Here is a 60,948-nt window from a genome sequence, read left to right as displayed (position 1 = left end):
CAGGATTTAACCCACCAAAAAAGTCCTGTTTCATGCGGAAGACAACAATAGATTTAGAAGATAAAGAGAGCTGTCAACCAGACCCATCCTACACTCTAATTAAATGTGGGTGGGCATCAGTAAAAAAGCATACATAGTGGGTGCATGTATCACTGCTCAGAACAGTGAGCTACTTACTATTGTGCTGCTGTTGATTCAGAACAAATGTACTCAATTTTGTATTATAGTTTATTATTATTTTTATTTTGAACGCTGCCATTGGTAACACTAATGGGTGGAAACTTGTTCTGGTATTAATAGAATTCGAAGAATCTTGCCACCCTGAATATTCCAAATGTACTGAATAGTGACTGTCATGTGACTATTACCAATAGGATTAGTGTGTCACACATACTGTGTCCAATATTAGCCTTTATACACCAAACATCCAGATGTGTACAGATTGTTAATATTTCTTTTAGTTCTTTTATTTATGTATTTGTTTTATTTTATTATTGGTATTAAGATGATATCCTTTGCTAGAGGTGTAGAGCCTCATTTTGGATTTTCACTTTTATCATAAGAACATAACTGCTGTTCTTTTATACTGTATTTTACCTGAAAAGTGATGTTTTGCTCAGCGAAGCCATACAAGACAACAAATGGCTTACTGTACTGTACCGCACTTCCCTGCAACTCATGTACACCCAGGTTTCTCATTACAACAACAGTGTCACAATGACAACACAATTGCAGGAGCACAGTAACACTGTTACAGGAACTAGCCATGTGCAGTAATTCCACATCCTTTACATTCCAGTTTACTATTCAATTCCAATGAAGTACCTACCAATCCCTAATAATATCAGTTATTCACAGTAACTGGCACTTATTTTATTAACAACATTTATTCTACTACTGGCATTGACGTCATTAAGCAGATATTCACTTGTATCAGTTTAATAAGTAAACATGCCTTTCTTTTGCATTACAATATAAATGCCATGCTCTGCTTTGCTGCTAATGTTGTTGAAGTAATTATAGTGCAGGATATGGATTAAATTTGAAAGTTTCATAGATTAGTAGATGTAATCAGTGTAAGGTACCAAGCTATGAAAGAAAGGTCCTAAACTGTTCCTTTTCCCCTTGCGCATGCAGCCATACTGTTGAATCCCTATTCACAACAAAACCCAGCCTTGGAAGATAAACACTGAAGGAAAACTGAATTATATAATGGCAGTCATGCCTGTTTTCTTTTACAGTTTCTTTAAGGTGTTGCTAGCCAACCATGACAAATTACATTTTTTATTGTGACGTGTACAAATAAAAGACAATAGTACTGATATGAGATCAACCTGAGCAACACTTTAGTTCAATCTTTCCATCTGACAAGCATCCTTAATCTCTTCTGAACAATGGTGAAACGTTAACAGACTAAAAACCATGACTTTGATATACTGTATTATTAACATGCATGAAGAAATGCTGAAAAACGATGTTAGAATATGTTTTGAAATAACAACCCTAAATTACATTAATTTTTAAAATATATTTGTTCCTTTAACATTTAAGAATGTTATACATCCTGACAGTTCATATATAACATCAATATATATATATATTATATATATATATATATTACTATATATATATATATATATCGAATACTAATATCCCACCCCACAAGGTAACTATTGTGTTATGCCAATCAGATATGTTTATAATACTATTACTTAATGAGGTATATAGTATTCAATACACGTTATGCTGGCTTTTAAAACCACTATTACTGAAGCTCTTAAGACTGTGTCTATAGTCTATGCACTGATCAGCACAAGGAAGTATACATCACCTTTAAAATGACACTCTAATCCCTTCAGATTTAATCCCTTAATCAAATAACATGGGGAATGTAGCAATTTAACGTGGAAGCCAACGCATGCCTGTGGTAATTGGAAAGGGGCTTTTTCTAGGGCTGATAAGAAGCATTTGTGTTTACTGAAAGCAACACAAAGATTATAAAATGACTCATAGAACAAGTCCATAATTGGAATGCCTATACCTGGGTATACCCGAAATTGCCCAAATTACAAAGGTGTTTTCCTAATTCACTTGTAAGAAATTAATCTATATTTCTATTTTAGGTCTCTCGCTCTCTCTCATATAACATATTTTCTAATTCAACATCAGAGTGGCAGGGTCGAATCACACTGTTCCAAATTGCACTGCATTGCTTAGCAGATACAGAGCGTGATTTAAGGGATGTATTTCCTGAATTCAGCTGGTTCAATTATGTTTAAACATACTTTCTGTTCCATTCATTGTACTTATTATAGGACCAGAACACTCCAGGAGTCTGCATGGCATGCTGTGATTATGGATCACAGGATGGTCGCAAACAACCCCTCATCAATCCTCATTCATGGAATAACCACATATTCGTGTACTATTCTGTTTATATAACAAATACAGTACAGTGTATCTATAAAGCAAAATATCATTAATAATTAACTTTGAGAAACAAGGAACATTTTGGAAAACTATAAAATTAAACACAAATCAATAAATATTGCACACTCTTCATATAGACTTAACTCATGACTTATAAAGAATCCACTTAGTCACAAAGATGTTCTGGACTGTCGTTGGCTACTTGACTATACAGGTTTCATGAATATCAAACAATGCAACTGTCAAATAACCCACAAGTTAAAGCTTAGTGAAAAGGGCCCATTATCTGACTCTGAGACAAGACATCAAGGTAATGTTTTTGCTGAGCCACAGTTCATAACCGTCCGTTCGAGTCAATACAGACTAGCTAATGCTGTAACTCATCAGCACTGAGGGCTGAACAAACAATGAAGTCAGCAGCTTCTTCAGGATCAAGACACAGATCTGATGAGTCCGCCATGTGTCCTGACTAGCAATGCTATCGGGTGATGCTGTCATGCTGTACACTGTTCTTCTATCAAATTGTAATTCGTCAGTTCAGATGTTCATCAGTTCACAGAAGTGTTGCTCTGAAACAGAAAACTTAATGAATGTCAAATTAAATAAAATATAATCAAATAACATGATCTTTAGGAGGAAAATGCTTTTATGTATACTCCATGGCAGAAGAACCTCTTTGTAGAAATATTTTGAATGGCTTAGCACAGAGAAGCCTTTGCTGCTGCTTGTCTTCTAGGACAGGTTTGCGAAATAGCAGCTATTCATGTGTCAGTGGGTGGCCACCCCTAAGCTGAATCCCCCCTGTGCACCTTTAACAGTGTGAGAAACACAGAGACCATCACTCAGTATCACACTGCATCTTGAACAATGAACTGAACACTAAACAAGGGCAAAATAATAATTACAAAAGTACCATCTAAATATCAATGCGAATATAATGCAAATGAACATCCTGTTCTAGAACTTCAAGATCTGAGAAGTGAGCTGTCTAAAGCAAGAGTTCATGAAAATCTGAGAAAGGGGAAGATGTCCACCATTTCTTTGCCGGGAATTGTGTTTTTGACTTTAATTTAATTTGCTGAAAATCGATTGCAAGGTGACAGACAGTGGCTTATTATTTGACAAACTACAGCTATACTGTTATTGCATTTTTTTAACATGGAGGCTGGTGGTTTTAGATATCTATCTGTAGTTTATGAGCAGTTCACAACACAAGTACTTTTTGTTTTGCAGTTGCCACAGCATGAACAATTCAAACTTACCCAGACTTCAGCTCTGTACATAAACATTCAAATGTTCTTATAGATTTGTACACTACTGTACAGTATCTAAATCAGACTTCTGTTGAAGCTGCACTAAATTCAAAGCCCAGCCTCTTAACAATGAGAAGTTCTCTTCAGTGTGTTTTGTCATTCTCAGGCACTGGTTGCCAGATTAACCGCATCTCTCAAAGGCTCTGTCAGAACAGAACAAAAGGAAATGAACAGGGAGGCCTCTGAATGTCACATGCAGGACTTTTGGCTACAGTTCTGGGCAGATTATGATAACTATAATCAAGGCTGAAATAAGAAGCTAAACAAGGCTACATTTTAGACAAAGCTGTGCACACACAAAACATTACGGGAACACCAACAATAGAGAAACATACCCTTAAATATTGTGTGTAATGAAGGCAAAACATAAGAAGCTCTGCTGTGGAGGTGTATAGGAAACCCATCAAATTACAATAGCAGTTCTTAAAATAGATACACTGTAATTTAAAGAGAACATTTAAAAATAGAAGGTTTAAGTACTGTGTTATTTACAGGTTGTTAATTTGGAGAGGAACCCACCTTGAATCCATGCATACATTAGGCAGCAGTTAAAACAATAAAGAACAGCCTGCACGGCAATGAATACAAAAAGTGTATTACATCGCAAATCAAAAGCTACAAAAAGTAGCAGTGCAATTATAAATTAGACATGGTATCTAGCAAGGGGGGAAATTACCTGCCAAATGTGAAGAGAGCAGGCAAGAGCCTCAAATGTTAAAGGAGAAAACCCTTTATCAATTCTAAAACGAATTAGAAGCATATGACGCAAGTATCTTAATCTAACGCGTGAGCTGTTTTTATTTGGTTTGGTGCTCATGATGGGGAGTAAGGAGCATTGAGAATAGGGCCCAATATCTGAAGAGCAGTAGTGCCAATCCCTGATACTAAAATAGATGCCCCTGAAAAGGTATGCATTCAGAGATGAAATTAATTAAACTGTTCTAGACTGGTTCTGGTTTCTTTACCAGCAGCCTAGAAAAGATATTGTGGCTGTGCTGCTTTGTTTCAATATAAGAAAATCAGCCGAATATATGCACTATAATTGTAGTTTGTTTTACTTTTGTGCAGTACATTCCATTATAAGTCAAGTGCAATTCACTGTGATAAAATGACATGGTGCAGTCTGAATAAATGTCAAAAAGGGGTGATTGACAGCATAGCAACAGCCTGTTACTTACTGCAATGGAAGCAGTACTTTCTATTTTTTATTAAAACTAAGACTTCAAAATGAGGGAATACCAAAACCTTTGTCATATAACAGCTTTAAGTACTGTGTGAATATAGTGTACTTGGAGACAACTGTTTGGTATAAAGTCCTTGATTACACATCAGACTGTATCCCCATCAGAATGTTATCTACTTGTATATGTGATGTCCCCTGCAGCTACAGCTTAATTATATCAGGCTGACTGTTTTTACAAATGCAGCAGTCTGTTGTGTAGTGGTCAGATACAGAAGTCATGGAGAAGATGGCCATATACTACAATCCATTCAATCTGGAACTCTCAAGACAATGGTGCCAGTAGTACCACGTTACATTTTATGTTGGCACTAGGGTTGATAATAATCGCCACCCACAAGGCAAATTATATGAAAAGTGGTGTTCTTGAGCAAGGATTGGATAATGCATGTCATCTGTTCTTGTTTACAGCAAGTTCTGAAGTTTCCTTTCCTTTAGTTCTTGCATGGCTTTCCTTCCTCTGTTTTAGCCCAGCCTACCTAAAACCAGAAAGCAGAAGCTGTCACTGGGGCCAGGTATTCTGTACTACCCCTTCCATGAAGACCTAGGCATGACTTTAGCTCTGAACCAAATTCCCTATCACAAAACCATTAACGGTGGAAGCCTGGAATGTGCCTGCAAGCTGAACAACAACAACATCAACATGATATTTATACAACACTTTCCACAGCACTGTACATTAGAAATCAAAATGACACTAATGATAAAATAACAATAACAACAACAGGCGTGCAAACGAACTACAGATCATGATGCATAACCATATCAGCTAGATCTGCCTGGGTGCTAGGTGTGGTTTAAGAGATTAAGATAATGCTTAATTGAATAATGCTTGTTAATGCTTAATCTGTAATGTGACGAGGAACTGAGTTCCAGTATGTAGGTATGTTGTGTGAACCTAGCAGTCTTGTCTTCCACAGCTGATCAGCTTGTGCATATCCCAGTATGCGAGTAGTAAGAGGAGAAAGAGTAAGGGGGCAAAATAAGAGGAAGGCCATTTATTGCAATTTCTACTGAGACTCTCTATCTTGAGGTTGCAAGGGGCATTGAAAGTTCAGTGTTTGCTTAGTGTTTGATACATGCACTATTGTTGTTACCTTATCTCCTCTATTAGATCAATAGAAGATGCAGTCACCAGTGATGTCAATCCATCACCTGGCAGAAGAACTGATCCGTTACAAGTCGACAAGTCAAAATAAAGTCCAACTAAACGTTCTGCAGCTATGGACAAAAGTTTTGCACCACCCTATAGAATTAAAAGTCGAATGAAACCATCTGAACAATGCTCTGTTAACATTTTGAATTACATACCACTTTGCAGTTTTCCACATTTACATTTCAATATCTAAACATGAAACACTATACTGCTATTATGGCTTCCGGCAGACTTTTACAATATAATTTTGTAGTTTCTTTGATTACATGATACTAAATAAAATACAAAGATGTTCCTATAGTTGTTGGTATTTTTTATTTATTTATTTTTAAAAATAAATCCTAAAATTCTAGGTGACACTAAACTTTTGGCATTAGCTGTACTTGAAAAAGTTGTTATCATAATAAGTTGTTGAAAACGTAAAGCACTTTTATACCAATGACCCTTTCCGATCTGATCTGATGCTGAACGCTAAAGGACATTATTTGTGTCTTAATAAGCATTTTACACCACAAAGCAGGTATAAAAATAAAACAAACTTGTGTAAAAAAATAAATAAATAAAGCTGTATCCATAGTAGAAAAACTGTAAATGCAAGAACCTAGCAGACATATGAAAACACGTACTTAGCTTTACAAATAAGACGGAGTAAAGATATTAAAAAGGGCGTTACAAAGACCCTTTAAATACAGGTATGTTATGTGTTATACATGGCACAAGGTTGCATTAAGAAGCAACAGCTACTGCATTTATCATACATTTTTTAAAAAAATGCATTTTATACTGTCAGGTGCAACTAATGATTTAAGTAAGACATTATTATAAACCTGAGAACTGACGGTAAGGACTTTAAAAGGTATCTCAGAACAGAACGGCAGAGGGCAACCTGACCCACTGCAAGGGTTACACTCCCCTAATGCACATGATTCTGAGAGTTTTAGTTTTAAAAGGTCAGTGACTACCGAAACAGAAAATCAAAAAAAAGTTAATTTAAATCAGAACAAAACATTGCCCTTTAAATGTACACAACTGATTCTTGTTCAAGGTATTTTTTATATGAACATACCTTAAATAAGGACTAATCTGACCACCATATGTGTTAATTGGCAACACTTCTTAATATCTCAGCTTGTTCCAAGGTTACACAAGGTCACCGTCAATTATTGTTTCACATTTGTAATTGAATAATTGTTAGGAGTGTTCGTATACACATTTTGCTTTTTCAGTGTGCTAACTTGCTTAACTTGTTTAGCTGTTTCCACATGCTGAAGAAGTCCACAGACCATGACATGCACAAATAGGTTCCTTACATTTCACTCCTTGATATTCATTACTAAGCAGCTGCTGGCTCCTGCACAGTTGTAGTGCACTGAAGGGATCAGATCAACATGGGACACGCCTGGAAACACAGGCCTGCGCTGTCGCATTTCAATACCTGCAATGAATACTGCATGTTTAGCACATATTTTTGGCAGACACACACAATACAGAGCACATCCATGTTAGCATCTGCATAACAAAGACATGTATCCAGTATTAAAATGAAATCTCTGAAATATATCTTTTTTGACGCTGATACATTTTACAAATATTCTACACATAAACTACTTTCCCATATGGGCAAGTGAAAGACATGGGGGTGAAAAAACCGTTTGGGTGTAATTTCTGTTTTAAACGGAGAGAGGTATCATTTACATAATACCGTCTTTTAGTAAATATATTATGGCATAATATATATATCCCCATAATATATATATATATATATATATATATATATATATATATATATATATATATATATATATAGAGAGAGAGAGAGAGAGAGAGAGAGAGAGAATATGACTTTTCTTTTTAAAGAACATGTCATAAGCTATATATATTTAATATTCATACATGGAGCAAACTCATTATAACCACACGCTTTACTGTTTTTAAAAAATATTTAAGGACAGACCTGTTTGTTTTTTTGTTTGTTTTTTATAGTATTACACTAAGAACAAGATTAAGCATTACTTCTAAAAGTAAAAACTATAAAAAAATAAATAATTACTTTTAGTAATGGTACAAAACTTTAAACCAACACCTTCATTTAATTTAAAACCTCCTATGTAATCCACTAACGTAACTTTAACCTAACCTAATGGCCTTGAACATAACCAGTCTGTCATTTCAGTAACAATAAAACCTGCTCAAACTGGTTAAATAAAATTCACATACTGCATTCTGAACCTTGGATAAGTGCAAGTGAACAGAAAGAAGTACTACAAGGTAGGTAAGGCTGCTCCGAATATAAAGTAGCAGGTAAGAGCCTCCCTTTGTCTGTTTGCAGTCTGCTGGAGATTTTAGTTACAGAGCTGCTGTGAATCATTTCCTTTTTCCCTCTGCATTTCAGCTAGAGCTGATCAATCAAGAGAAGAGGGGCCCTGTGCTTTCATTTTCACACCACGCTGAGGAAGGACAGCTCATTGCTTCAGTAATAGGTAAGGCAACCTAACACTTCAAAATATCTTAGCACATACAAGACAGCATGTATTCAAAAAAGCTGCACAAACAATAAACATGAAGATAGGAACATCAGATTCTGTCTTCACTACCTATCTCTTCAGTTTTCTTGTGCCGTCTTCTAACAAAAACATACATTGTAGACCAAGTACTTAAACAGCAACCCTCTCCTTTTTTTTAGTTAAGAATTACAGTGATTTATAGACATGTACTTAGAAACTTCTGTTGGTCATATTTCGAAAGCAGCGTTTGGCAAGTCTTAGGCTTGAGCAACAGAAACATAAGAACCGTTTTCACGCAATAAAATGTTTCATTGAAGGGGGGGCCTTTTGCAGTCATGATCTATGTCATTTTTATTAATTATGGTTATGAAAAACAGTTAAGTATTGGTAGCAATAGAAAAGAAAGAAGTGTCTTCTATGGATCAGGATGTGTAAACAGGGGGGATGGGCGCATTACTTTGAGCATGCATGATAGCACTCTGGATCAGAATGCTTAACAATAGTGATTAAATGTGCACAAGGGACATGTGTTATATTCAGGTTTGTTAAGCTTGTAGGCATTCTTCTTAGAAGACGTCATTGAAAATCACTAGGAGAAACATTTGCAGCTAAATAAGTTTAGTTTTTTTCACAAATTGGCCTACTTTTATTAGTACTATCTGCTTTGTTATCTAACAGCCCTGGTAAGATTTCATGGGTGTGGTTAGGTATTTCAAACCAATTAAGTAAATCACTAATTTTTTTTAGGCACACTTTCTATCTTTACACCGAAACCGTGAACAATAGGTAATTTTATCATTTAGGAACGTACTAAAATCTTATATAAAGTAAAAATATAGAAATACAAAATACAATATATAAATATAAAACACAATCTAATAATCATCTCAACAGCAGTTCTACTTTAAGTATTTATCAACATAAAGTGGCTTCAGAAACATGCTGTCAAACACAAAACACATAACAAAATACAGGAAAACAGGGAACTTCTTTGTGATCTTATGCTTTTAATAGAATATAGGAGAAACATAGCTGATGTTCCTTTAAGAGAAAACATAACTTCTCTAGAATTTGACTCTTATAGTCTCTATACATTTGCATAACTACATCTGCACGACCTGGCAGAATCAAAATGATTTATTACAAATCTATCAGGGAAGTTGTAAACAGTAATATCTCCGTACAGTCTTGGAATTTTTTATTTTTTTTTCAATGAAATAAAATTGGGGTTGGGGTAGGTTACAGCTTTTTATGTATTTGTATAATTTTAATGTTTGTTTGGTAAAATGATAATCCACCCTCAATAATCACGTAGCACGAAGAATGCCCATAGTGATAACACAACATCAGAGCTGACCAACCCATTTCGTTTTACCCATACTTTACTTCCAGAACTGTAGTATCTGCTCTGTTGCTAAGTTTTCATGCCTTGAAACTCTGCCATTGTGTTCTATTCTGACCATGTAAAAAGACACACCACATACAGCCCTTGCTTGATAAACAAAACAGAACGACACGGACTGCTCTCCTTTACTTCACATACAGTAGTTGTGAAAAGTCTCATGCATTTTACCATTTGTGGTTATGTGTTCATTTTAAAATTAATTGCATGAGTGGCCTATTAAAGTCATCAATTAAATTAGACAATCACTAATTTGCCCATTTTGACAATTTTCAGTTACAATGGTTTGATTTCATATGCACGACAAATTAAAAACAGAAACAACAGGGTGTTCTAATAAAGTTGCACACGACGGTATAGCATATAAAGCATGGCTGTGTTTGTTAATATGAAACACACAGCAGACAGTGTGATACACTAGCTGCTGCTTCTTAACGAGTGTTATGAGTGTATAAGAAGGGCCGGCACCTGCTGTTTGAGAGAACCAGTGGAATACACAAATAGTTTAATAAAACCACTGCAGCTCACAAGTTAATTCTGCTGGAGAAGTCAAAATATACTCAGAAACACCTATCAAGTAGCTGTCTATCCACCCACGTTACAAGAACTAGCTATGCACTGAGGGTTTAAAAGGTGATGAAGATACATTGGTTAGGGGTTTACACACCTAGCGGTCCAATGTAAAAAACAATATAAGAAATCAAAAGGCGGATGCAAAACGCAGAATGTTGATCAGTGATGAAAAAACAAAGAAACAAGAACGCAAAACCAAGGGTTGATGTAAACCTCTCCTTAAAGCATTTTACTGTACAAGAGTGTCCCACCTTAAACCTGCTGTCTTAGCTTACACAGGACATTACATTGGATGAAGGGTGACAGGGTTTAAAAGTCTCCTCCCTTTATGAATGTGGCACATAGAGAAACTGTGTGTGTGTTTGGGGGTGGTGGAAAAGTTAGTATCTGGGTTGAGCTCAAAGAATTAAATGTGTATAATGGATAACTGTGACTAAATATTTAGTAGCTGCGGTCAATAGTACAATATCTTCAGAATCAGATTAAGCCTGCAGTATGTGGTTTGTATTCGAAACATACCACCCCAAAACATACTGAAAGGGTTAGATGTGTTGTAAAGTGAAAGAGTACTCTTCCAAATATTTGTAGTCCTGGGTTAAAAGCCAGTGCAAATGAAGTCTGGAGAAATCTGGGTTAAAGAAAGTATAAACTTAGTTGCAATATAAATAAGACTATAGGCCTTTTTATTCTGACGGGAATCAAACACTTGTAAGAAACTGTTGATCTATTATAGCTAAATATTAAACACTACATGAATATCCTAATCAGGTTTAGTTAGGCCTGATGGGGTGGACTTCACCATCTATTCTAGGAAAGGCAACCCCAAACTTTGGAAAATTATCCCCCAATACCTTGTAAACTTCAATAGCTAATAAAATACATGTTTTCTGTATCAATAGCCGGTTGTGTATGCATGCCAAACACAACATCTAATGCCCTCTGTTTAGTAAGAGATTAATACTTTGTTCTGTATTAACTGAGACAAGAATGAACTACTACTGTATCTCTCAAGATCCCTAGAGACCACATTTTACAGGACAACTCCACACCCAACCCCCCCCCCCCCCCCAACCCCCCGACTGCATATCCCCCGTGGGGGTGTTGAAGAACTTGTGAAAAAATATATCAGCGCCCCAAAACATACATACAAGAGATTGTCTTACTTTATGACTTTACACAGGGCTCCATTAATCAGCATTACGGGTTTTTTTTTTTTTTTTTTTTTTTTTTTAGTAACAGTGCAGTAGATTAACCCTGAAACCCCGACTCCTACTGTTTGTGAAGCCCGTTTGATGGATGATACAGGCTGGCCGTCAGGGTACTGCACTACAATCTGGTATGTTAAGAAACCTGTAATACACTTGTGTTGTTTTCTTTTTCAAATCACGTTTCAGCAGGACTTATTTAATTAAATTATTATGAATCATTCACTATAATACATTCCATACATACCGGTTGATCAAACTCGCGCAGAAATTAGGAACTTTAGGCATGTAGCCTAAACCACATACATACTGAACTTTAAAAAAAAAAAAAAAAAAAATGCAGTGTACATATATGAAAAATATGCTGCACATCACTCAGGTATAAACTAAATTTAAAAGGATAACAACGTCATAAATACGAGTTATAAATATTTAACAGATAGTCTACTCAGTTTAACTCAATTTCCGTAAGTGACGACATCTTGTTTTCTTAATTTCACAATGTCCTCTTCGTCATGACTCCCCATCGTAAAGACACACAATAAAATTCCAGACCAAGACGTATTCGTATCCGCATTGTAGAAAAAGTATGCATCGCAGACCTGACCAAGTAACGTTTGCTCATTTTTTTTTTTTTTTTTTTTTTTTTGGTTTGTTTTGTTAATCATCTTGACCATTAGCAAAGGTCTGTATTTGTGCTTAATTTCGTGATAGTAATTTGACAAGTTTGCGAAACACCTTCTTCTGCAGCTTCATTCACATGGTTATCACCTGAACTGTAAACCTAGCGTGCGCGTGCAGCATGACATAAGCATTACAAAATGAAGGCTGTCTTTGCTTTTTAACCGACTGTCTGAGACAAGGTACACAGATATTACATTTGTGGATGGAATTAGGTAACAGGTTATATCAGCGACGACAACCAATATGAATAACATAACACAATTTTAAGTTAACACACACACAGTTGAAGTCACGTGATAGCTCATGGGTGCCGCTTGTGCACGCGCTGTGACGTTCAGCTAGACGTTGAGTGAGAGAGCGCGCGCTTCCGAGCGCAACAGCTGCAGAGTGAGATTTACAAACACAAGTAGGTTACACTTGGGAGCTGTTGAAAACTAGTTATTGAATAGAATTAATAAAATATATAAATAATAAATAAAAAAAAAGATTAATGATATGTATTATATAAAAAGAAACTATCCAAGATAATCGAATAATAAGAAACATGATAGGAATCTGAATTTCTGGGTCAGTATCGGTGAGTTTTTTTGTTGTTTTGTTTTAATCATTCTTCTTCGTGGAATACCACACGCTCGCTACACAAAGCAGGAGATACTGTTAGTGTGCCTTGAAAACGAGTCTGCCTCCGACTTCAAGATAGGATAAAGGTGATCTAACAATAACTAATCCGCTGGATTGCTATACAGAGACGAGGGATATACGTTAACGTTTGAACCTTATTCTGCACGTGTAACAGAGACAAGAAAGTCTCAATTCTCAATTGTATTTATTTATTTAAACAAGAAAGTCTCCATTCTTTTTTTTTTCTTTTTTTTCTCTCATCAACTTGTGACTGGGTTGTCAGCTTCCATCATCAATAAATAGTCACTGGGTCAGAAGTAATTCTATTACAATTTCGACGGCAGCGAGCAGGCTGGAACATTCTTCCATGCTTTTTAAATACGTACTATTAATAAAAATACAGTCGTTTTATAGAAATTCGACTTTTTTTTGTGTTTGTTATACTTATGTTGACGTTAGAAAGCACATGATTACGCTAGAAGAAGAAAAAAAAAAGGCATTGTAGTATATAAATACAAATAGACCAGTAATATATTGATCACATGTTTTGGAATTGTTTTAAATGATTAGTGAGTTCCAAAGATTTAAATTAATTTACTTCAGTTTTGTTTATGACGATTATGAAAGTTAACTGATCGCTTTTCAGTTTCTTTTTGTTTTTTTGTTTGGTCTTTTTTCCCCCCTTGTCCTCATGGTTCACTCTTGTCGGAGGGGGGGGGTGGGGGGGATATCGCTCAGCAATACAGTTGCTTCATTTTACTAGAGAGCTTTGCAAAGGATTTGTCCTCAGACTTGGTAATTGTTTTAAACTAAAGATGTCGATATGAGGATCCAGAACAGCCATTTGCTTTGTGAGACAGTGTACAGCAGGTAGGTAAGAATAGATAGTTAAAATAATTTGAGGTTATTAATAGGATTTAAGGCAGTACCTTTTTTAGTGTCATACCTTTTTAAAAGATTTATTTTATATCAAGGTCCAAGGATAAAGGTAGAAGTATTGCGACAGTCGACGACTTGTATTTATTTAAACTATTGTGCTAATTTAAACTCGGAACAATGGTGGTGGCTGATAACAATGTATATCATTTGCTGATTCGCGATTAACTGGTTGAGATTTTTCGTCCTAACAATTAAAAAATGATTTGTGAAAAATCCAAGACTTAAAACAAAAAAATGCAAGTTGAATAGCAGGCATTGACTTGCTGACTAATGATTACATGCTGATGGTTGGTGGGGGTTGGTTGTGCGTCTGCAAAGGTATCAAAGCACAGTACATGACAATAGCCAGCTACAGCTTCCACGCCATGTTTGACACTTTTCTGTAGCTGTTCCATGAAGAACAGGTTGGATTACAACATTTTCATTTAGGGTTGTTAGATACATACTTAGGCCTGTTATCTGTGAAATGGATGGGATTATTAGTTTAATATGTGGCCACAAGAAGCGTGACTCTCCGGTTACAGAACAGCACATCGTAGCAGAGAGGTATTTAATATTCATGGCAGTCCACATATAGAAAGTTAATTGAATGCACCGCTGATCTGGTTAAAGACAGTTGTATATATTGATACAGAAAAGGTGTAAGATAGTTCTAGCTGTTTGGTTGAGACACTATAGGCCCTTTAAACCTGCTTCTACATACAGTAAATACCTTTAGTGCATATTTTGTTTTTCAGTGTTGTATGAGTTCTTAATGGCTTCAGTATGGAGGAGTATAACAAAGGGCTTGAGTCAGGGGAAGCAACAGCTGGCCATTGCTTAGTGTTCTTGGCAAGATGGCAAATTCCTTCTGTGCAGAACAAGCCATTAGCTTGCATGGCAGTCATAAAGGCACAAAACTTTAATTAAGTTATTTCAATGGGAAATTAAACTAATTTGTTTGACCCACTCACATTGATATCAATGTTTATTTCAATTTGTTTTTAATGAAAAATATTATCAGTATAGTTATTTAATTCTCTTTTGCATGCTATTTTATTTACCGCATGTAATAAGCTTAGTTATATTTATTCAGTTAATTGTACTGTGATATGTGGTATACATTTATTTTCCAGACTTTAATATTATTATGAAAAATATGCCTAAAATGAAAGTGCTGTTTCTTATATACACTACTTTTACTGTTAAACATGTACTTCCCTTTTTACAAAGCAAACCATGACATACTAACACATTCCTCTGGCTAAATACTGCTTGCAATTTCTTTTGTAAAACATTTTGAAATACAGTATTCTGCGTACATTTTAAAAGATGACAGATCTAAGAATAATAAAATAAGTGAAATAACTCCCACAATAATGCAAGCAAGAATTACTATAAATGGTCAAACCAACCAAAAATTAAGTTTGGGGTGGTAAATAGGGTGCCCATTGATCTCATGTTACTTTGGTTGTAAGTGAATATGTGTCGCTAAGTATGATGTATTCCAAAATTTGTAGTTATTGGAATTATACTTCTATATATTTTAAGGAAACATGTTTACAAATAGTTAACAAAGGTGTGTCCAAAGTGCCTCCACATGAAGGGTGTCAACATACATTAACAAATTGAAAAACTATAAGAAATCGATTTATTTCCCCCAAACATTCCCAACCAGAACATGAACTGTGCTGTATTATAATATCCTACTGGCTTTTTGTACTGTATGTATGTGTGATAGACATTGCAGTTTAAGTATGAAAGTACAATTTTACAGAAGGTAATGTTGTTTTTTTAGAAATTCTGCAAAAGTTTCTCACCAGCAGCTTTCTGTAGTATACATTTGTGTGTTTTACTCTTTCGCCGATAACTTACACAGATATTCATGCTTAAATTTCTTCCAGCACGTCATTTAACATTTGGTCAGGCATGCATACTAATGACACAAGAACATCGAGACAGTAATTTTCCCAGTGCTGTGTAATGTGCGATAGTCCTGCAGTAAATATCTCTCAAAAGAGCGATGTTCTGAATCTTTTTTTTTTTTTTTTTTTTTTTTTTTAAATATCTGAAGAGTTGTTATCCTATTGTTCAACACCGTCGTCTTTTGTCTGAACTACTATATACTTTAGAAAGCTACTTTGACGCTCATCTATAATAAGACTGCTTTATAATTATATATATATATTATATATATATATATATATATAGATATAGATATCTATCTATATATATATTAGATTGTAAATTTCGTTATTCTTTGTATTCATTTTCTGAAGTAAATACAAGAAGTAAACAATACCTGTTTGTTTTTGTCATGAATGCATCAAGTATACAAGATCTGTTAATTTAACATTCATAATTGTAAAACAGTTTAAGTATAGGCCCTATGTCTTGTTCTAATAGTTTACAATAGCTTACCTGTACTATTTGTTATTATCTGTAATGGCCGATATGGGTAGATAACCATCGGCTATCTGTATCGGCCAAGAAAATCTTTATCGGTGCACCACTAATAGAAGCATAATGAATGACAGATTTAGCCAAATACTGAAAGATAGCATTCTGGACTTGAGGTGGTTCAAAGGGGTTGAAAACATTTGTGTAGAGATCCACCGTACTTTGTGTTAACGTTCACAATCAAATCATGATGTTCTAATCAAATTATAATTATACCACAAGAACCAGTGGAGTAGAGTGGAATTTTGTTTTTAACTTCCCAGGTGTTTTCTTGGCTTGCTTTCTTGGATTTGTGTACCCTGAAAAGTGTTCTAGCATGACCCAAATAGAGGAATCGTTAAAGATTTACATTCTTTTGGCAGTGGAGTTATGGCTGCAGTTCTGTCAATACCGCTGGGACAATGCTGGATTTTGTTCAGTGTTCAGGCTTTGTGAATGAGCGTCAGTTATAGCGTATTTTGTTAATCTTGGTGATGACACGGTTTGCTTGGAAGGGTAGTTAATTCTCTTGAAAGGGGAAATACCTGTGGTTTGCTGTTAAACGTATTATTTGTGACATTTATAGTTGCTCTCATTGCCAACGTAATTGTTTCTGACATGCCTGCAGTATGTTCACTGTTCTTGAAAGCATTTTGTGCTTTGACTATTGATTGTTTTTGTATGTTGTAGGTAAGGGTTTCAAGGGACAAAAAGATCCATTTCAGGATAATTTAATTCTAGAACTTTCATTTTTCTTACGTCATGAAACAGTTAATCAACCAGTCATTTTTTGTAGGCAATACGTTTTAGTGGGTGTGCTGAATTTCAAGGAAGGGGTGTGGTGGATTACAATAACGTGTGTCTTTTTTTTTTTTTTTATATATTCATGGACTACTTGGACAGCTAATTTTGAAGTTTCTTCACCCTTTTGACAGTAAAGGAATACTTGTTAACATTTGACATTGTACATTATTTTGTATGTATATTCATATAGCCTACATTTTACAAGGAATTCTATTAAATGGATTTTCACTGTACTAGTAATTGTTTTCTAGACAATGTTGTTAAAGCAGTGTGGATATCTATAACAGGTGGCCAATGGAATAAGCCACCTATCACTTGTAATTTAGCTCTTGGAATGCTTTCTCACAAGTAGGAAGTTCATTGGTTGAGAGTAATAATCCCCTTGCATAGCCAACTCATCTTTTCAGAGTTTTACTGTATCTCATAGTAAAACCTGGAATCAAACCACTGTGCAATGGGTGTCTTATTTATTTCCCAAACTTCAATGATTTGGAATTAATAGGTTTACAACTGAAAGGCCTCATTGGCACACATTAGTCCACAGCTTTTTGCATTAAAGTTCACAAGCATGCACCACCCTAAATTAACCGGGAGGGGGAGGGGAGGCAAAAAAACCCTTTTAAAACGGTATGTTAGGAAAAGTCAATATTCATTCACTTTTAACTGTTCTTAATTCTAGCTGCCAAGTCGTTTATGATACTGTACAAGGACACCAAAGGGCTTTGTGTAAAGCATAACTCATAAGAGATTCATATTTTTTCATACTCATTTATATTCCTGTGTTTTGAGCTGTTTTGTGGTTTTATTACATTTTGCAGAAAAGCATGTCATTCTTTCAAATTTTTTTTTTTTTTAATGAATGGAAATGTAGGAATTCAAAAGGTTAGTTTGGCTATTGCTATCATGTTACTTAGTCTACAGATTTCTAAAAGGAATTAAGTTTTTTATAACATTTCACCATCATAAATTGGGTAAGCACCAAGGAATCTTCCTTTTCCAACTTGCTCTCAAACTGGTTTCTCTGCCTTAAAGTTTGGGGAATCCTTAAGGTTTCTTTGTTGAAATTGTAGAATGGATTGATTCTTGTTAAATTTTAAATGGGGCGTTTCCACTATCCATAAAGCCATTGATGCATTGCCAGGTACAGTGGTGATTAATACAAAATAACCAAAATATCTTCAAATAGATAACATTTAAATTTCTTAATGAATGTGTTCACATAAAGCAAAAAAGACAAATATAGGAGGTGAATTTCCAACCACAAGCAACATAATTGTTTCTTGCCAGTTCTGTAACATTAGCAGTATTTCTACATAGATGTTAATTAGGCTGTTCATAAATTTTGCAAACCCACTTTCAATGTTATGTGTGCAGAATAGTGAACAGATAGATCCTGTAGATAGACCTTAACTGTTGAGGAAGTGCTTGTGTGAAATTCTGGTAAAGGATGCGTTTCCTGTTTCATGTTGTGTAACACAAAATACTACGACTACTGCTTCTATTATGTGAAACTTCTTGTAATATCCAGACTTAATAGCTATAGGCATTCTGTTTTGAAAAAGTAAAAACAAGACCACTTTTAACACAATTTCAAGCTAATGTATTCTTTGTCCAATATGGAATCAAAAAGTAATGTTTGAGGGTATGACTTTTCTTTTGATTTATCTTTTTACACGTTTATTTTCACATGTGTTATCCTATTATTTCCGTAACTTATCTCATGTTTTATATTCCAGGTATCTGGAAGTGTTTAGTCTGTTCTCTATTGTACAAATCAGGAGAAGAGTACTGTTCAACAGATTTGAAAACTACCACCACAAGAAGCAAATATTTCAAATTCGTTATGCTGTGCCACTTGATTAGCACCAAACAAGGCACACTGGAGTGATCATATGCTTTGACAAAAGTCTTGACCCAAAGCCTTAAAAACCAAGAGAGATTCCTTCTCAACATGTGTAGCAAGAAGACAGAAACAATACTCAAACTTATTTATTAGACATTAACCAAGTTTAAAGCTCATGATCCCAGCTAAAAGGCTGCTGAAGAAGTTATCTCTCTGTGTACAAACATTTTCAGGAAAAGAATCCTAATAGATATTTCAACTCTAAAGTTTTTAGCATACTAGTGTTAACATGCCAACCCATCCTTTATTAGCATACATGGCAAGTCCAGATGGGCTAGGCCATGACATAGTGAATAATACTAATGCTAACATGCCAGGTGCTGGCTCCAGCATGACACCACACACAAGTATTCAAGACAAGGGTTTGTCTCAGGCTGAAGGATGTATGCCTTTGGACTGTATGTTTTGTGAGCAGACCTTTAAACACCAAGAGGAGCTTGGGCGTCACGTCCAGACCCAACACAGAACAACATTGTGCGAGCCTGCCGTTCTGTGCGTGGAAGCAGCGTTTTTAGCTCCAAACGAGAAAGGCAGAATAAAAGCCACTTCTGTGCTGCATGGAGATAAAGTCAGTAAAGAAGAGGAGGAGGAGTTTAGTTGTGAAGTTTGTTGGCAGGCCGCTGAGGACGCCACAGATCTGGAAAATCATATGAAGAAGCACAAAGACTCGTTCACTTATGGTTGTAATGTTTGTGGAAGACGATTTAAGGAGCCCTGGTTTCTGAAAAATCACATGAGGACGCACACAGGGAAGCCAGGAGCAAAAAACAAGCCTCAGGCTGACACAGAAGTCTCTGCGACTATCAACGAGGTCGTTCAAGACCAAATTACTGGGAATGTCATTTCTCCCTACAAAATGTGCATGGTGTGCGGGTTCCTGTTCTCAAGTAAAGACATTTTAATGGAGCACAGTAGAGTTCACAACCCTGACTCCGAGACCAATGATGAGGAAAAGAAACCTGTAGAGGAACAGCCTGTTACTGGATCACCTGTATCCCAAGAGTCCTTTCTTCAGCTGCTTAACTTGCGCCCGCACACCTCCAAAACCAGCACGAAAGCCGAAAAGTCTGCAAAATGGATCGAGCAGCTTGACCCTTTTAATACTTACCAGGCTTGGCAGCTAGCCACAAAAGGCAAAATTGCTGTCGGGCCGGGGCAGACCAAAGAACCCGGTCACGAGATCAGCACTGACAATGAAGATTCCTGCTCAGATAAAGAAGAACTCCATGAAATATGGTCCACCGGTAGAAGTTACAATCCAGTTAATGAGGGCTTAATTTGTAAACTGAAATCTAAAAGTGCCAATGGGGACACCCCTTCCCCAGATATGGATCACAAGTCTCTACAGAGCAAGGAAAAGCCAACTCAATGTGGGGATTGTGGGAAGACCTTTAGAACCTACCACCAGCTGGTGCTCCACTCCAGAATACACAAGAAGGAAAGGAACGGTGCTGAGAGTCCTATCTCCATTGATGGCAAGCAGTTAAGTACTGGATCTATGGAAAGTGGCATATTGGACCGAACTGAAGAATGTTCTGAAGATGGCTCAGAAGAGGGAGTACACGGTGATATATTTCATTCAGGTAGGTGTTTACTTACAATCAGCTGCAGCTGGATATATACAGATGTATAGCAATACCCTTTTAAACCACAAACTGTTGTCTTTACTCTTGCCTATTACTACTAAATCTTACAAAGAAAACGCATCACATTCATTTATGAAAAACTTCCCCAATAAGGTCAGAATATCAGGAAATGGATTAACAATGACTATGTAAAGGAAATCCCCTCATCCTGATATGCTCAGCCCTTACCTATGTCGTTTTCATTAAGGTGTGTTGACATTAACTTAAAATGAATTGCAGATGTTGTATGTGGATACCTACAAGATGATAGGGAGTATTGCAGAACCAGAATAGCAGGTTCCTCATTTTTTTGTAAATATCCTTTACTACAAGAAAAGCCAACAGTTAATAAGAGTCAGTGGTAGATACATTCCATTCTGGATCCTCTCCATTTGCAGGTAGGATAGAGAATTGCATCAACAATGTAGGCTAATCCAAAGTCATCTATAAAATGCACGTGTTATTTGAAATCTAATAGGTAAATGTAGTGTATTTTGTACTATTTTTCGCTCTGCATGTGAAAGTGTTTGTAGTCCATGTTTGGTTTCCCTGAACATAAGGAGATTTGTGTGATCTGCTTTGCTTCAGTCATAACACTGCTTCAAGGATAAGGATGGCTGTGTTGCAGGCCAAAATGCTTTGCTTTATTTTACCAGCAATATCGAGTTTGTATATTTCGCAACTGCACGAATGTAATCTATGCCCAGCCATCTCAAGCACTGCTTATTTGTGACAATGTCATGGCATTAGCTCCCTCTGCTGCTTTATTGTGGTTGTGCACTTAAACACTTCGGGTCCTCAGAAAATTGTGGAGAACCACGATAACAACATCTTTGGAGAGACATTGTTATAACCATCTTTCTTGCAAATCATAAAAACAAATATATAGAGACTTTCTTTTACACTATTGCAAACATTCTGCCTCAACTGGATCCTTCAGTAGCCTTGTAGGACACCAAAAGCTTTAGACTTGTAGGCTGATTAAAGTGGCTGCTGCTCGGGCAATTTGCAAACTGCTGTTTAACTCTTATGAGGATCACTGGGGAAGGGAAACCTGTTCATTTTATACTGCCATAAAGTAAACAAATGTTCTGCTATGTCCTTTAATAACTTGGTTATTGTTTATTCCCATAGATAAAAGTGAAGATGGCTCTGAGAAAGGAAAGAGCAAAAGTCTTGGCTCCTCCAAAGAGTGCAGTTACTGTGGAAAGACTTTCCGCTCAAATTATTACCTCAACATTCATCTCAGGACACACACAGGTAATTCATTACTGCTTGAAATATAACTTTTTTAAAAGCTTAGCTCCAGATATTTAAATTTTAAAAGCTTAAATGGGTAGAAGTTTCTATTTTGTGTTGTTGAACAAACACCGTTAAACCAAAAGTCAAATGTATAAGAGTTTAAGAAGTCAATTAAATTTCATTTACATATATAGTATGTTAACTAAACTAAAGATTTGATGTCGCACCCCCAAAGTCATTCTGCCACATTTAATGAAGTGTTCGATTTAGATTTGAGCCCCAGGGAGAGCTTGGATCATGATAGAATAATGCATAATTTTCTGGTATTTTATTATCAGGAAACTGTAATTATATTTTCATAAGCTGTAGTAATTCAAAGTATATAAATACTGCTGAAAGCGATTGCCAACATGCTTTGCTTACTTTTACAGGTGAAAAACCGTACAAATGTGAATTCTGTGAGTATGCTGCAGCTCAGAAGACATCGTTAAGATATCACTTGGAGAGACACCACAAAGACAAACATTCTGAAGCTGAACTTGCTGGTAAACCTTTATCGGCATCACCTGCTCCTGAAGAAGCCTTACCAAGCAAGGATAAATCTGCTCAGGAATTAGCTTGCACAAAAGGTGCGTCTAAACACCTTGATACTGACCAAAATGCAAAACAACGCAAACAATTGTGGTCTTCACCCACATCCAGCATGGTGCTTAACAGTGCTTCACGTGTTGGCTTGAAAAGTGAGCATCTGGACAAAACCACAGTGATCAAGAAATCCTGCCAGGCTGCCCAGAACACCGTAGTAAAATCAGAAACAGAAAGTCTTGTGTCCAGTGATTCTTTAGGGTTGGGAAGTGGGGCCCATGACATCAGTGATTCAGCGTCACTCAAACTGAAGTTGGAACGAAAAGAAATAAAAGAGGACTCCTCATTTGAGAAACCATTAAATTTGTCCTTTAAAATGTCTCTTTCTGTTTCCTCTACCTCGGATCCTAATAGTGCTTTAACAACTAGTACCTGCCCTTTTTGTACTTATAAAACTCTATACCCTGAAGTCCTTTTGATGCACCAGAAGTTGGTGCATAAATACAAGCCTGATGTTCTCAGCACACATGGGTTAAAAAGTACTGCTGCCCTCAAACAAAAAAGATACACTGGATGCCCCCCTGCCCTTGAGGGAAAAGATGTTTCCCCCTTGCCTTTGTTTCACAGAAGCCACCCTCGGCGAACCAAGTCTCCACCTCACCAGCAAGCAAAGCCCCTTAGCAAAATAAACCCAACTAAGAATACTCTGCCTGCTGTGCAAGCTCCTGAAGTAGAATCAAGAAAAGTAGCTCAGAACAGGAGGGGGGACCCGCAGCAAAATCCCTGTCGGCTAAATCAAACTGAAGTTGGACAAGGCACTTCTGAAGCTCATCCCAAAAGGGATGGAGATGTCGCTCTGTCCATAAGACCCAATTTTTTAGGCAGCGAAGGGCTTGTGCACAGAGGTCGTCAGATTAGAAATGGAGATCTGTGGCCAGGTGATTCTGTAAGGGTAAGCCTTTCCAATGGGAATGGAAACCCAGTGCATTTGGACTTTGGAGAGCCCTCCAATAAGAGATGCAAGTCTTCCAGTTCGGCAAGCCATGAGCAAGCCATTTCTGAGAGTAGTTTCAGGAGAGGTGACAACCACGGCAGGCTGTTTGTTCCAGGGAGAAACATGGTGACGTCTAAGGAAAGCTCACCCACCACAGCAGCACGTTCCTTTTCTCCAGTGAAAATGTCGCCCTCTGTACCTGCAAATGGAGAGGGTCCAGAATGGAATGTATTGAATATTCTCCGGACCTACAACCCCCATGACCTTGCTTCATTGTACAATTCTGGTGGCACGGGCACGAGCCAAGGATCTGTTTCAGTTGTAGAAGGTAATATAAATAACACTTGAGCATCGATATAGAACAGGGATCTCCAACCCTGGTCCTGGAGAGCTACTGTGGCTGCTGGTTTTCGTTTCAACCATTCTCTGTTACTTACTTGAACCGCTTATTGGCTTAATTAGTCAAGATTAACAGGTGTTCCAGATCTTTAGCCACTGATGATGTAAAGACACCTAGAAAACCTTCTGGATAGGGATTGTCCAGGACCAGGGTTGAAGACCCCTTTTTATGGAGTGTCATTGTTTTGTGAGTGTACAGCAAGGATTTGTGGTATTGACCTTAAAGTAAAATAAATTAGATGGCCACTTTGATTGTTTTGCAAGAAATAAAATATCACATAATGCAGATTACTACATTTAAAAGTTAGTAATCTGTACTATCTGGTGTGTGTGTTTTAAATGTATAACTAATATGTTCATTAGAGTGTTGCCAAGTAAATGAGTGTTTCATTAGAAAAAAAAATTGCCCGGAGTGTGACATGAGGAAATGTGTTCCACTTGGCAAACTTAATTAAGCTATGAGACCTCCCATTATGGCTTGTATGCTGTGCCAGTTGTTGTTGCCCAGAGGAGACACAAGAGTTCTGGAATCCCTCATTCAGTGTTATCCTGACATCATCTCTGTCTTTACACTGTCAATGTTTTATTTTGCTTGTCTTACTGCTTGATGGAGCCTGTTGGCAGCATTGGAGGGGAGGGGAGGGGAGGGGAGGGGAGGGGGGGTGAAGCATCTGTGCGTGACTAGAGTGTTTTAAAAGCTAGCCAATCAAATATGCTTAGTGTAATTATTCAATTTTGTTCATTCAAGTGTCATATCTAATTAAATCAGCATGCAAACAGTTTTGGATTTATTACTACTGGATGCATTTAAAGGCAGGATCGCTTGGTGTTTTCTAGTCATGAAAAATGATCCTCTCTTCACAAGGGAATCATTCCTTTAGAGACCCTTTTTTAATGTGCTTTTTTTTTAATTATTTTTTCATTGCAACAACTAACAAGGTCATTCAGGCTTTACATAGTAAAGCTATTTGGCTCTGCCACTGTCAAGATCATTAAAAGATCCAGTAAGTTCAGGAAAGAAAACGTTTACAGGAGCATGCCTGACTTTATTTGTACAGCTGAGAACTATATATATATCCAAGTTGCCCTTTACCAGCAGATTACTTTTATGTTTTTGTGGGTATTTGCTCTCTTGAACTGGGTGAAAGCATATCATAATGTTCTTAGTGACACTTTAATTTAGCCGTCTTCCACGTTTTCTTGTTCCAGGGAATAGGTCTTTACTCTATCAGCATTACCCAAGTAGCATGCTGCAAAGGAGGAACTATCCAAGCCCTAGGAGTAATGCACGTTCTGGACCCACTGATAAGAATGCTTAAAATATGACCATTTGACAGATGACAATGGTAAATTTCTTAAACCTTGTAGTAGTTTGTATAAATTGTATTTAATTAGCATTCAACTCAAACATGCAGAACCTAACTTTGTGTGTTTTTTTTTTTTTCCCCCCCCAGGTCTGAATTAAATGAGATTGTGCCGCTGTTCTGTTTGCCTTTGTTTGATGTAACAGAATGGAAAATAAACAAAGAAGTATGAAGCTCCTGGAATAAGCTGTGACTTGTACATATCTTAAACACTACTGTTAGTGTTGGCTGTGCTACAGAGATTTTATATGCACCTGCCTGTAAAATTTCAAGTTAGCTGACACTTGAATGTTCTCCGAGGTCATGTTAAAAAATGAATATGTACATACAGGATTTTGCAAGAGGCTTCTGTAGTTTAATTGGAGAATTGTAGGTCAGGAAATAAACTCGTTTTTACAATAACAATAGGTCCTGTATGACTTTTGTCTCAGCGTCCTTGAGGTTATAAAGTGTGACCTTTTTTAAGTTAAATATTTTCACTCAAGTGCTTTAAAACTAAAACAAGACAACAAAAGAGACATCAGATGCAGGTTTTCAACTGTATAGCATTGGAATAGCTGGAGCACCTCCTTGGTGAAGCCACGTATATCAGATGTCTAATCCATGATTGCAGTGAACCATAAATTGTAAGGAAGTACAAGCTTGTCCCTTTTACAAATACAAATGCTGTGACTTTTATGCCAGACCAGGCCTAAAATCTCAAAGCAAAAGCGTACTGATGATATAATATAGTATTTGTAGAATGTTGTAGATTTTCTGACAGACCTCACTAGGCTCCACATTTTAAACCTGCTGAGAGTGGACAGACTCAGAATGAATTACTGCACTTGTTCTTGAGTTGACTGTTGTTGCCGAGGTGTATTCTATGGCTTTTGAGAACTATTCAGAATGTGAGAACAAAGCCCACACAACCTCACGCTGTCATGCGGAGCAGAGGAGTGGAAAGTTAACATGGAGGACACACAGACACGGACCAAAAATGAAATGAAACTGCTTAAATACACAAGCTGCTAACTATCTTCAAGGTCGATGTTAATTATAAATGGACGGACATTATGATAGTATTACGTTGGACAGCTCACAACCTTTCTTCCCCTTTTATGTTTTTGTAATGACTTTTTCAGTATAGATGTGCTTTGTTTATTTCATTGAATTAAGTATGGTATAGGCACTTGCTTACTTTACCTACTTGTCCATAACTTGAAACAATTGATCATAAATTCAACCACAATACTTGCGGTGTGCTTGTCTACTGTTCTTTTCATTCCATGCACTGAACGTTGCTACTGTGGTCAGTCCATTTTTTTGTATTCATGGTCTATGTCTCTTCAAAGGGGTTGGAGGAGGAGGAGGGATGTGAGGTAGAGATAACATTTAGATGACGTTGGCCAAAAATACCAAAATCTGCATTGGACTGACCACAGTGGGGATTAACCAAAAGTACAAGTCTTCTGCTATGCAAGTATAGTGTATTCACGTATAGTAGGCATAGCATAGTTTAACGATGTAAATACACTGTACTTTGCTTGATGTCCCTTAATAGGAAGCGTAACTGCCCAGCGTTTCGCCCAGTCTTGTGGAATATGGTTGTTAGACCATATAAATCAGTTCCCTTTTATTCAGGGGTTAAGAATACTAGTTAAGTGGCACAATTTATTGTCTTTTTACCTGGTCTAAACTTGAAATCAAGTGTAGTCATTAAATAACATTGATTCTGTTTTTATTTTACTACTTAAATATAAAAAATGTAATTGACAATTCCCCCCCCCCCCCCCCCCCCCCCCAGTTTTACTGGGGAAATTGTTTTCAGGATTTGTTTGTTTTTCATCGAGCTAACACCACATACCGCTTAAAGCTACTATCAACACAGTTTATAAATTCCAAAGAGCAAAACAGCAAAATTATTCTTGCACTGATTTCAGAGTTAGTTTTGTGTTTTTTCAATTGCAAAATAAATGAAATAAATGTAAAAAAAAAAAAAAAAATTCAGGATGTCAGTGCTAAAATGCCTCAGCTACTTAAAACGGGTCTTTTCTGATTCTTTTAACACATTATTGTATAACAAAGGGGATTGTAGTTGTATAATCCTCCAATGAGGTCTTGTTCCTAAGCTGAGCCATATGTACATATTAGATTTTATATATATAATTTTGCACTTTCACAAAATACTTGCTGGTTTATACAGTTTGGTTATACAATTTCTTCATTTATGATATTTATTGTAAGCCTGCTACAAGGTGTGCTGCTTTCTCCTGCTTTTCCCATGAAGTGGATGTGTTACAACACAAGCAGTGTTGAGCTCTGTCACCAGATCTTGTGCCAGCAGGTGTGCTGTTTGGATTGGCTTGATACCTGTTAAGCTTGTGCATTATGTTGCTGATGTGAAATGCAAAAACAGTATGCCACTACTGATCTGAAGATGGTAAATTTGCATTTGTTAGTTATATTTCCATCTTGATATACTTACTGTATTCATTCTGAAAATGTTATCTTGCTGCATTCTGTATGTTTTCCGAAATCTGTATTCCAAACCATTTGTTTTTCAAATGGAATTGTAGATTGTAGATGTGTGGTCCTTGCATGAATTGATTTTTTTTTTTTCAAGTAGAGAGCATTATAATGCTTTTCCGAGCTAGTTAAACACTGAACAAGGCAGTTGAAATGTCCCATGAAATGGATGTATTACCCATCAGTGTTATGTACTGGCAGAATGGTATTTGTTCTAAAGTTTGCATATTAAGGTACATGATAATTTGGTTTTCTTTTTTTTATAATTTATTTCATGATGTGGGATTATTTTTAAAACTTCGGTGTAAGCAATACATTGTACTTTATTTGTGAAATTTACAGTGTACTGTCTGTACGTTGGTTAAAACATGTCACTTAATTCAGTTTGTAAATATAGATTTAGAGTTTTGCATCTCTGGTTCTGTTTCATTTATTCTTTTAATGGTGTCCACATTTACCACACACAACTTTTTTCCCCCAGATGTTTCGGTGTTGTTCCATGTAGAACAGCGGTTCAGCTATTTACAGCGTTCTCTTCAGGTTCCATGTTGGGGGAGCAGAGTACTCAATAGATACTGTTTGTACCTGAAGATGTGCTCATTACTGTAAACTGAAGGTGGAGACCAATTACTAAAATGGATATTGAGCAGAATAATAACATAGGATATAAATAATCAATTGTATTTTCCTTTTCATTGGGGTTTTCTTTTTTTTTTTCTCCTACTTTACTATTGTGATATTGAAATTGTAAAATTTGGAAATTAAGTAAGACTTTTCTAGCACAATGGGTGGTTTCAGACCGCAGCATAAAAAATGAAATTGTGAAGTTAATTCTTTTATCAGGAACTGACTACAAGACTCACTAGAGGGCAGTCTGCAACATGTAAACACTCCATTGGTACCATGCAAATACATTGATATGCCCTGTGATTTCTGTACTCGTTTTCAAAAGAAAATGCCTACATCTAGAGGGAGTTAAACATTTTTTTACACAATAGCTTGAAATAAAATGAAAACTATAACAAATGTAAGCAGGAAAAAAATGTTATCCAATTTTTAATGTGAGTTCATATAGACTAACTTAGTCTCATTTATGAAAAATGTATGCTCGGTACTACTACAGCAATTTAAATGTCTCCAGATAGGATCCTGTGTATACATTAATGAGATTATAGGTTTTAATCTTCCTCCAAGTTCTGGCTCCTTGTTTAACTAACGATTAAGCCACTGTAAATTAAGAGTGGGGAAAGAGCATTACTTAGTAAAGCCAGGATGTAAAATTCTGCCAATATTGCCATGTGGAAAAATAAATAATTACAAATCTCTAGCTGGTGACTGATGCCAGAGTTTTAATTTTTGTTTTAATTCCCCCCCCCCCCCCCCCCCCCCCCCCCCCCCCCCCCCCATGTGGGTTGGCTGTTAATGGCAGAAACAAAATCCTGAAAATGAGCTGATGTACACTTGACAACATAAAATGACAAGGGACAGAGAGGAGCACATTAAAGACTTTTTTTTTTTTTAAGTGTAGCACATCTGTTTGCTGTCTTGTCCTTGGGGTTTATGCTGTGTAATCCATTGCATTAGCTCGCATTAGTGCATATAGCCTATGGGTCTGAACAATCGCAAATACAAACGGAGCATTCACTTCGCATCATCCTCATATCCCACGACTCTGTAAACTTAGCACCAATGATCAGCAAAGAAAGCAAACTCTCCATGTATATTAACCCTTGCAGTCCTGGCACGACCTCAAGGTCTGTCTTAGGGTCATATGTTAACATAAGCTGTCAGAAATCACGTTGGAACCTCACGGGACTCCTAGGTCCCAGTCTGGTGTATAAATACAGAAAATTTAAAAAATATTGTCCTGTTCTCATGCATACTCATAAAGGAGTTCCTTTTTGAATTTCCGGTATATAGCTTAATATCGCATTCTTCAGCTCGGCATATTTAATTGATCACACAGATAACATGTAGTTTATTAACTTGTTTCACACCAGTATGTAATCTTATTTTTTTTTTTTTTTAAAGCAGATGTAAATATTAATTTTAAATATGACCATATGTCGTTAAACCATTTGATGGTAAAAAAAAAAACCCTCTTCCCATGCTATTGTAATGTGAATGTATCAAATTGTACAAAATGTAATGAAAGTCAAGTATCACAGGCAATATCATATATTATGCTGGTTAAGATAAACATCCTACTGATTCTGCACCACACATTAAAAAGATCACTTAAAGGCATTTCACACCTATCCCCCAACCTGTACGAATAAAAAACTTTAAATTAAACAGTCACTTTAATTATTTGGTGCCTAAATGTATTTGTTCTAAATATTGCATATTAAGGTACATAATGAAAGCCTTTTTTATAATTAGTAGGTTAAATATTGCTGATAAACTCAAACAGTGCGTTTGCACACTGAGATAATGGTAATATGACTTCACATCCACAAGGGGTCAGGACTGAAAACTAGTTGCTGCTCAAGTCAGCAAAACACATTTAGCATTAATGGCACAGTGGTGCCCTTACAGTTTTAATTTCTATTTTTCCTTGTCTAGTATTTTGTTTTATGTTTCCAACACTAATATTTCATCCAAAATCAAAATAGCAACTTGAATACAAATGTTGATACAGCTCTAAATTTTGTTACGTTCTTATCATTTTTAAAATTGAAAAATAAAACACACCAAATAGTGTCCCCAGAGATCAATGTGGTGAGGCATCACTAATAAGCATTGCATAAATTGACCATCTTGTGAACAATCAAATGTTTGGAGATGTGGCTGAATCTGCACTTTATATTAATTAAACACAACAAAAAAAAAAAAAAAAAAAGTTTTACTTGATGGGAAAGTCCACTGCACCCTTACCTGCCCTATGTTCTGACAAGGCTTTCCAGCACACACTGCTTAACTGGGACAGTAGGTGGGTTCACCTCAGACAATGTATAGTCACCACTGGGCAAGGCAGGGCAGGTCTAAAACCACAAAAACCATGGATGTTGTTTTCATGTGGTCATAGAATTATATGTGAATTGGAAAAGCTAATCAGAATAGTTGGAATATTATTCTGTACTTTTCCAAGTATACAAATATTTACAACTGTCATGCCTTTTTCTTTCTTTTTTTGGATTAGTTTTTGTTTATGAAGGACACGGAAACATGTGTTTGATATGCTGGAAAAGAAATGTGATGTATGTGTGGCATAGTAATGTACAGAACCCCTAAAGGTACGTGGTGTAAAAATTGAAATGGGAAGCTACTATAATATCTCATACTCCCGACACAGTAAGTCACAAAGTAGTAGCCTCACTTTTTAATTTACACCATGTCACTTAGGGGGTTACATAGTAATGAGATCATTAAAGGAGACAAATTATGTTACACAAGCATTTTACAACCAATCAATGCATGAGCTTTATAGATCTTTCTTATCCATTTATGACAGTGGCTCTTCTAAACTTCTAAAGGATACGTATTAGGCTGTTCTAGGGAACATTTGAATAGTCAGCAATCCACAGTTGGCTACACATGTTGTCTGAAGTGAATCCTTCTCCTGTACGAGTTAAGCAGTGTGATAAGGAAAGCCTCACAATGGTGGCCTTACCTGACAATTTCCCATCTTTTTTGGAATTGTCAGCTCTTACCGTCAAGTAAGTGTTTAATATCCATTCTTTTTTAACTGGAAGACTGACTTTAAAACATATTTATATGTAGTGGAAAGTAGATCCCTCTATTTACATTGTAGTCCTATCTCTATATCTTAAAGGACGTGTTTGGTGTGCTATTTATTTTTGTATTTGTTAGTTTTTGTATTAGAAAAATTGCCTACTATCATTCACATTTTAGATACCTTATACACATATAAGTAGACTTCTGCTACATAAAACAAGCCATTATTATTAGGGTGTTATTTTTTAAAAGCATGAATATTTACGTTTATATTAGGTTAGCTATGTGACTGATTATTAATAACAATGTAATTCATAAATGTATATGTATATCTTGTTTAAAAATGTACACATTGAAATGGAGTCATTCGGAGGAGAACAGCACATTTCCATACAATTGATTCAACCATTTCATCCCTTAATATAAACAAGATAATAATCATGAACAACAGGATCTCCCAGATATGTTAAATAGGGTATATACTGCAGACTAAATAAACTGTAGCAATCTGTATTAAGTGTCATGTGCTGTATGGTTTTGTGTTGCTGTTCTGTGTTTTGTCTATGTCCTGAGTGTTTGTGAATGTTGTCCAATCATGTTGTGTGTGTCCCATGTTTGACTAGCAGGGTCCAATAACGTGTCTTGTTACGTCTACATTGTATGTCTGGTTATATCTAAATGTTCCGTGTTTTCACAGGGTTTGGGGTATAAAGGGGCAGCTTGTACACTGCTGTGGGCTGTGTTGTTGTGTGCTGACCCTGGCTGTTTAGCAAACAAGGTCTTGGGGCGGTCGTCTGGCTGCTTATTTCCACTCAACATTGTAATATACTGACTAATATCTTGACTGTAAATATTTAAAAGAGGTACAATTTCATTGTTTGCTACATCTACTTGTGGAGTACCCATTGGAGACAGCACTGCCAATCACGGTACTCCATCATGGCATTCACAGACTCACTTAAGGTTGGAAGCATTTATTTTTTTTTTTTTTTTTTTTTAATTAAACGGATATCAGGATCAACAAGAACCACAAGACATAAGTGATTTAAGAAATTCAAATTAAATTAGCCACAGAGAATTATTAAACTGACGAATACCCATTAACTTCTGTTTGGTTCTGGAGCCCAACTGCGCGTGCGTAACTCATGAAAATAAACCTTGTGCACAAAGAAAAATTAAAATAACTCGCTAAATACTTTAAACATTTTTTCGGTTCCACAAAAAGGCACTCCTGGTCAGTGAGTGCTATTCGCCTGCCAGATAAGGTGTTTAGACACGTAGCTGTTTTGCAGTTATTTTAGTACAAGAAAAAACCCTCTAATTTGTCAAAACATTTTTTGCGATTCTGTAACTTAAAAACTTTCAAGAAACTTGGGCAAAAATGATTCATCACACATTGAAATGGCCAAAAAAGCATACCCTTCAAAATGAAGTTTAAACAAGGCTCTGTCAGCCACTCTTACATATAAGCTATTGTGCCGTTATAATAATTGATAAACACGCTTATTTACGAAGCAGACCCTTTCTCCTCTGTTATTTCGGTGTTTCTTCAGTCTGAGTGTACTGTGAGTATTTGCTCAGGTCAATGTTATGTAAACACTCAAATCATTAGAGATGCTTTTTTTTTTCACTTCCCTTATTAAGTTTTGTTGAAAACGGCCTTTTCTTTGAAGAGCTGTTTTACATTGCCCTTACTATTTGATGATGTTTGTGGTCATTGCCAGTGGTTCTGGGTTCTGTTGATCATGTTTCTCTCAATCTTGACTTTGAATCCTGAACTTGTTTTGAGCTTGTCTGGAGAATCCTAAATACCAGGACCTAATAGCCGTAGTCACGTGATATCCCATTCAAGTCACATGACAGTGTGACATTTCAACTCCACCAGCCCTTAGTTCTATTCTACAAGGTATAGATGTAGAAAAAAGATGTCAATAATTCAACATTGGAGCAACATTACCCAGAATCCATCAGAATAGTATGAGAATTACATTTTAAGTTACTTCAGCTTTAAATACCCTAATTTAAGGGGCATGCAATGTTAGTGTGAATATAATTTAATAGTAAAATGAAAAGACTAATTCAGAAATCCTGTGTTCTGGCTGTAATAGTTGCTATTTTGCAATACAGGTTTAACAAACTACAAGTACATTAGAAAAGTCACAGCAATCAATCAAATAAAACAGGTTTATTTATCTTTTTTACATTTGATTTAATATTGTTTTCCTTATTTATTTATTTTTTCTAACAAGAATAAAAATGCAGCAAACAAGAAAACTGAAATCAAGGATTAATATCTGCCACGTGACACTCCGTTTGTCTGCAATACTTCTACGATGGATGTGTTTCAAGTGAGTTTTGAAGGTAACAAATCCCACCTTTTAAAAAACAACCTGATGCATACTGCAATCCTCAAAATAAATCAAGCATCTTTGTATCATTTCACCATAGCCCTGACCTCAGTTCAACTAAAAATTATATGCACAGCACAAAAAGGAAAATAAATGACCATGAATGTCACAAGCTGAATGGATTAATTATCCAAACTTAATTGGATTTGATTTTATCTACCTGAGCATTAAAAACTGGCAGACTAAATATCAATGCTAGTGGTTGGCCAGATGTTTGTTTTGTCTGTGTTGCTATTTTTATGGTAGTACTGTACTCTTTAGCTCTATTTTGACCCACAATATTTTAACATTTCTTCATACAATAAAAACACTGTGAACTGAGGTTTACAGAAAATCCTATTTATAATTTTGGGGGTGGTGGAATAAAGACCCCTCTCAGTTTAAGATCATTACAATAGATTTCTAATGTAAGCTAGATCATCTAAACTGTCTTTATATTAGCAAGCGAACACAGCTTCTTGTGCACTGCAGTTTAATGCCAGCAAAACTGAAGGAAATTTGATCCAAACTGGCAGATCATAGATGGCATTGGCTCTGATCTAGCGTATGTTGCAAATGTCTGTAAGAACCAACTAGAACCTACGGCCATCTGCTGAATGTGTATGAAAATGTTAGAATTATTATTATTATTATTATTATATTATTATTATTATTATTATTATTATTATTATTATTATTACTGTAATTAGTATATCATTATAAAATTATTAATTTTTTCTGTACTATATATAGTACAAAAAGTTACAGAAATAACTAAAATAATAATAATAATAATAATAATAATATATAATAATAATAATAATAATAATAATAATAATAATAATAATCAACCTTTAATAACAGATGTATATATTAATCATTAAATTAAAGTGTCTTCCCTAAAAGATCTTAAGCAAATCTATATACGGTGCTCAGACATTATTAAACGGGGATACCACATATTAAAGCCACAACAAGCTTTTCCAGGCAGTTCTCTTGCTTCTAAGGGAAATAATCTCTACAGCTTGCTTTTTCGTGTCAGAACTGCATTTAAGTGTGTAACGATACCCACGAGTAGGCCTCATAAAAGCAGCCCCATCGCTGCGTCGTTATTGTTTCTTGCGGATGATTGATTGATGGATGAATGTTGACACCTCAATGAAGCTATTTGTGTCTGGCATCTCTATCTGATGCAGAGTTGATTTTCCACCCATGCCTCATTGCTTCTCGGTGTCATTCCAGAAAGTTCATTTATACCATGTTCCCCAAAGCACTTTTGGGTTTTTATTTATTTATTTATTATTTTTTTCTGTGCTAGCTTGTGCATGCTATAAAAAAAAATAATAAAAACATATATATATTATTAAGCCAGGACTTAAATCATAGACTCATGAAAAATGGTGAATAAGTATTGTCAGGGTTTGTTTAAAAATAAATAAATACATGCATGTATTTTTCTGTATTGTATCTGTATATTTAAATCGTTTTTGTATCACTTGCTGGAAATATAAATCTGGTGTTTGCTAAGAAATTTTAACAAACTGTTTGATTTCATGTGGAAGATAGGATCTCTTATAACAACAAAAATATTAGGTCTGAGCATGCCTGTTTAAAATAACATGTGCAAATAGGTTGTGTCCCTATAGCTAAACACATTAACAAACTGGACTTCCAACAAGTCATATGCATAGAAGTTGTAATTAAACTGACACCAATAAGAAATTATATTTTCGTGTTTAACTGAACATGATCATGGGATGCTGCACTTTTAAATCTAGCAGTTTCATGTTACAACAAGGGTAATTTCCTTTTGTGCAGAAAGGGAGATAAATAACTGAAAGGGCATTGTAAATAAAATGGCTGTTTATAATCCAGTAGACCTCCCATCAGGAGCCAGGATAGTTATTCATAGAAGCTATTGGATCAAAATATAATTCCCAAGTGTCTCACTAGACATGTCATTCTTTTTCTCACTATTCTCTTGTTCGCTTCAGATTGCACCCCTGTGTGATGAAACATGGGGAAGGAGAGACCATCTATAATATAAACTCAGCGGGGTTTGACAGTGACAACGTAAATGACTGGAAGAAATTCCAAACTGCAGCAAGAGCAGGAAAATGGAAACCATGTGCAACGCAGCGAAAACGATCCATCTATACACACTGCTATCTATCTGTTTGTTAAAGAGGAGGTTCGTGATCCTTCGAGGATTATCTGGTGAAAAAAAGAAGTGTACTCTTGTCTTTTGTTTTACTGAGAAAACATCTTTGAAGAAATTTCCAATTCTCTGCTCTTGAATCAGTCATGAGGCCTTCTGGAAATCACTCAAAAGCCATATTCGTGTTGTTCAGTTGCTGTTGGTGGGGCCTGATGAATGATTCTGAGCTGACACTGAACCACTTACTGTATTCTGGGTTTCACCATTTCCCATAATACCTTGCGCACAGCAGGGTTCTGCTGTAAATGAAAGGCCACTGTAACACAGTTGGGGGAACACAAAGCTTCAGCGAAATAAGAAATCAGACTCCAGAATGGTTAAATGAGTGTTGTTATGCCATAAAGTAGACATTCATTTAGCAGCAAACCCAGGGGAGGATCTTATGTTTTCAAAGAATTCAATTGGCAAACCACACACTCGTGTCTCTCTCGGTAGTTCATTTAGTTGTTACAAATTTACACTCGGTCTCGATTTCTGACCTCTCAAATGACTTCTGTAATTATTCCATAGTTACTTCAAACTTCAGGACTAAGTCCCTGGAAACATAGTATCGCAAGCCAGGGGTACAACCCCTGTAATGCCAGCTGCTAAACAAGAGGGTGGTTTTCTTGCACTGATCACTGGAATCGGGCTTGTTTGGTTTGTAGGGAAGTAGCCCCCCCCCCCCTCTCTCTCCTGGGATTTCTTTGTTTTAAGCTGTATTTTATTGGGGGGTTTCTTGAGCAGAATTGTCTGCAGCAGGGATGGGAAACTGGCCCTTGTTGACTAGCACTGTGTTCCATACCATTTGGATGAACAAATTAAACTTCCATCCAGAGAACTGTTGTCATTATACCTGTTAAACCTGGTGTAGGCACCCTAATTCTGAACCACCCCTTCCTTTTTGCTAGGACTATAATCTGCTACATTGCTAGAAAACGCTTCCTGTGCTTAAGATGGATTGGTGGGTGCCCCTATGCACGCCTGGGGTATCCTTAGAATTTAGAAGTTAATGGAGAGAATGCATGAAGATTTGAAGGGAGGTACGTGGTGAAATAGGACATCATTCTTTCTATGTTTTTGAACAATCTATGTATGAAATATTAGTTAGCATTGTTCCCTTTATTTTCCTGTATCATTTGACACACTCAACCAGATAAGAGTAAACACCAGAAGGAAGGCTGAGTGAGATTTTGTATTTATCTCCACAAGCCAAGAAAGACCTGATAATGCCCTTTTTTATTGTACAGATTTCATAAAGTGTGAAATGTGTATTTACCTGCGAAATTCCTGCAGTCTATAAAGAAAAAAAAAAACAAAGACTAAATGAATGACTGCTGTCATGAAATGCAGGAGTTTGCAACACTGGGCAGTGGATCAGTGTTGATAGGATGCTTGTGTTTGTGTCACATTATCAATAGGTGTTGGGAGGCTCTGTAATCTAATTGTGTTCTTTGTTGTTGTGGCTTGTATTTATGTATGTATTTAAAATGTGTTAGTGCAGGTTATATCAATAGCAAGCGCAATATAACTCAATGTAATATAAAATAAAAAAAAAAGAATTAGCACTTCGCAGTCTCCTGTGCTGTATCCCTGAAATATCTTGTTTCAACATCATCACTATTACATAGATATGAATTATATGGCACAATTCAAAATAGACTATGTTATACATACAGTTGTATTGAAAATTTTGTCATGACCAATGGAAAATCTAGACCTTGTATTAGTTTTGCAGCATCCATATTTTTGTGCTTGTTAGTGAACAGTGTTGCGAGAGCATGGGAAGTAGGTTTCCACCAAAGGCATTTTTCAGCATTGGCATTGCCAGGAACAGCTGATTAGACCTTGCTTCAGGGATTGGTTTCATTGTATCTCCCCCAAGCTGGTTTTAACGGGGGTATAGTTGGTTGTGTCTCATCATTCATGGCAGTCAGATGTCTTCCAGAGCTCATGAATTAGAGCTTGAACAGATTGACACCCTGAACTTGGACATTAAAAAAAATGCAAATACTCCAGCTGCCAGCACTGCTGAAAACGTTTTTTTTTTTTTTTTTTTTTTTTTTAATGACACCCAGAAAGTGACAGCTTTATTAATGTGGGCTGAAGTTTCGCAAGGTTGTGTGTATACAACAAGATTTTGGACTTGCTCCATTGACTTGAGCTGGAATGAACACGTACCGGCTGTTGTCATGTCACATATCTAAGAAGCTTCTCAATAACTGCGGGATCACTCAGATATAGTACAGATATAGAACAGGGCAGTCTCTGATTAATTAATCATCATTCATAACAGCCACCAGACTGCTGTATGTGAATTATTTGCAATACCAAATCTCCAAATCCATAATCTACAGGGACTGAACCTGCAACTTGAAGCTTGCATTTTGTAATAAGATAAGACGGAGCTCTGTGGATGTGGGGGTCCTAGTGGTCAGACTGTGTGCCAAGAAGCACTTTTAGAAAATAATCTAAGAAAACAAACACTTTTGACAAAAGTGAAACAGAAAATAAAAGCCTAGTTCCCATTGGAATAACCACCCTCTCCCTCTCCCTTTCTCTCTCTCTCTCTCTCTCCCTCTCACTTTCCCTTTCATTTGCCTTTCTCTCCCTCTCCTTCACTCTCCCTTGCCCTCGACTGCTTAAGTCCTACAACGAACTACCTGGCATCTCTAGTCAGGTGCTATTATATCATGTAGCTTAGTGAATTTCTCATCAATGAAACAATCAACTAGGCCACCTGTCTCCTACGAGGATGCCCATATTTGGTCTCCCTGTTCCCCAGTTTCCCTGTGTTAGCCAGAGGCGGGAACCTTTTGGTTACAGTGCTCCTCTGGCCAACACAGGCATTACATGGCATTATATATTTTTAAATGCAGTGTTTTTGCACTGCCACAAGCTCATTTCCATATGAGATCATTCAAAGGCAAGAAAAGGATTGGAGTGAGTGGATGGATCAAGGTTGTTCCTTCACTGATTGTTCCAACTGTATAATACTCTCAATTACAGTTTTGTTCTGTTTTCAGTTTTTCTAAAGTTTTGATTTCATGAAACTTTCCTAAACTAATGTTAGGGAACATATAGAGGTACAAACAGGTCTTTAAATATAGTGTGAGGAAAACATTACACTTCTAGTGTTTCAACCAGGACTGTAAATATGTTAATGTTCAATAATCAGTGCTTTTCTGTGCACATAATAGAGCACTTATCATCGATAACGAATAAACAGTAGTGCTGAAGTTAAAAAAATTAAAAGAAACTTCAATGACAATGTTTTGACTACAAAATCAAAGTCAAAATATTTGTCATTGAATTTGTTAAGTTTCTTTGAGTATTTCTAAATAATAAAGCACTTAATTGCCTTTGAGACTTGACAGATAGCCTGTCATAAGACTACAATATCAAACATCTATTTACTAATAACTGCTTACTAATAACATCTATTTACTAATATTACTCTGGTTGGTTCTAGGCAATATAATGTTTGTATTTATGGTCAGTTAGTGAATCTATGTGGCCATTTAATTTCATACCATCACTAACTAATAACCTTAGCTCCTACAACTGTAAAGCACCTTCGGGAGAATTGACAAGGCATTGATTACATGACCAAACATTAACTGGACTGCCAACTACGAATCTTCAAAGAGTCCTCACATATAGCCACTAGAATAGTTTGTAAGCATTTCCAAGAAAAGTGTTTTTCAGCAAGCATGGTTAACATCAAACTATACAAGGCTTAAAACCTGTGACCTATAACAATCTTTCCTTTTTCATGCATGACTAATTATAGCAATAGAAACCAGTCTAGGAGTCCTGTCAGCTCTCAGGTTCTCTGCTCTCAGCTCCGAGCTCTCAGCTCCCAGCTCCCAACTCTCTCCTCTCAGCTCTCATGCTCTCGGGACGTCAGGCTGTCAGCTTTAACTCTCTGGCTCTTAGCTCTCTGTTGTCAGCTCTCAGGCTGTCAGGCTCTCAACTCTCAGCTCCCAGGTCTCTGCTCTCAGTTCTCAGGATGTCAGGCTTTCATCTTTTAGCTGTCATGGAGCTTGAGGTCATTCAGTCTGATCCTGGCCTTTGCCTTGAACTTGGCTTCAGGTGTCTGGCACAAGACATTTCAAGCTGGTCACATGTAATTTCACACACTAATATTAAATCCCTACACCTTGACTGTTCATTTAAAAAAAAATGAACATACATGAAAGGATAAGGAGTTAGTTAAATGTGATTTATCAGTTTAGTTTCAAAAGTGTTTGGCAAAGTTTCTCATTTGGAACCTAACTGCTAGGCTACTGCTTCAGTATAGCAAATTTTTTTTTTTTTTTTTTGTTCCTGCAAAGAACAGTTCTACTCCCGGCCTTGACACCAATCTTGGTCATCAGCCTCAGCTTGGGCATGAACATCACAATGGATTGAGGGATAAAACCTTCTGGATAATGTTAGAAGGCTCAATTAGGGCTGCCAAATGTGACCCTGAACCTAGTTCATAGTGTTATGGCAGGTATTCATAGTTATTAATGACAGTGAAGTGCAGTAAAGATTCAAGGTTACACTTTTATTGCAGATAATAGCACAGTGACATTGTACAGTTCTGTTAATAGCACAGTGACAATGTACAATTTTTAGGAACCTCCTGGAATTTAATTTAGACCAAAAGGTTGGCAAACTCTACCCTACTAACTTAAGCAAATTGAGGCTTTGTCTGGTCAAATATCATTTTACATTCAAATATTTTATTCAAAATACACCAAAAATATGACCAGCAGAGATGATATAGTGAAATATTAATCTGTAATAATGTGAGGCAATACATTATTATTGAAATTTTAGGACTATATAAAACCTCTAGGACTGTCTACTCCAAATATGCACTATAAGACATCGGGAAGCATTCAAACTGTACATAGCAGGACACTGCAACTGAACATTAACAATTCATAACCAGGAGTTTTGTTATTTTTGGAGCCCATTTTGTATATTTAGGATCTCCTGCTTAAGCTGCAATCTTTGGGACTTCACAAATATTTTCAAAGCTGCAACACACTATGACAAGGAGGAGCGATGGTTTTGTGTATAAAAGAAAAAATAGCGTTGCTGGTTTATTTAAGAAAGTGTACACATGATTAGTGTAGCACAGCTGAAGAAGATTATCATAAAGCAAAACCTTTTGGAACTTGGAACCATTCCTAGTCTGCGGTTTTATTTTTTACTCAATGTGAAACATAGATCCCCTGTGCACAGCGGAAATGGGCAACCCAAGTGCAACACCAATATATTTACTGAATGCAAACATTTCTGTTAAACTTACTGGCCCGGCAGGACTATAAATTAGAGCTGAACACTGCACAGGAAGGCTAGCCTCTAATACGCCCCTGCACCAGTGCAATAAACTTGGACATCACAGCTTGAAAAATTGGACCTCTTTTTTCATTGTCAAGTGTTACAAATTGATGAAATGAGTTCATTGATGTTCTCTGGTCATTATCTCTCCAGTGGCACTTTGTTTTACTGACAGCAAAAAAAAAAAAGAGACAGTGGAGATAACCGGCTGAACACAGTTTATCAAACAAAATCTAATATTGTCCATAAGAACAAATCCAGAAATCAATACTTCATTACTAAATTGTTAGCGAGGATAAAGAATAATTGTGCAAGTTCAAAGATGCGTCTATATAGGCAGGGCATCAGAAGTTCAATGTCATAAAGGAAGTGATGTGTGCAAAGACTAAGAGAAAGGAACACCCAGGGTAATGAGGCTTGAGCTCTAAAAGGAACACACTTTTAGCAATACAACTACTCATCTGAAACCTTCAGCTTTTAAAAACACTAATATTGTTTTTAGGTTGCCTCTATCGAAGCAACTGCAAAATAAGGCTGTCCACATATTTAATACTCATGTTCCTAAACGTTATCTTGTTGTCTCCAATCAAGGAACAATGGCATACGGCAGACAGATAATATACTTATTAATTTAATATAGACAGAATAGTGTGGCTACATTGTGGTTATATGTGTGTTACATTATTCATTACATGCATTTAGTATGACAAGCAGAAAGAAAAATGCAATGCATTTTACAATAACTTGTTTACCCTCTCAAACCCAAAACGGTTTGCCAAGTAACAAAACCTGGAAAATGGAACCCGAATTGTAGCCATAATAAACAAACAAAAACAGAATATCGTAGCTCCCATTTTAAGGTCTTACTGTTTACCATTGATCCTAACATGATGCTTACTTTAGTTCAATATGGTGGATAAATTACTTTTAAAGAGGATGTAATATTTCCAGTCAGTCAGTTACAATCTTACAGAGTTGAGAAAAATACAAAAATATCTGAAAAAGGAATCCTTTTCCTTACAGAACTATTTCCTCAGAAACTAGGGTCCGAGGCTTGCGTAGAGCGTATCGGACAACAGAACAGATTCTTATATGGTACACTAGGACGCATCGTTAGTTAGTGGTAAAGATGTTCGAGGGTTTACTCTTTGACAAAGCCCTCTCCCTCTCCCAAATACAATAGAAAAGTGGGAGATAATTTATATATATATAATATATATATATAATATATATAAGATATATATATATATATATATATGATGGGAGACCTGGACGACCTGCTTATCCAGTTGTCACAAAACTTGGTATTAATATTATTTATTAGAAGTTGTTGAGATTCTGGAGATATAAGGAGGTGTCTGTTTTTCCATGTCACCATTACATTTTTGCATGTAACTGGAGAATCACTGATCAAACATTTCATTTACAATTCATCTTCAATAATATTCTCTAAATACTATTGATAGATGTTCTGACCATCAGCTTATTCATCATACTGAGATCTCTGATTTTGAATTTACAGACATGGGAGGTATGCTGCTGGCAGACTTGTATAAAATATAAATAAAACCACACAGAAAACTGGTAAAAAATCTCCCAGCAAATGATGCTTCTTCCAAAAACTAACATTAATCCTTTTTCCAGCTATGTTGTTACAGAATTCTTATGAAAGAACCAAGATTTCTAAGTGTCAGTGTCAAAGGAATACTGGCTTGCAGGCAGGTTCCTGTAGCAATAAGCCTTACTCAAGTGTCTTTTACCTACGTCATGATAGATAGATCAATACAAAGATAGTTGCTATCACACGCTCAGCTTTCTAAAGCTGACATAATATATAGTGTAACATGGCCACCACTCAGGGTCGACCGTTGCCCCTTTAAAGATGACCCAGCACACTGAAATTGGAGGTTCTACACTGCTGATGCGCTATTTTTAATAAACAGAATAAACAAAACGAACCAAAACACCTAGCTCTGTTTTGGAGTGCTGACTACCCACGTCAGGAACCTTTTCTAACGAGCCAGACAGCTAAGCGGTTTATCAGCTAAAAACAAAAACACAATTACCTTTAGTATTACGATTGACAACGCCATCAACAGGGCCCTCCACACAGCAGCAGCGCTGAGCAAACTGGCTGCTTCCTTTTAATACCCTGCACCTGGCTCTAATTAACAATGATAGCCAGGTGCAGGGGATAATTAATAAAACAATTAAACAAAAACAATTAACTCCTGTTTTTAGGCAGGAAGGATAGTAACCCCATCCCTGCTGTGTTACAATAGATAGATACAGTTATTTTTCTTGTAAATTTACTGAATATGTATTTATTTTTAATTGAAGCCGTAAGATCCATTTTTTCCTTTGTTTGAGTCCCAATTATAACCCCCCTGTTTTTCTCCCCAATCTTTCAGTTATAATTATGTTCCCTTACCCTAAACACAACAGATGAGCAGAAGTAAAGGTCAGTGGGCATTCTCCGATACCAACCCTAAGCCAGTCATCTCTTTACACCCAGGAAATCCCTGGAGGACAAAGGCCAGACCTGCAGGTGTCCATTTGAGCTCACTCCGTTCCTGGCCAGTAGGGGAGCGCTGTAGTCTGAGGCGGTGACTCAATCCATGGTTTTGCCTCCTTATCCTGTGAGAGTGCCATAGCCAATGTGCCTCTCCCTTTGGAATCCCTAGCGAAGAGAAGCAACATTGCACATCCAGGTCACAAACATGGATTTTCAATGTATTATCATAATGTAAATGTTACATTTCGGATGTAAAATACCTAACTTTTTAATTTGCCTATGTTTTTAAAGGCGCATGTTTTTCTTTTTTTTTTATACTGAAAACATTTGTTCGTAAATCTTCACAGAGAAGTTAGCTCTGATAATACTGCAATATTTGTATACATACAACAAAATATTGAAGCCACTTACTGATGGGACAAGACGACTTGAGATAACTTGCACTGATGCCTTCAAAGGATATGTTTGGTTATGTGACCATGACAGTAGCAATAACTACAGAGCTGTAGTTAAGCCCTGGTGATTGGTGATGATGAACCCTGGCTTAGATCTAGCGGCAGTTGTGTGTGTCTTATTAGACATGATTACAGATCACAGACCAGGCTTAAGCTGTAAAAGAAGCATTGCTTTTAATCCTGCACTGAAAAACTAGACTCCAGCTCTGTCTTCCATTGGGATCCCCCACTGCCTGCTGAAAATGAGGCGAGAGTGAAGCCCAAATGCACAGGGGCACAGGGGCTTGTGTTGGTTAAGAGCACTTTGAAAGGGTTGAACATAGGAAATTCACTCCCATTGTCAGATAATTTATAGCACAGTGTTCATTCTAAACTTTCTACAGCCTTGTGGATGCTCCTGTACTGTACATAAAATGGGGCTCTTTCAGAAGTAAATAACTTAATTAATTCCTTATTGGATCTTTTTTGTGTTTGTGGAAATAATCATTTTTGACATTAAAAGGACATTTCTTCGGTCCAGATGCCAGACACTGCAGCAAACGATGAAACATGTTTTTTCTTTTTTTTTTTTTTTATCACCCCGAATGCCCGGGCAGAAAGTTGACAGGAGTCGTTCCTGAGGTTTTTACTAATGATTTTTGAGCAGCCCCCAACTGAGTCCTAAATGTCTGCAATATCTATAAACAACTCTATACTGTCCAATTAGGCAGACAGAGATACACAGTGCTGTCAAGAAGATTTGCATGGCTAAGCACCTGAGATCAGGGGCATGATGAGGAATCGTTTGGAGCCTGGAAGGGATGTGTAGAAAAGATGACTATCATTACAGTATTACAAAGTCCTACACCTTCCCAATTACTGCCAGGATTCATTAATTACCAATGCCTTTCCCTAACAGCATCGTTTCTCTCTCCAGCCATACCCTAGCTTCTTCTCCACACTGCTCCCTTTAACTGCTTTACTAACCCAGATACATTTAAGGTTGTTTTTTCAGAAAAAGGATAGGTTGGTATTTTTTTTTTTTTTTTATTGTTCTTATTAGTTTAGATTTTCATTTGTCTTTTTTTAAATGGCTTTATTGATTCCCATGGAATATAAAGCCAATTACACAATCCCCAACATACAAAATGATTAGAATTTATACGATGCTGTGTCTCAGATGTTGTTTGTTTTTTTGTTTTTTTGTTTTTTTTTATTATTTGCTAGAGCTCATCAGCGGTTGAGAGGTTTGCCAAATCATGACTACAAGCACATTTTTGTTTATTTGTTTATTTTTTTTTGGTTAATTTTCCTGCTTCTTTATAACAACAAAAGCAGCTACTGTTAGAATCCTCCATACAATATTTGCTGTGATAAATCATGGTAAAAGCATAGGAAATTATATTATATCACAATTGGTAAAATTCAATGTTAAAAAAAACACAATTCTCAATATTGCATTAAAAACCATGGCATAATAAAGTAACCATAACAACAGCAGTGTGCAAATGTACTACAACACATCAAGATTTGTCATATATAGCCTTTATATACTACCTACCTGCATGAAAAAATGGGTGCGAACATTTAAATTTACATTCAGTAATCAGTGATATAGAAACAATAGGCACTCGTGTAAAAGTGTTAGACCACTTTCTGCTTTAATTAGGCATCTTAAACAACTTCTAAAACGTCTCATGCATTTTACTATTTGTGGTTTTGTGTTCCTTTTCACTTAATATTTTAAATGAATCGCATGTGTGGCCAATTAAAGTCATCAATTAAAGTCATGCCTGTTATAACAATTTTCCAAGATTTTCATTTCCAGTGGTTTTATTTCATATACACAAAAAAAAAAAAAAAAAACTACAGAAGCAATGGGGTGTTCTAATACATGTGCACACTGCTGTATTATATACACAAGCAATGGGGTGTTCTAATACATGTGCACACTGCTGAATATACAGAAGCAATGGGGTGTTCTAATACATGTGCACACTGCTGTATTATATACAGAAGCAATGGGGTGTTCTAATACATGTGCACACTGCTGTATTATATACAGAAGCAATGGGGTGTTCTAATACATGTGCACACTGCTGTATTATATACACAAGCAATGGGGTCTTCTAATACATGTGCACACTGTTGTACTTTAATGTGTTCTATCATAACTGTCTGTTTTACAGTGAACTGCTGGGAGACATTGCCCGATTTTTAAACTACCTGAATGAACAAAATATCAGCATAACATTAGAGTCAAAATATTCATACCTGATGATGTGTGTGTCTTACAGGCAGCCTTACCTGTGCCAGCAACCCTGTACCTCTTTCTCCAGATATATAACAACAGATCTGGTCCATAAACTACAGTTACTGTATATACCCATTGCATAATTATTGGCATGCCAAGAGAAAACATGGCATAATAATATAAAATAATAATAAACAGAACTACTTGCAACTGTTTCATCAGAACATGCACATTTACAACGGAAACATAGACAAGCAAGGATAAGTAGGTATGTTAAAGCATGGAAAATGCATTATTATGAGTCTTGGTTAACTTTTATGCACAGTACTATAAACTCCTTTATATCTTTTAGCAAAATTAGACAGAATACATTTTAGCAATTTAGTACAGTGTGTTACACAGTAAGGCGGAATAAGCAGAAATTTCAGTTAGCAATTGAATGTACAAAGCAAAATTTGATTAAATATATATTATACATACATACACATAACATGCACATAATTATACCCTACAGTAAAATGTGATTTCCACTTCATCAAAGCTTACAGTAAATATATAGTTTGACAGGGAAGCTAGTCTGAAAGTGTAAATATAATGCAGCATTCTGAATAATAGACAAGTACATCCAATTCAAAAAGAAGTGACTTGAACCATATATTAAACAGACAATCCGAGGACCCTTTCCTTGCATGGATTTGACAGTTCATTTACTTAATAAATAAAGAAGCTCTTGTTTTTGGAATTAAATAAAAATGGATCTGGTCAATAAGTTAACACGCACCTTCGGGTGCATTTAAAATTGAATGAGTTCAGAGGTTTGAAAATCCACACAGCCTCCAGCTCTCAGCACCCTTCAATGACTTCAGCCTGAGAGAAGGGTGTATTAACAATCTGTGTTTACTGGGTGGGACTGCCCTATCACCGTTTATACCTTACGATCACCCTGCCCCTAATGCCTCTATTCACATGTTTAACAGGAATGACCCTTTCTAAATATCACAATTACAAATCAAGAAATCGCTTAATAATGTGTTGAAGTTTCAGTCCCTTACATTAGGGTCAATGAGTGGCTAACCTGGTAAAGGCACGGCTAAGTGGTGTACACAGAGTCAAAGAGTCAGGTGAGAGCAGGTTTGCAGTCTGGCTGTGAGAAGTTGTTGGTCATCACTGGGGAAGATTGGCTTTGCAAGTTATGGAGACAAAATTGGGAGGGACTGTTTCTCTTCCCTGCTGTCCAATTGACCCTAGTGGCCAGGTGCTGGGGAAGCTCTAGCAGGGACCAGCCGGACGGCATCCGCTGAGGAGCTGCTGGGTGTGAATTTATCATGGGATCGGAGGACGGCAGTTGAACTTTCATTCTTCTGAGCTGTTATTGGAATTAATGCATTGAGGGAACATAATTGGACAAGCTAGAATGGGGAGAATAATGGGGATAAAATAATTAGGCACACTCAAAGCAATTGATTTTGACAAGTGTTGAAGCCATTCTGATTATTAAAGACAGCAGGGAAATTAGTATTTTTGATTATAATATTGTCTTATAGTGTATAGTAGCAGGGAAATCTTGACAAATAACAGATTCATAACAGAATTTATAAAGCATTAAAATGCTAGCAAGTGCCCAGAACTGCTATGCATACTCTGACATGGTTTATTAACACAGACCTGAGTACTGTACATGTGCTCTTGTACAGCACATGACGTGAAATGAACACGTTTTCTAGGGCTCTGAAAGGGAAAACTACATGAACACATCAGGTAATCACACAGAAATAATTACCTTTGAAAAACAAAACTAATTGAAATCCTGCTGTTTTGTGTATATAGGGGGTGACAAGAGCTAATGGGATAATTTAAAGTGCAAACAAGTCCTCACTTTCTGTTCATTAATTACAGCTAATTACTTGATTACAAACCCTCTTGTTTAGACACTATGAAGTTGTATCGCAATGAACTCCTAGCAAGCTTGTAGCTGCTATTCGCTGAAATAAAGAGATCTCCTGTCTGTCATGGAATTAGGAGGAAATAGTGACTATTTATTGTCACGAAGGGTGAGAGATTTGTTCTCCTTTTTTGAAGCTGTGCTTTCCCAAGAAAGAGAAACGATTGTACTGCTCATCTGCAGTATGACTTTTTCTTTTCTCTGAGAGATGTTTGAGAATCTTGTTTTTCTTCTTATTTAAATCTATTTAAAATGAATAACAGAACAATTTAAGAAACTGTTTAACAAGCTGTTAAAAAGAAATACAAGTGAGACACAAAACAAAACACAAAGGAGAAATACTACTTCTTCCCTGCATTATTAAATATATACTGTTAAAACATAACTACAAAATAATAAAGTGGTGGTTAGATCTGCTGATAAAGAAGAAAAAAAAATAGCACTTGTAAGCAGGAAAGCAATGCTAGCCGAGATTTTGAAACATATCGTCACTGTTCACAGGTCCTCCTCCTGTTGAAGATGTGTTTGTTATCAAGTACAATACTGTATATAATCATCACCATCATCATCATCATCATCATCATCATCATCATCATCATCATCATCACTTCCAATATAGTGCAGCTGGGCTACAGCTAGCAGCATACGAGGAAGCAGCAGCAACTTTTACTTTGTACCTTTTTAATGCTCCAAATTGTGTTAGAAAAAACAAAGAGACTACAGTTATAGATTTTAAAACCTTGGTAATACTGACACTGGTATATCACTACCTAGTTAGTGTGTGTGTATATATATATATATATATATATATATATATATATATATATATATATATATATATATATGTGTGTGGTGTGTGTGTGTGTGTGTGTGTGTGTGTGTGTGTGTGTGTGTGTGTGTGTGTGGACTGAACGGCTCATACGAAGGAAGAAAAGAGAATTTGAAAGAACACAAATAATTGTTAGTTAAGGGCTCGAGCATTAAGAGTATGAGGGCCACGTCCTGGGAGGATAAAAGAGGAAGTAAAACAGAGCCGCCTTTCTTGAGGCAAGATATAGAGCATGAGTGTGGCTGGTGGTCCCTTCTGACCACACAAAGAACCTATGGAGTTATAGGAACTCTAGGGAGGGGAAGTGAGAATCACTATCCCCCCAAAGGGAACCGACACAGAGGCATGCGGCATATGAAAAAAGTGAGGAAGAGGAGGAGGGAGGAGGAGGAAAGAAAAACAAGGAGGAAAAAACACAAGAGAAAGAGTTGAGCTGTGACAGGGTTTAAATAGGAAGTCAACGATGATAGACAGGTGAAATTAGTAAATAGCCAAGCCCTGGTTCACGCCCCCCGAATTTCACTATATATATATTATATATATATATTTTATCCCCTATAATATATATCATATATATATATATATAGATATATATATATAATATATAATATATAGATATATATATATAGATATATATATATATATATAGATATATATATATATGTGTGTCCATCATTAATTATATTTCTCCATAGGTATCAAGTCAGAGATTTAAACTTGGGTCTTGCCGGCCGCAGCATGTACCATGTAAGAGCGGGATTTTTTAATAACCCGTCACCTTGGCAATGTATCTGCGAACACATAAGACTTAATGGAACTCCAGTTACCTTGTACATGTCAACTCATGTAGAATATAGAATCGGACACGATTGTAATACATGAAATTATGTACTTTTGACAACGGGGGGGGGGGGGGGGGGGGGGGGGGGGACATGTAAGGAGGTTATGGGTGGGGGTGCTCAGACAGGATGTCAGAAAGTATGGGGAATAAACCTACCAACTATATAGCCAGTAAGGAAGCATACATACACTAAAAGCATATGTGTAGAGGAATGTCCGTACCAACTTTCATTACAATTGCATGTGGCTGTTCTCCAGATCTAAGTGCTCCATATCCAAGGACATACAGTATTCTTTTCAACAAAAAGGTTGACATAACATCCCTGTATCCACCTTCTATAGTTCAAATCTTGGTTTGGTTAATATTAATCATATTTTCTGCTTTATTATCATTACGCATAGACAGAGCAGATCTCACAACAAAAAAATCACCACAGCTCCAATCAGCCTCATAGGATCAGAATGTTATTTTGCATTATTATTATTCAACTGTTTGAAGCTTTCTGAAGACTTGTCGCCCTTCTGTGATCAAGGGTTAATTTCACACCTCGATGCATCACCCTGCTTAATATCTATTCAGAGTAATTCAACCTGTCTAATAAAGTGAGCGTCTTTGTCTCTCTTCTTCCCTTCCCATTGTTTTACACCCTTCACATCTCATCTGCTGAACTACACGCCAGCACGCCCGCCTGACAGGCAGAAATCCATCCCTAAAATTAAAACATTCCTGACCTATCAGCGCTGACAAGCCTGCGAGAGCTTCACAGAACTCGCCAGGCGCATGAAGGAGCTGACACATTTGTTGTTTTTTAATTTCAAAAGAAAAGAAAGTGAAGATCTGACCCTGTCAATCACCCCCAGTGACAAGTTTAATCATCGCTGCCCCCCACAAAATCACGGCTAAATAGGAATACAAATAATGCCTCAGAGCGCTCTTATAAATGCTAATCAAGGGGGACTAATCAACTGACAGGTTCGCTGCTCTTTTTTTCTCTCCCTAAGAGCCACTCAAACTTACAGAGATTATCTTTCTTTATGACCATGAAACAAAAGACTTCTTCCTCTACCTTTTTTTTCTCCATTTATGTGTCTTAACATGTTAATTGTGGTTTACTTTGATGCTAAAATGTGCTTAACACTTATTTTAAGCCTTGTATGTGATAGAGCTTATAATTTCCTCTTCAAAATTACCACCCCCCCCCCCACGCCCATGTAAATGAGGCACACACAATCCCCAGGTCAAAAAGTAGAAAGCTTTATAAAGACTTTGAAATGTTGATTTAGGGTTTTGAGGATGGCAAGCCATGACAGTTTTAAAATACAATTGATCTAAGTTTTATGTGTGCTTCAAAGTTGCGGAGGTTGCTTTTTTTCCCTCTCAATTGCCTTAGATGTGAGAGCTAAATGTGAGACACTTTTGCTGTCATAGCTCTCAACTCCAGTTCACATATTGTTAAAGAAAATCTTCACTGAATTAAACAAGTGAAAATACTTTATGTTGTGGCTACAACTACCATAGCCAGGGTCACTCAGTTTTGTCGAAGATCTAAGGTCTCAAAACCAGGAGACAGGCAGGTGTATTTTTTTAAACACTGAGATGGGAATTAACTAGTTGTTGATATATATATGGAACATACCTAAGCATGAGTGGTAATGAACATTGAAAAACATGAACAGAAGTTGAAAATTACAATACAGTTAAAGCTGCCACCTTTTGAATTGACTAAACATGGGTGGATGGTGAATGACAAATCTTGCAAACTGCAGGCTAAACTTGGCTTGGTTTATCAATACTGCTTTTTAAATGAAGGACAAACCCAGACTTTCATTTTGGATTATCTTGGACTGATAACAACAACATTATGGTTCATGCCACCACAAAAACTGGTGCAACAGGACCACCTTTCAGGGTGGGAAGTGGCTTTGTTTATATTGAGCTACAAAAAATTTGGGGAAGCCTTATGCAAAACAAACAGGGAGATGAGCTGCAATTGATTGCTTGAGAATGACGATAGTTCCACTTGCCATAATAACAACACAGCATGGCTCCATTTTGTATTATCAATAGAAATTCTGACAACTTTTCTAAGGAAGATATTGTTTCAGATGCCCCTTAAGCAGGCTGCAGACTTTGCTCTAAATATTTAATATGTGATCAGCAATCAGCAATATGGTATGTGTTAGTCAAGACAATTCAAAATCCCCTCAAGCCATTTCAAAGTGGGGTATTCCAACAGTTGGGCTGTGACTCAGTAATAGTTGTTGAGACAATGAAGAATGATCAAGAGCATATGGAGGCCTTCAATTTGTCAAGCTCCACCACATTAAAATGCTGCTCCGAAACTCCATGAATGGCTTTCCTCTTGTTTGGTTTGAATAACCCTGATAGATGGGTCTAATGTGTGCAGTATCCTCCTATATATCAATCTTGAGAAAGGGATGGGAAGAAAATTCAGAATTTCATTATTATTATTATTATTATTATTATTTATTATTATTATTATATTATTATTATTATTGCAACTGGATGGCCTAACTGTTTTCATACCATATTAAAATGCTACGTATGAAAAATGTTTTTTTTTTTTTTTTTCCCCGTGTAAAAAGCATCATGACATGTTTTACAAAGGTCAATTCAAAACAATTGCAATAGTTTTTCATGATGAAATTCAAAGTCAGACACCATAAAAGCAACCTCTCCTAATAAAACATTAAAACAGCAGAATCAGTCTCTTGGCTGATACTGTATACTGTAAATATGTCTTTGGCCTATTGTAATAATAATTACAATAGGCCAAAGGAGAGAGACTAAGTTGGAAACCCTGTAAGAATTCCGTTTTTTAAAAAATGACTTTTACTGTCCACTGTCCTCACAATCCACTCATCATTCAGGAGGAGTGATTATCAATAAGCAGTCTCCGACCCAATGGCAAGTCAATCGCCTCTTTCACCCACTGAACCAAAGCAACAGGTGTTGCCAAATTGCTGAATCCTGGAAATAGGGCTCAGTTTGGGAATTCTCAGGAGTGAGTCACTATTGCAGAATAAAAAACACTTTATACAATCTCATCGTAAACCCCCAGCCCACTATCTCTAGATCGATTATGTTTAATTTGGTTACAGTTCTTTTTGGGAGTGTGTGTATTTGAAGCTGTGTATATTTGACAAAGAAATAAGCACATATTTGACATTCGAATCTAAGCAGCCATGTGTTTCCATTTTAAAAGAAATTCTCCTAATTGTATTGCTGATAAACTTCTAACCAGTTCAGTGAGAGAGAAACATATTTCAGCAACAAAGACGTACGATTTTATCCGATTTAACCTGACAGTCAGAATAAGAGAATTATCGGAAATATAAGGGAACCGTGTCTCCCTAAGTAGCTGTGGCAAAGCCATTTTTATGCTTGCAAATGATTTTTTACACAGTTACACAGCCCACTCCCTGGAGATGCCAGAGCATTCACAAGCTTAGCAGTCTTCAAAAGCAATACACATCAATGTTATGTAAACCTAGCTTCGATGAAAGAGAAAAGTCAAAAAGAATATTAGCCTGTAATTCAGATATCTGACGTCATGTAATTCTATAATGCTGTATTGTGCACACTAGCTGTACGTATCACACAGCTAATATCATAAGTGAGGAAAAGCAATCAATGTGACAGTCAACAAAGCAACTCTAGTTCCAGTGTACTAAACTGTCAATGTATTCATTTTAACAAAATAATGTCCTGTAAATGATATAATTGAAAGCATTACTATAATTGTAGAAATGATATAAGGCATTGTAGCAGGGGAAGATCTGTGCTGACTCTGCTGACGTGTTCACGGTGCTGCAGGAAGAGGGCGGCAGTCGTCCAACAACCGTCTGTGAGTCATGGCAGTGACACGGGGAGGTGGGAAAGTGGGTGTGTGGACTTTCCCCCTCTCTGAATAGCTGAGAGGCGGTTCTTGGGGAGACTGTTAGCCCTATAAGTTAACGCTCTGTTGTTTCCTCAGGGCTGCCCTTTTAAACGCGCCAAGAGTGCGGAAGCGCTTGTCCACGACCGAGAACCAGTTGGAGAGAAAGAAACAGAGTTTCAGAGAGAGACAGTGAGGGCGGGGAACCCTTGGGCAGACCCCTGAATAGTATAGCTGAGCAGGCTAGTTAGCCGGCAGCGCAGGACGGTGATCCGGGTCGCACGGGCAGCGGCGACCGGGATATCGCTGCAAAGTGCAGCAACTTTTCTTTGTAGTTTTGTTACTGTTTTATTTTCCCTTTTTCTTTTGTCCTTCTATTCTTGAATTATTGTTTGAAGCACCTGCGAGTGAGCTTGCACCCTGAACTGTTTTACCATTATTTGGTATTCCCGTGGTTCTGTTTACCATAGTTGGTAAGCAGACCACAGACCAACAGCGCCCTCTGCGGGCCAAAAGAAATCATTGCGTCAAAATAAAACTGGGCACCTGTGCGGTGTTTTCAAGTTCACCTGTCTGTCTCCTGAGTCAGTGAATTACCCACCACCCTTCCACAGGCACATATAATAAATACCACAGAGGCTGGGAGTGCCGTTTTATTTCTAAAGTTTACATTTGAGCTGAGCAAGGTTACAAGCCTAGCTGATGAAGGTCTTTTCAACTTGTCTCAGCTCAGACAAGGGCTTTTTGCACGTTCCATGCAAGGCTAAAGGTTAGAGGGTGATCAGTGTATGCATTATAGTTTATCAGCTAAACTATAATGCACACTCCACTAAGAGAGCCAGGCCGGATCCCAGAAAAAAAAAAAAAAAGAGTAATTGTTCAATTATAAATGAGGCATAACTTTTTTAAAATCATCATTGCCCATCATCTTTGATGACATAATACTGGTACTTCTTTGACAAGGGCCCCTATCTTTCATATTTTAGCGTTCAAATTAATTTGTGTCTGTGTGCCCGCCGGCCATATTTGCGTCACCTTGCCTCTAGTGTGAGACAGTAACGCAGTGATGTTTTTATCTCCACAGCAAGCCCAATGCATTGGCTATGTGTAGCAACCTCATCAGCATTTTAGGCAGCAATACCATTTATAAAATGTTCTATATCACGGAATAGTGACCGTAAATTGTAATTCTCACACCCAGAGGTTTTCATGCAGGTAGGCATATAAAGTATGTAAATAATAAAGCTTTTGCACACTACTGTATATATATGTGGACAAATGACTGTGATGCTTTACGCAGCTTCACTAGAAGGAGACCGGCAGTGCAAAGACCCTATATATTGTGAAAATGTGTTAATATTTGTGGGATCGGCAGGGATAGGGTTAAAATCACTGAATATTCCATTTTTTTGACTTTCCCTCCAATTGGACAGGCCAGCCATGCATGTGATTGGTTTTAATGGTAGACCTGTTCTAATTGGCTGGCTACAGATGTACTGTTTAACCCTGTGTGTGCTGAATCCACAAGTATTTACCATGTGCCTTATAAATGTCTTGCAACAATATCCCTCATTGCAAAAACAGCAGCTCTTACCAGTCAGCCTACATCATCACCAGTGCTCATGAAAGTTAATAAAGGAGGCTTGTTTACAGTAAAGTCCAGCAACACATAAACTACAGCATTGCATTGAGAATCCAGGTATAATGCTCAGCATTAATACCATGTGTATTATATAGTTTTGAAGTTTCTTATAAAAGTCAGTTTCTTAAAATGATTCATAAACTGAGTAAATTGTGTAGCAAAAAGCCATCTGAAATCAGCACATCTAAAGGCATTTCTTTATATTTAATCAGTTTCAGTTTTTGTTACGTGTATTCTCATCCATAAACAAAATGTTGATCTTGCTTACTCCTTGTGTTGGTGGACTTCTTTTCCTTTATCACTGTTCTGGGTGGAAAGGCAGCCTACACGCTTGCTAAATGTGTAGATCACACAACACTGGGGGAGTAGTGGAAACAGAGAACATGTTAAGGTTAATTCAAAGTGATTTGGATCGACTCTTTGACTGGGCAGACATACGACGAAATTATATTTGATATTAATTACCATAAAGGATTCCATACTCACTGCAAACATGCAGGAGGCAAGTATAACATGAACTGGAAGACTTCACTGAAGACTTTCAAAATTCCACAACATGGAGCGTCAGCATTCACTGAAGGTTCTCCAGATTCTTCCAACTAAACAAAGGGTTTGGTTTCCCTTATATACCATGTGGCTGGGACTTGATTGATCAATACCCAGCCACATTCAACATTCAAATTAATCACCCTTTATTTATATACAACACACTATTTACTTTTGCCCTGCCACAGGCATCTATCTATCTATCTATCTATCTATCTATCTATCTATCTATCTATCTATCTATCTATCTATCTATCTATCTGTCTGCCAGTCTGTCTGTCTATCTATCTATCTATCTATCTGGACAGGAATAAATTTAAATTCTTAGGGCCATATCAGATCCATTTCTTTGTGACCCGTTGATTATGGTATCAAAGTTGTTGTTAAAAATGCAACTGGGATGTTTACTGTAAGGAGACTCCTGACTTTGTGCAATTGTTGTGTTGCCTACATTGGTCATCTTTGTGCTGAATGTACGAGTATATTGCATCTGACGTGCAATCAACTCTAAGACGAACTGGAATATGAATCTACCAAACTAATTTCACTTATGACCCAAGTCGAATACAACCCTAGGCACTCAGGAGCTGAAATGCATGAGAAGCTGTGCCACCTAGCCCTACTCACATTTATTACTGAGTCAATTGAATTACTATTCCTGTCTTTTACAATATTGTATTACTCTCTATCAATGCTTCTGCTGCTCTGACAATGTTTTTCACACAGTAGTAAACCTGACCTGGGTCTGTTGGATTATTATACACAGCATTATGAGTCTTGACACTTGGCTCACTGAGCAGAAACTTTTTTTTTTTTTTAAGAAGAGCTTCTTCTATAATGGCATCATCAAGAGACTCTGAGCTAGAGTACACTGAAAAAGCCCCAATCCTGGAGACTTTGAGCTACAGTACAGTGAAAAGAGCCCCCAATCCTAAAGAGACTCTGAGCTACAGTACAGTGAAAAGAGCCCCCAGTCCTAAAGGCAGCAGGATGTTCTCATACACTAAATTAGTCACCCCTGGCAATCTGCAGCAATGATGCATATATTCTACCTCACATTCCTGGCACTTATTTCCTTCATGTCTGGTAACCAAATTACAATATGGCAAGTCTCCCCGGAGCCACGGGATTGTTAGTGCCAGCTCACAACATACTTTCAACTGATGTGGCATTTCACGTACAGCTGCCAATCAAACCGGGGGGTAAGAAATGTAAATGAGGGAGGGTCTGGCGCTGTTCAAGTACGCTCTGTGCCTCGCATAATCCCAGTCTCTCAAATGACTGCCATTTTTCTTTTTTTTTTTCTACAGAGCCGACAAAAAAAAAAAAAAAATTAACAGAAGCTCACCAAAGGGAGCCATTGACAAGATTTCTTTCGATTTAAAATGTTCATTTGTTTTTCGATTTATACTTACTTTAGGTTGGACAGTGAGGTTACTGTTATTTTTTTTTTTTTTTTTAATATCTTTAGATGGATGGTTTAGAGCTTGCAAAGTCAGTTTCTGTGTTGGCCAGTGAGCAAAAAACTAAAACAAAACTCAATTTGCTTAATTTGTTTTGGAATTGTTAACAATAAAAGGTCTACTCATACAGCAAATACAATGTATGTTATTGAATTATCTGTGACTCCAGGACTATCTTTAGGTTTTAGTTTTCAGTTTTGTTTATTACTTCTAGAAAGGCACAGGGGGTAGCATCCTGGCCTTTCACTGTAACGTGGTTCACGCCATAAGAAGCATAATTAGCTTTTCAAAAATTGTAATTCCTTGTCGAGCAAAAATGAGTCTGAGGGTTTTTGTTAGTTTAGCTAGGGTTTCATTGATTAACATCAGAGGTGAGGAAATGTATATATTTATATTTTATCAGCCTTCATTCTAAAGAAACCATTTGTTATGTTAACAATTCATGTGGTGTCGCTATAGTAATCATGAAAGTATAAAAATCTCAAAGGAGCTGGAAAACAGTAAACATTATTGATATATCGGCCACCGGTTTTTAAGATATGAAACTTTATTTTAAAAATAAAAACAGACTTTAATGAGTTCAAGCTGTAATTAATGCCCTATTTGCAGCAGGGCAGTGGAAGTGTGTGTCATTGCCCATTACCTCATCACTTGTCAGGGCGACTTCGTGTTCTCCTATCACGTCGCAAGATTCAGATTTCCTTATTCAACAATAACAACTGGTGTTTCATTTTCTTTTGCATGGGAGTACTGTGCAGAGATAGGCACACCATGGCAACACACTGTCCTGAGTGCAGCCATACTGTATGTATGCAAGAGTTCTCAGCTGGTATAAAGTGGGCATATGCTGGCCTCCAAAAATAAAAAAAAAAGTTCTCTATATGCTTATATACTATCAGCTGCATGTCTGCCTATATCACAGAGTTATGAAGAAGTTTGTGGTACCACCATAATATTGCTTGCAGTATATTTACACAAGCCCTAAATGCCCCCATATGCAGATCACCAAAAACTAGGTAAAAGTAGATAAGACCATGATTTTACAGCCTGACTCCAACAGTACAGTGTTCTACACTACTGTGTGTGCTGATTAAAGCTTCCTTTTTGAATATAAAGCGAGCAAGCTCTTATCTAGATTCGAAGCTTTTAAAATCGGTTAATCTTTGTAGTGCACCTATTGATCCCACAGAATTCAAGGTAAGCCATCTGAAAAAAGGCTTAGTCAAATTCTGTGAGTGAAGGCAGGTGGCACTTCTGAGGAGCCAGCCTGTCAGAAGAAGGTTTCTATTTTATGAGCAGCAAAGGGGTTTTGAATAACATTGGAATTGGATGCAGCATAAAAACAAATCTGGAAACTAAAATTCTTTAGAGTTTTTTAATTGTTTTCCCTTTTATTTATTGTTATTTATTTATTTATTTTGTTTTGTCATAAAAACCAGGAGCCTTTGTTGTATTTGCGGAACTGATAAATCAATCCATCAAAAAATTCTTCTCGGCGAAACTCAATCAAGAAAGGTCATGTCGTTGGGAAAAGAACAGATTAAATTAGCATTGAATTAGACATGGAAAGTGAGTTCTGTCAGAATCATCACGGCGCTCAGTACAATTAGAATATGTTAATTATGCATTTCATTAAGGGTAGGCGCTCTTTGAATGTGAGATGAAATGTCACCGGGGCTAGGCATCCGAAAAATGGAAGATTGCCAGGCACAACTTTCTTTATATAACGTGTGACACCTTCATTAACATCAGGGATTGCAAGTCAGATTGGACATTTTGTATTACGGGAATTTAAGCCTTTAAGGCTTTCAAAAGCCTTTCTCCGAGAAAAAAAAGAAGACTTGTATATATATATATATATATATATATATATATATATATATATATATATATATATATATATATATGTGTGTGTGTGTGTGTGTGTGTGGTGTGTGTGTGTGTGTGTGTGTATAGATGTGTTTAATTTATAAATACTGTGAACAGGTATTAAGAATAACACTACTCAAGTTTACTATTACACCTGGGTTAAGAAAATAAAAATTTTTACATTACGTTATCACACTATGACTTTATTTTATGCTATATTTGGGCTGATTTAAGAAACGACTCATATAATTGGAATGGTTACATTCTTAAGGTTTAATTGATATTATTCATTACATTTGGTTTCCATGAGTTACTAAATTTGAGCACTAAAACAGTAGCTAATAGATTAGTATTGCCCAAATAGTACTTACATTGCTTTATTGATTTCATATTGCTTACTGCCCCTTAACTTTATTTTTATTTTTTACAATTTTCCCAGGTAATAAAAAACCCTTTGTTCCATTTCAGTTGTGTGCGTGAGGCACCGCACCATAGATATCATCCATAGTCATTCCGGAACACACCTGTAGACAGAACAGGGCAATGCCAGCCAGCTCAGCATCAACTGCTGGGAAGTAAGATCTCCTGAAAGCTTACTATTGTAGACCCTCAGTTAACATCAGGACCTCAGACAAGTAAGTAAGTCCTAGGTATTGCTTGTCTGCATTCTGGCTGGTTAATACGGAGATGTATGCATATTCCATATACGAACAGACGTATAGATGACCAATACTTATATATATATATATATATATATATATATATATATATATATATACTATAATAATATGATATTACACAGTCTATATATATCTATATAGTCATTATCAATAAATCACCGACGTCTTTAGTGGCTGCAGATTGAGGAATGCAAGGCTGACACTGTTTTTTAAAGAAATGTTGGAATGAGGTAATTCATTAGGAACAGTTTAAAGGGTGAGGTTTAGTTTGAGAGGATTACCTATCAAACAAGTGGAACATGCTACCAGGGCCTGTTTGTAAGCAATGCACTCTTGTAAGATTATTTTATAATCTTTATTAAAGCGTATACTGCACGAAAGGGTTTCTATAAAACCTGTGAGTGTAGGATTTTTTAATCTTTTGGTGCATCAGGAGTAAATGCAGTTTTGACTGTCTTCTCGGTTTACTGTCAACGGCACGAGAAAACCAGAGACAGAATTGAACAGAATCCAACATAACACCAGCA

General features: G+C 36.6%; 1 protein-coding gene and 1 long non-coding RNA gene across 6 annotated transcripts; one reads left to right on the top strand and one right to left on the bottom strand.

The window, feature by feature from the left end:
• Positions 1 to 1,662: 1,662 nt before the first annotated feature.
• Positions 1,663 to 12,775, bottom strand: LOC121297871. The gene is made up of 3 exons (XR_005947233.1): positions 12,071 to 12,775; positions 7,450 to 7,574; positions 1,663 to 5,462 (listed from the first exon to the last, which is right to left on the bottom strand). It is a non-coding gene; the product is annotated as an uncharacterized LOC121297871 (long non-coding RNA).
• LOC121297870 (zinc finger protein 217-like) lies at positions 11,871 to 25,551 on the top strand. 5 transcript variants are annotated; one of them, XM_041224452.1, is made up of 6 exons: positions 11,871 to 11,954; positions 19,026 to 20,775; positions 21,952 to 22,077; positions 22,491 to 23,966; positions 25,247 to 25,383; positions 25,492 to 25,551. In XM_041224452.1, the coding sequence occupies exons 2-5, from the start codon at positions 19,422 to 19,424 to the stop codon at positions 25,354 to 25,356; spliced, it is 3,066 nt and encodes a 1,021-aa protein (XP_041080386.1). In that variant the 5' UTR covers positions 11,871 to 11,954; positions 19,026 to 19,421; the 3' UTR covers positions 25,357 to 25,383; positions 25,492 to 25,551. The 5 variants fall into 5 exon arrangements, with proteins under 5 accessions (XP_041080386.1, XP_041080384.1, XP_041080383.1 ...); XM_041224450.1 differs by lacking the exon at positions 11,871 to 11,954 and adding an exon at positions 12,828 to 12,913; XM_041224449.1 differs by lacking the exon at positions 11,871 to 11,954 and adding an exon at positions 12,926 to 13,074.
• The last annotated feature ends 35,397 nt before the right edge of the window (positions 25,552 to 60,948 follow it).

The sequence above is a fragment of the Polyodon spathula genome, chromosome 23 (assembly GCF_017654505.1).
Source record: "Polyodon spathula isolate WHYD16114869_AA chromosome 23, ASM1765450v1, whole genome shotgun sequence".
Taxonomy (NCBI): domain Eukaryota; kingdom Metazoa; phylum Chordata; class Actinopteri; order Acipenseriformes; family Polyodontidae; genus Polyodon; species Polyodon spathula.
This window is presented reverse-complemented; position numbering and strand designations above follow the sequence as displayed.

Bases quoted from the DNA above. Each gene is read 5' to 3' on its own strand.
- LOC121297870 (XM_041224452.1), top strand. From the start codon at position 19,422: ATGCCAACCCATCCTTTATTAGCATACATGGCAAGTCCAGATGGGCTA. The intron at 22,078-22,490 runs GTAATTCATTAC...TTACTTTTACAG, and splicing joins TCATCTCAGGACACACACAG to GTGAAAAACCGTACAAATGT. The intron at 23,967-25,246 runs GTAATATAAATA...TTCTTGTTCCAG, and splicing joins ATCTGTTTCAGTTGTAGAAG to GGAATAGGTCTTTACTCTAT.